The sequence below is a fragment of the Canis lupus genome, chromosome 22 (assembly GCF_003254725.2).
Source record: "Canis lupus dingo isolate Sandy chromosome 22, ASM325472v2, whole genome shotgun sequence".
NCBI classification, from domain to species: domain Eukaryota; kingdom Metazoa; phylum Chordata; class Mammalia; order Carnivora; family Canidae; genus Canis; species Canis lupus.
This window is the reverse complement of record NC_064264.1, coordinates 1,668,954-1,729,901: the sequence shown is the minus strand read 5'-3', so window position 1 is coordinate 1,729,901 and position 60,948 is coordinate 1,668,954. Positions and strand designations below refer to the sequence as shown.

The 60,948-nt window shown below is 42.3% G+C and overlaps 1 long non-coding RNA gene and 1 other non-coding gene across 6 annotated transcripts; one reads left to right on the top strand and one right to left on the bottom strand.

Annotated features, from left to right (window-relative positions):
- The first annotated feature begins 9,734 nt into the window (after positions 1–9,734).
- Positions 9,735–34,760, top strand: LOC112678932 (uncharacterized). Of its 5 annotated transcripts, XR_007404975.1 has the most exons (8): positions 9,735–9,923; positions 10,635–10,750; positions 15,875–16,034; positions 17,243–17,338; positions 20,318–20,406; positions 23,228–23,394; positions 30,293–30,355; positions 34,332–34,760. It is a non-coding gene; the product is annotated as an uncharacterized LOC112678932 (long non-coding RNA). The 5 variants fall into 5 exon arrangements; XR_004808116.2 differs by lacking the exon at positions 23,228–23,394; XR_004808119.2 differs by lacking the exon at positions 34,332–34,760 and having other exon boundaries at positions 10,667–10,750; positions 30,293–32,422.
- LOC112678963 (U6 spliceosomal RNA) lies at positions 18,672–18,777 on the bottom strand. The gene has a single exon (XR_003148031.1). It is a non-coding gene; the product is annotated as a U6 spliceosomal RNA (small nuclear RNA).
- Positions 34,761–60,948: the final 26,188 nt, after the last annotated feature.

Sequence of the window (60,948 nt, the reverse complement as noted above, 5' to 3'; positions counted from 1 at the left end):
TAAAGTAGAACCTATCCAAATTTCTATTATCCAGAAATAAATACATATTCTTTTTTCTTTAAAAATGTTATCTGTGGTGAGAATCGGCTTGAGGTAGTCTGGATAAGTGGTATATATGGGGAGCCTATTTACACAGTTGAACTTGGTGAACTGGTAAATGTTTGATCTAGCCCCCTTTTAGATATATTGTGGCAAGAGAATTCTAAAGTGATGATGATTCCTACTGTGTGTCAGCTAAGCATGTCTATGCATTTCCCCCTTGAATCAAAATAACATGTGAGGCTGGTGCAATTATCTCCATTTTGCACAGAGTAAGTTTACAGGGAGGTTACTTTAAGAAGATTTGAGCCCTGTTTTGTTTAAGATAATTCGACAAACCAAAAACCCTTCATAAGTCTTCTCGATTCACCAAAATGGGAGAAAACAAAATCGGGTAACATGGTTCCTATGCCTGAACAAAAAGCCCAATTGGAAAAAAATATTTTGAAAACCAAGAAGTTTATGTTTGGCCACAAGGGGGTGCAAATAATTGAGCTGAATTTTAAGGGGAAAAAGAGTGCTTTAACTTCAGAATATCAAATTCACAGGTAAAAACTAGTGAGAATACCTTAGCCAAACTTTAATAGTCCACATAGTTGTGTGCTTTATGGGAAAAAAGAACTCAATTATTTAGGAACTCAATTAGGGCAGAAGTTTTCAGCTTTCTTTATCTTAAATATGGTGAAGAGTGAACAGCCCTACCCCCACCCGTTTCCACCCACCCCATTTGTGTCTCTGCATACTCTTTACTTGTCATAACAGTAGAACTGAAGTCATAATTTAAAATCTGAGGTTTTACTTGGAAACGAATGCAATCACCAGCAAACGAATGGTAAATATGGGTAGTGTGGAGAACAGAGGTTTTATAATTTCAATGCTTTCGTTCCCTCCTGCTGTTTCTAATGAGTAAGCTACAACTGATGGAATGTTGGCTTCAACATATTAACTTATTTAGATAAAACTATGAAAGCTATAGGTCTGTTCATCTTTTACACAAGAATGAAGACCTTTGAAGAAAACATTTTTAACTGTAGCTTGACAACTTAGTATATACTGGAGAATGTTTTAAAAACAATTTGCTTATATTTTTTTTTTTTTACAGATTTTATTTATTTGAGAGAGAGAGAGAGAGAGCGCGCGCGAGCGAGAGAGCAGGAGGGAGAGGGAGAAGGAGGAGCAGACTCACCTGTGAACAGGAAGCCTGATACAGGGCTCCATGACCCGAGCTAAAGGCAGATGCTTAACCTACTGGGCCACCCAGATGCCCCTTTTAGATTTTTTTTTTTAAGATTTATTTATTCATGAGACACACACACACACACAGAGAGAGAGAGAGAGAGAGGCAGAGACACAGGCAGAGGGAGAAGCAGGCTCCATGCAGGGTGCCTGATGTGGGACTCGATCCCGGGTCTCCAGGATCACACCCTAGGCTGAAGGCAGCGTTAAACCACTGAGCTACCTGGGCTGCCCTTAGATGGGTTTTAAAGTAACTTTTATTTTCCTGTTGGTCTTGTTTCTCTAAGGTGGACTTAATTTTTTAAAAATCTTTTTACTTAGAAATAATCTAAAATTGGGTCACTCTGGTGGCTCAGTCAGTTAAGAGTACCATTTATGATTTTGGCTCAGGTCATTATCTCTTGGGTCCTGGGAGCCAGGGAGGAGTCTACTTGAGATTCTTTCCCTTTGCCCCTCCCTCTCCTCAAATAAATAAATCTTTTAAGAAAGGAAATAATTTAAAATTTACAGAAAGTTACAAAAATAGGTCAAAGAGCATCCTTATCATTTGCTTGCTCTTGTGCAGGGTCTCTCTCTCACCACATACATGTAAACTTACATATAACTTTTTTCTGAACCATTTGAAGTTAAGTTATATACATCTTGGCCTGCCACCCATGAATACTTGAGTGTATTTCCTATCAATTCACAAATTTATATTGAAATAATACTTCAATCTACCACCATGTTCCAATTTTGTAGCTTGACCTTGGAGCATTTCCCCCTCCAGTATAGGAGCCAGTCTGGGGTCAGGTTTTTTATGACTCACTTGAAGGTAAGTTTAGTTATATCATGACCTTTCACCTCTAAAAATCTAAGTCTGTATCCAGATTAAGGGAATAGGAGCACTTTTAGTATGGGTACTATGCCTTTATGATATGCCTACATCTTTTTTTTTTTTTTTTTGAGCACTTTCTTACTTTCTGGTATAATAAGATGTTCCATGTTTATCTTATTTTTACTCCACCCCAACCCTGGAATTAGCCTTTTCTCTAAGGAGCCCTGTTTCCTGTTAGTACAGAATAGTATTAGAGACCAATGCTAGGTATGCTCATACTAATGAGGTGTCTCTGCTGCTTGGATCTTTCATAAGACTGAACCAGGAAATATATACATATATACAAAATATATACACAAGCAAAATGTACATACATGCGACTGTGTATACACTTATGTACATACGTATATTAATGATGTCGGTTTATTTTTAAATTACCTTCATTATAATTGAGAAGATACCGTAGCAACCATTTATAAAGTTCTGAATAAAGGCAACAAAATCACAATTCACATAAACCACTCATACAATTTTCATGTTCCCTTTTAGTCAATATCTATACATATAATTTTAAAGGGTCACAGTGTGAAATCAGTTTTCTTTGTCTTTTTCCACTTAACATGTCGTTAGCATCTGTGAGTTACTATATCATTTATGATTTTCATTCTAAATTGCTCTGCTACATTGTCATTTAGCAGATTCTAACATTCTTCTATTGCTGGACGTTTAGATTGTTTCTAGCATTTTGCTTTATAAATAATTCTGATGTGAACATTTTTTATGCATATACTGTTGCTGATTGATTTTCCTATTTATTTGCTTATTTATTGGAAGACTTCCCAGAAGTGGGAATACCAGTTCCCATAGGTAGGTATGTCCTCCTTGATGTGTTTTGGCACACAGATTTAATCAAACACTTACCAAAGTCCACATTGGGGTTGGATATATAAAGATGAAAAATATGTAGTTCCTGATAGGAAGGAACTGAAAGTCTAATGGAAGATAGATAAATTCTCTAAAAATGACAAATAAATATAGACAAAGAGTAAACCAGGTTAGAAATAAATGATTCAGGAAAGCTTTTCAGGGGTAGAGCTGTATCTTGAGGGACACATCAACGGAGCCTTAAAGGATTGGGGTTATTCCAGTGTGAAAGAGAGTAGAAATAGGCCATAGAAAGCATTTTAAACATAACTGTTGGGAGTGTAAGAAGACAGGAATCAGGAAGGACTTGCATGTTCAAGAAAATTCAGGTAGTTTGATTTGTTGCATGGCTTTGGAGGAGTTGAGAAACTTTAGCCTGATCGAGTGGATAGAGGTTAAACCATGAAGGGCCTTGCAGGTCACCTTTATAAAATGCAATTGAAAAATCTCAAGCCAGTGAGGAATATGATCAGATATATATTTTAGAAACTCGCTTTAACAAGGATACTGGAAAACAGATTCGAAAGTGTGAGAGCGGTGGTTGAGTCCTTCAGATGCTATTGTAGAATCCAGGCAAGCAATAAAAAGAGTAGTTGAACTAAAGAAGTAGAAATGGGGATGACATTAAGTACAAAAGGGACTGAATTTGTTTATTCAGTATCAAAATGTAGTTATTTCCAGATAATTAGCACCTACTCTGTGTCATGTATTGTGCAAGGTACTAAAAATATTATAGTCACAGTTCCTCACCTTATGCAGTCTAGTGAGAGAAACAGTGTTTGAGTTAATAGTCTTACAAATTACAACCGAGATAAGTCCTATAACAAAAATACAGATGCAGTGAAAGCATACACCACCATGGAGACCTAACACTTGAAGTTTAAGTAAGGCCTTCCCAAGGTGAGACAGTTATGCCGAGGCTTTGGAATTAGCTAGGCCAAAAAGAGGGGAAGAACATTCTAAGCAAAGGAAGAGTGTAAGTTAACATACTGAGCAGGAAGGACCGGTAAATTCAATGCCCATCTGGCTAGAACAGAGTAAGTAAGAATGGAAAAAGCTGGAAGGTTAGGACGTAAAGAGGAGGTTTAGGAGGCTTTGTTTACGGAGAAGTGAGAGGAGGAGATCTGTCACAGGACTCCGAGGTTTCTGGTGTGGGCAACTGAATGGCTGTGGGCCATTTCCTGAGATAAGGAAAGGAGAACAGAGGTGATGGATTTTGATACATGAAGTTTTGATTTTGAGATGCCTGTGAGTCAAGTGTATCTTCCCACCCTCACTTTACAGATAGCTAGGTATTAGGATTGGATTTTCATTTAGAAGTCTGGAATTTAGGGTAAAGGTCTAGTTTATATGTTGTCTATAGATTTACTAGTTGACTAGATTTACAGGTGGTAGTTTATGGGATTGGATGAGGTCGTGAAGATATGTAGAATCTCAGAGAACAATGTTTGGTACCTACACAAAAATAAATACACAGGAAATAATTCACTATATACTAAAGACATGAAAAACTGAAAAATATTTTGAACTTATAAAGCAGATAATGGGTTAATATCCTTGATGTACAAAGAGATAAGTCTATAAGAAAAATAGAATAGTTATCACATACACAGTAAACAAAAGAAGGAAAGCAAATACAAAAAAAAATTATGAAAAGTTGAAAAAGCAAAACCTGAAAGTGAAAGTAAAGACATTTGTAAGTTTTCACCATCTATCTCATTGCTATTGGATTACTTTTTAAAATCAATAATTGAGGACATTGTTAAGAGACTGGGAGGTGCTGAGGGACTGATGGATCATATAAGTCTTACAAATCTATTTTTAAAGCATTTGCTTCTCTTCTTCATAAAAAATTAGATCCCACTTGTTAGCATTACTTTAGTGTTGTGACCACAGTCACAGAACTTAAGAGAGATAGAGAATCCAAATGGATGATCTTAAGGTGTCCAAAGATATGCAAAATGAGCTATTTTAAATAGTGATGAGAGTTAGCTACAATCTTAGTGGTTGTTGGTAGAATTGTTATCTATAGTTTGAATCTGGGTGATATACATTGGTAAGATCACCTCTTTTGGGGGGCTCTGATAATTAACCTCATTGCCTGCGATGGTAACCCTAACTTGCTTGAGATGACCGTTTTTACCAGTAAGTCATAGTTTTAACCCCAGGAAGATATAAATTAAATGTAGAATGATTTAGTAAATCAAGCATATCCTTATAGCATAGGAGTGATCTGTTTCAAGTTCTTGTAATGTTTAAGAAAATTAGGCAAGGATCAGTTTATTTCAATTAAAAAATAGTATTATGGGTATTATGGAAGTAGAACAGATTCATACATAGTATTTTCAACTCTGATTTAAGGTTATAGAAGTATAAGGGTTCCTCCCCACCCCACCCATGTCAAGAATTGTTTTGCTTCCATATCTTGAGCACAGATTATGAGACTGATCTAAAATTCATTTACAATTAATAGTGGTTAATATTTACTGAATAAATATAAGCTCTCCCCACCCCCTTTACCAATAAGGATACCTGGAAAAGGATAAACCCACTTACTTCAGTTATCTACTTTCCAAAAAATTCATGTAAACATGCTGCCTTTTGATGAAATATTAAATATAATGTTTTGGGATATTGTTTTTGAAATAATAGGATTGGAGTTATAGAATCTTAATAGTTAAAATATGTCAAAGTGCCCCCTGCAGCTGTTGAGAATTAATTCATTCTCACCTATGTGTGGTAACCTTTTAAATATGACCACTATTGGGGCACCTGGCTGGCTCAGTTGGAAGAGTATATGAGACTCTTGATCTCAGGGTCATGAATTCCACATGTTGGGCATAGAGATTACTAAAAAAATAAATAAACTAAAAAAAATATGATCACTATTATTTTCAACCTTGAAGACAACTGAATCCCCTGCCCTCCAAATATCTTTAGTTTCCTTGGTTGGTTTATGATTTTATTTTATTTTATTTATTTTTTTTTTTAATTTTTTTAAAATTTTTATTTATTTATGATAGTCACAGAGAGAGAGAGAGGCAGAGACACAGGCAGAGGGAGAAGCAGGCTCCATGCACCGGGAGCCCGACATGGGATTCGATCCTGGGTCTCCAGGATCGCGCCCTGGGCCAAAGGCAGGCGCCAAACCGCTGCGCCACCCAGGGATCCCTGGTTTATGATTTTAAACCCGTCACCATCTTGGCTTCCTTCTCATTATGCTCCAGTTTAACATCACCCCTCTCAAAAACTGACACACCCAGAACAGTGAATTGTATACCATATATGGTCCAAAATATACCAGGTGTTAGTTAACTTTTTGTTCTAGCCATTAAAATGTCTATATCAGGGGAACAGTTTAAGATAATAAAAAGGATTGGTAAATAATAGAAATGGATCTATTGATCCTTTATCAAAAGAAAATGGAAGGATTTTATTTTTTATTTTTTATTTTTTTAATTTTTATTTATTTATGATAGTCACACAGAGAGAGAGAGGCAGAGACACAAGCAGAGGGAGAAGCAGGCTCCATGCACCGGGAGCCTGATGTGGGATTCGATCCCGGGTCTCCAGGATCACGCCCTGGGCCAAAGGCAGGCGCCAAACCGCTGTGCCACCCAGGGATCCCTGGAAGGATTTTAATAAAATAAACTTCACATTGAGTAAAAACTTTGAAAAATTATAACTCATGATCTACTCAGAGACCTTCTTAACTTGGGGTGAGCCTTGTCTTGGAAGTTGAGAAGGACAGGAAACCAGGAATCTATTATCATTCATTTCTTATTTATTTTTGGTAAACAGAAGTAAAATTGAGACCCTCTGGTCTCTAGGAGATATGACTCAGAATTGTGATGAGTTCCCTATGACATGTAAAAAAAAAAATATTTCTTTCATGTAGCATAAATCTATAGGGAAATGAGAATAAAAATATAGCACATTCTTGGCAAAGAAATGTTTATGTGTTTAAAACAAATGAACTTTTTAAGGTGGTTCTGAAGAAGTAATTTATTTTAAATAGGTGAACAGTTTACAGCTCTTGTGGGAATACTTTTTCCTCACTTTTCTTCATCATAGGATTAGTCCTATGTTTTTAATTTAAGTCCTCTAATTTTTGCTGTTAACATTTAATTTACTTGATGACCCTATACTGTTAACTTTTGACCCAGTAAACCCAGGATGGTATATACCTACTTTTAAGGAAACTCTTAAAGAAAAGTGGTTCAAAGCATCATACATACTAATTTTCCCTCCTTTTTGGAGGATGTAGTTTCTAAGCATAGGATTTTCTTTAACAATTAGATGTTTATGCCATTGTCAAAACAACCCAAAGCTCATGTGACTTAACTGCAGTATTTTTAATAAACTGCAAAACTGCTGATATAATATGGTATATATATAAAACTTTTCCTTGACAAGAAATTCTTGTGGCATATGACTAAATCTAATGATTCTCTCATCTACCTTTATTTATACTCATATCTTCTTTGAAAGGAAAGGAATATAAAAATTGAAAGTTCCTAAAGTTTAACCCTTTAGATATAAAAAAAATTAGTAATACAGTTGTTAATTATGATAAGGTTCAAAGCTTCTTGTAAATCACTTGATGTAAAAATACTTTTATATGCCCTTGACACTAGGTTTATGGACTCACTTTTGAACATCCCCCCCACCCAATTATAAAATACATCTGCATTAAAGAATATTGAAAAAAATCAGGAATGATTTGGAAGGCATTGCTTCTGAAAGCTCCTTAAAAATAAACCATTTTCCTCTTTCCCAATTGACAAAGGAAAACTCTGTATTTGTCTTTTGTATTTTGGTATTATTGAATTCATTCATTTTATTATTATTAAATACTATACTTTGTTTTTCCTCTTCAGGAAAATTTGTATCATGTGGAATAGATGGTTCCATCTTTCGGACATCAGAGAGCAAAGTAGAAAAGACTTGGGGAAGCAATTGGACCCTCTGACCCTCCTAGGCAAGGATGGCTGTGGGGATGCATTCACTTTCATCATTTTGGAAGCATAGATAGGTTGAGTGCTGTCAATGACGATAGAATAGGAATGAAAGGAAGCTCAGTTTATAGAAAAAACTCAGTTTTTTAGTTTATCTAATTCCTAATGTGGTATATGTGTATAGGTATGTGTTTGGTATGTGTTTTAAAGAAATACTGGTGAACTAACATAGTATAACATTATATTTTGTTATATAAACTTAATATAAATCCTATTATTGAACTTTTAACATGCAGCTTAATAATTACTTTGGGGGGAACGTGATTTATTTATGTTTTTTTTCTTTTTAAAAAATATTTTATTTGAATTCAATTTGCCAGCATATAGTATAACACCCAGTGCTCATCCCATCAGCAGCTTAATAATTATTATGATCATCTTTTGCCATGTTTGCTTTATTCAAAAGTAAACATGTAGTAAAGCAACAAATGCTATGTCATAAAAACTTAGATACAGGAGTATAAACAAGGTTGCTGATCTGTGGGAATAGTGGAAGCTATTTTTGCTTCTATGTAAGTCTTCGTGGTTTGCGAATAAGGTAACATGGTTGCAATATCATAATTGAAATACTAGGGGAAATGTAAAATGTGCTCTATTATTATATATTACTATTGCAATAATTATTATTAGGTAAATGGAAGTAGTTTTATGTGGTTTTACAGTCATGAGGGGAAAGAATAAGATTTTGGACTAGGATAGATAGATAGAGGCGGGGAGAATCTAGAATGACTTCCTAGTTCCTGGCTTGACTCTAGAGTATAACAGTGGTATAGTTAACTAGGATAGAGGCAAATAGAGGAAGAGGGATTTTTTCTTATGTGTATGTGTGTATAGGATATGGAATAGAAAACTGGGGAAGGGGAAGGAGATGAGAAACTCATTGAAGACATATTGAATATCAAAGATTGTCCCTGGGATATCCATAGAGAGAAGTTCAGTAGGGAGCTCAGCATGTGCCTCTGAAGCTTAGGAGAAACGTTGGGGCTGGAAGAGAATGTCACTAAATAGGTAATAGTTGAAATTTTGGGGGAACTGGATGTCCTTGCTTATGGAAACTGAATATAGTGAGGAAATGAGAAACAAATTAGTAAATGGGCAAAGTAAGATAAGGCAGCAAAAAAATTAAGAATAAATAGGATGGAAGGGAACATCAACAGAGCTCAGTGTTGTAGAATACAGTGGGAGAGAGGATTCAGTAAAAAAGGAGTCCAGAGTATTGATTATGCCCCCTTTTTTTTTGCCCTCACAAATTAAGAGTCATGAGGGCAAGGACTATGTCTTATTTAATACTGCAAATATTTTGATTAATGGATAAACAAATGATGACCTCATCATTTTGAATATTTATTCATGTTGAATTAGTGTTTTTGGAAACTTGAGTGTTTCTTACTACAAGCAGTTGCTACTCAAGAATATACAAGATAAGCAAGATATAGAAAAAAATTAATAATCCTAATAATCCTAACCCAGAAATAACAACTGTTAACTCCGTTTTCAAATTTTTATACTTGTTTGTTGTTCATCCTAGAAATGAATATTTAGCTATAATATCCTTTAATGGCTGAGTAAGTATTCCATATGGAATAAGGATGTACTATAATTTTGGCAATTTCTTATTTGAGGGTATTATATTTATGTTTTTCTCTATTTGTAAAAGGGACAATCTAATAGTTACTTTTTTTGCTTTATTTCCTTAGGATGCAGTCTTAGAAGTGGATTTTCCAGTAAGGTCTTCATAGCCAGCCTGTTCTTCTTTGTTTTAGGCTTATTTCTAATAGGCTTGTTTATATGTGTATTCTTATTCTATCCTGGATTGGAATCAGAAAATTGAACAGTATTGCAGGTACTGAATGATGTAAACATGCTGATAGCCACAAAAGTGATAATTGGTAAGTAAAAGTCTTTTACAGGAATAATGATGGGTATTTTAAAAACTTGGAATTAAGTGTACTTTTCATGAGTATAATAAGAAATGATTCATGAGCTGAATAACAGGATATAGTGGTCAATTCAGAAATGCATATTCAAATTAAATAAAAACTTCAATGAATAACCTACATTTGTTGACAGCATCCAATTTTAGGAGAGGTTTCAATAAATCATGATTAATCATCAAGTTCACAGCTTCTCGAACTTCTTCATAAAAGTGTGGTTAATAGTAGAGAAAAGCGAAAAAAGTGCCTTAGAAGTTTGATCCCCAACCAGAATTTCCTTTAGTCTCTTGTTTTATCTTAAATTTAACACGAAATGTTATATTATATACCATAATAGTCTATGTTTAGTATAATGTTTAAAAATTTTTTCAAAGTCCCTTAGTAAAATTGATATCTAAGAAGATGCCTCATGTTTATTCAGTGGCTTTTAGCATCCTGGCATACTATGAGTTTCCTTTGCCTCAAACTGTACTTTTAGAAGCAAGGTTTTAGGGTATTTCATGGTTGTACAATATATCCATTTTAGTTTTCTCTTTTACACTTTAGCCCACACTATTTATAGTAGTGTATGATAGGGAGATTAATTGATGATTACTTATTTTGAACCTGAGAGTGTTTCAAAGACTAAAAATTCACAGAATGAAAATTTAATATCATTGCCAACAGACTCCACTACAAGAAATGTTAAACTCTTTCAGATGGAAGGGAAATGATATCAGATGGAAATAGAGATCTACACAAAGGAATGATGAACACTGGAAACAGTAATTAGATGGGTAAATGTAAGTTATTTTTCCATTTAATTCTCTTTTAAGATAACCAACTGTTTAAACAAAAATAATAGCAATATATTATGGGGTTTATAACGTGTTAATAAATATATGTCAATAGTAACATTAAGACCCAGGAGTAGAGGGGATCCCTGGGTGGTGCAGTGGTTTGGCGCCTGCCTTTGGCCCAGGGCGCAATCCTGGAGACCCAGGATCGAATCCCACATCGGGCTCCCGGTGCATGGAGCCTGCTTCTCCCTCTGCCTGTGTCTCTGCCTCTCTCTCTCTCTCTGTGACTATCATAAATAAATAAATTAAAAAAATAAAATAAAATAAAAAATTAAAAATTAAAAAAAAAAAAGACCAGGAGTAGAAAAATAGAAATAAGATAAGGTTCTCTTAGTATACGTCAAGTGGTATAAATTCACTTGAAAGTAGACTGTGATAAATATGTAGACTATGAACCCTAAAGCAACTAGTAGAATAATAACAAAACTATTATGGGTAATAAGCCAACAAAGGAGAAAAAAATGGAATAATGAAGAAGAACTCAATCCAAAAGAAGGCATAAAATGGAAAAAAACAATGAACAGATGGAATACAGAACAAATGGAACAAATAAAAAATAGCAAGATGATAGAATTAAATCTAATTATATCAATAACCACATTAAATGTAAATGACCTAAAAATCCTAATCAAAGGGTAGAGATTGTCAGATTGGATAGAAAATAAGACTCAACACACTTTACATATGAAGAAATAAAAATGTTAAGAATAAAAGGAGGGAAAAAGTTATACCATGCTAATGTTCATATTAGTCAAGAGAAACTGGTGGGGTGGTATTAATGTAGTAGAAACAAAGTAAGATTTCATAGTGAAGAATATTAGTTAAAGAAGGTCATTTTATAATAGTAAAGGAGTCCATTAATTAGGAAAATATAACAATCATAAATGTTTATGCCCCAAATAAAAAGAGGTTCAAATTTGTAAAGCAAAATCTAACAGGACTGCAAGGACAAACAGACAAATCTATAATTATAGTCAGAGATTTCAGTACTTCCCCTTCAGGAATTGCTAGGACAAGTTGAAACATAGCAAGGATATAGTAAACTCAACACTATCCACCATTATTACCCAATTGACTTTTCTAGAATATTCCACTAACAGAATATACATTCTCTTTAAAGAGTACATGAAACATTTACCCACAGAGATCATATTCCTGGCCAGCTGTTAGCAAACTATGATGGTGGGGCTAAATCTAGCCTGGTTTTGTATGGCCTATGAGCTAAGGATAGTTTTGCATTTTGAAAGATTTCTGAAAAGAAAATAAGTGACAGGAGAAACTGTATGTGACTCACAAAGCTTAAAATATTTCTGTCTGAATCTTTGTAGAAAAGGTTTGTGGGGCAGCCCTGGTGGCTCAGCGGTTTAGCGCCGCCTTCAACCTGGGATATGATCCTGGAATCCCGGGATCGAGTCCCACGTCAGGCTCCCTGCATGGAGCCTGCTTCTCCCTCTGCCTGTGTCTCTGCCTCTCTCTCTGTGTCTCTCATGAATAAATAAAATCTTAAAAAAAAAAAAAAAAAAAGAAAAGGTTTGCCAATCTGTTTTACTATAAAATACATCTCAATTCATTTTAGAGGATTTAAGTCATGCAAAGTATGTCCTCTGACCACAGTGGAATTAAATTAGAAATCAGTAACAGAAAGCTAACTGGAATATCCCTGAATATTTGGAAACAAAATCACATGCTTCTACATAACCTACTGATTAAAGAAGCAATTCAAAGTGAAATTCAAAATTGTTTTGACCTGAGGGAAAATAAAAATACAATATATCAGAATTTATATAAATGAAATGCCTACATTAAAAAATACAAAACGTCTCAAAGCAATGATCTCAACTTTCACCTTAACAAACTAGAAAAGGGGCAGTCCGGGTGGCCCAGCGGTTTAGCGCCACCTTCAGCCAAGGGTGTGATCCTGGAGACCCAGGATCCAGTCCCCTTTCGGGCTCCCTGCATTGAGTCTGCTTCTCCCTCTGCCTGTGTCTCTGCCTCTCTCTCTCTTTCTGTCTCTCATAAATAGATAAATAAAATCTTAAAAAAAAAAAAACTAGAAAAGAAGAGCAAATTAAACCCAAGCAAAAGAAGTGAAATAATAAAGGTCAAAGTGGAAATCAATAAAATAGAAAACAAAGATCAAGAGAGAATATCTATGTAATCAAAATCTGGTTGTTTGAAAAAAAAAATCTGGTTGTTTGAGATCAGAATTGATAAACCTTTAGCCAGACTGGTTGGAGGAAAAGAAAGGATAATAGGAATATTATGAACTACTTTAGACAAAAAATTTAACAACTTAGATCAAATGACTAAATTCCCTGAAAGAGGTAAACTACGAAACCTGACTCAAGAAGAAACAGATAATCTTGTCACATATCCATTTCCAAAAAATTAAATTTTTAGTTTAAAACATTCCCATAAAGTTCTATTCCATAGGACTTTACTGGTGAATCCTTCCAACATTTAGAGAAAAAAAAAATACCAATCACACACAAACTCTTTCAGAAAAGTAAAGAGAAAGGAATACTTCCAAGCTTGTTCTTTGAGGCCAGCATTATCCTGATACCCAAGCTACACAAAGACATTACAAGAAAAGAAAACTCAGGCCAATTTCCCTCATGAACACAGATGTAAAAAATTCTAGACAAATTTTATCAAATCAAATCCAACAATATATATAAAATATATTACTTATTGAGTGGTATTTATCCCAAGAATACAGGATTGGTTTAACATTTAAAAAATTGATCATTGTGGGATGCTTGGGTAGCTCAGCAGTTTAACGGCTGCCTTTGGCTCAGGGTGTGATCCTGGAGTCCCGGGATCGAGTCCCACATTGGGCTCCCTGCATGGAGCCTGCTTCTCCCTCTGCCTGTGTCTCTGCCTCTCTCTCTCTTTCTGTGTGTCTCCCATGAATAAATAAAAATCTTTAAAAAAATAATAAAAAAAATAAAAAATCATTGTAACTCACCAAATTAAAAAAGAAAAACTGATCATCTCAATAGATAGAGAAAAAACATCTGATAAAATCCAATATTCATTTCCTATTTAAAAACTCAGCAAACTAGGAATGGAAGGGTACTTCTTCAACCAGGTAAAGTGCATCTACAGAAAACCTACAGATAATCTCATACCTACTGGTGAAAAACTGCGTGCTTGCCCCTTGAGATCATGAACACCACCATGATGTCTGCTTTTACACCTTTTTTAAAAAAGATTTTATTTATTCATTTATTTATTTAGAGCTTGATTGGGATGAGGGACACAGGGAGAGAGAATCACAAGGAGACTCCATGCTGAGCAGGAGGCTGGGTCCCATGACCCTGAGATCATGATCTGAGCCGAAATCAAGAGTTGGACGCTCAACTGACCAAGTCACCCACGGGCCCCTGCTCTTACCACTTTTATTTAACATTGAAAGGTTTGCCAGTGCAATCAGGCAAGAAAAAAAAAAATATGTTCAGATTAGAAAGGAAGAAATAAAACTGACACAATTATCCATCTATTCTGTCTGCTGGAATCTACAAAAAAAGCTACTAGAACTAATAGAAGAATGCAGCAAAATTGCAGGATATAAGACCAATATACAATAATTCTCTATATTTCTATATTCTTGCAACAAACAACTGAAAATAAAAATGCAAAAAATATATAGCATTTACAATAGCATAAAAATATGAAATGTTTAGGAATAAACCTGATAAAAGGCATAAAAGATCTGTATACTAACAATAGCAAATACTGTTGAGAGGAAGTGAAGACAAATAGTTGGGAGAGATTTACCTGGCTCAGTGGGTTCATATTGTGAGTGTGTCAGCTCTCCTTAAATTGATCTATTGATCTTAAATTGTTCAACACAAACCAAATCAAAATCCCACTAAGTTAAAAAAAAAAAAAAACTGACAAGCTGATTCTAAACTTTATATAGAAATGCTAAGATCTAGAATAGCCAAAATAATTTACTTCAACAAAAGGAACAAAGTTGGAGGGCTGACACTACCTGATTTCAAGACTTATTAAATATCTATAGTAATCAAAACAGAGTGGTATTAGTGTAAAAATAGACAAATAGATTAATGTAACAATACAGAGTCCAGACATAGAACTACATATATAAGGAGAACAGATTTTTTACAAAGTCTGAAGGTAATTCAGTGAAAAAAAAGCTTTTTTTTTTAAAACACATTGTGCTTGGAAAAATTGGATATCCATATATAAAAATAGGAATTTGATTCATATCTAACACCATGTACAAAAATTTACTCAAAATTTATCATAGACCTAAACATAAAACCTGAAATTACTATTAAACTTCTAGAAGAAAATGTAAAAAAAAAAAATTTTTTTTTGTAAAAATATTTTTGTGACTCTGAGACAAAGATTTCTTAGATGTGACACCAAAAGTACAATCCATATATGAACAAATTGAAAAATTGGACTTAATCAAGTTTTTACAAACTTCTGTTCTTTAAAATACACTGCTAAAGAAGACAGGCTCCAGCCTGAGAGAAATATTTGCAAAGCATATAATAAAGGATTTGTATCAAGAATGTAACATATTCCCTGGGTGCCTGGCTAGCTCAGTAGAATATATGACTCTTGATCTCAGGGGTCATAAGTTTAAGCCCCACATTGGGTATAGAGATCACTTAAAAATAAGTAAAGGAAGTTTTTTTTTTTTTTTTTTTTTAAAGAATGTAACCCTCAAAACCCAATAATGAGAAAACAGAAGTCTCAAAAAATAGGCAAAAGACTTGAATAGTAACTTCACAAGAAGATAAGCCATATAGCAAATAAGCACATGAAAAGATGTTCAGCTTTATTAACCTCATTAGTCTTTAGGGAAACATAAGAGTAAAACCACGATGGAACAAGTGGATATCCATATACAAAAAATGTATACACATCTACTAGAACAGCTAAAATGAAAAGTGTTGTTAAGGATGTGAAGGAATTAGAACTTTGATACACTCCTAATAGGAATGTAAAATGATGTAATTGGTTTGGAAGCAGTTTGGCAGTTTCTTGAAAAGTCAAACATACACAAATATATGATCCATTTCATTCTAGGTGTTTCCACAAGAAAAGACAGCATATATTCCTACAGAGACCTGTACATGAATATTCATATTTTTAAGTCTCCAATGTGAAACAACCCAAATGTCCACCAACAGATAAATGGATAAATTGTGATATATTCATATAATGGAATACTACTCAGCAATAAAAGGTAATGAACTATTGTTATGTGCAACAGAGTGGATTAATTTCAAAACAATGTTCTGAGTGAAGAAAGAAAACAAATTTCTAGAAAATGCAAAGTAATCTATTGGGACAAAGGGCAGACAGAACAGTGGTTGCCTGAGGAGAGAGGTGCTAGGAGGGAGGGATTATAAAAAGGCCAGGGAAATTCTTAGGGTTGATGGATATGTTCAGTGTCTTATTCTGGTGATAGTTGTTTCACAGGGATTTGCATATTAAAATTTATCAGTTATATACTTATCAATTCTATACATGTTAAAAGTTATCAATTGTATACCTTATGTATATGCCATTTATTGAATATCAGTCATACCTTAGCTTGCTACATTTAAAAATGTATCTAGAAAAAAAAAATGTACCTAGAAAATAAAGGAGGGCTGGGTGCCTGGCTAGCTCAGTCAGTAGAGCCTGCTGACTCTTGATCTCAGGGTTTTAAGTTTGAGCCCCACATAGGGTAGAGAGATTCCTGAAAAATAAAATCTTAAAGGAAAATAATTTCAACTGAATATAAAAGGGAATTAACATTTATTAGAAACATACTAAGGGGCAAGTACTAGGTAGGTGCTTTAAATAAGAATTATAATTTATGTAAATATATCATTTTCTATGTGCCAAGCTCTGTTACATGCACTTCAAATATATTAAGGTGTTAAATCCTCACAACTCTTTGAGATACAGGGACTATTACTACTTTCATTTTACAGATGAGGAAAAGGAGTCACACAATTTCTGCATAAGGGAGTTGAGATTTGAACCTGGGAAGTCTCTTCTTTTAATAGATCATTATGACATCCATTAGGCTACAGAGTTTTAGTTCCAGTTTGTAAAACGAAAGAATGGTGATTCATAAAGGCAGTAATTTTTCCAGATCACAGAATTTATAAGTAATGTTAAGACTTAAACCCAAATTGTTCTACTCTAAAATATTTACCCGTCTATCCTAAATTGCCTCCATTTAGATTTGTGGTTCAGTAGCAGGACTGATAGTATATTACTACTGATAACTATGAGCTCAGACTATGGGATCCACACTTTCCTTATCCCTTTGACTGCTCAATATGCTGTCTGGCATGTTTGTTGACTATGGATTAGAATATGTATAGCACCGATAAGCAACTAAGAGCTCAAAAATTATTTGTTGTTTTGTCTTGACAATTCTGTTTTCAATATTCATAGTGTAGCTCTGTCTGCTGAAACTAAGAAATTGAATATGCGACCTTGGAGGATCTTTTCAGGCTAATACTAAACCCAGTAACTTACCTACACACTTCAGTAAGTAGAATTAAACAGATGTGTTCTTATATCCCTAAAATTGAACTAGAGGTAAAAGGAGAGATAAAATTCAACTTTTGCTACCCATTCTTTCTCTTTTTGCTTTCCATACACTTCAGATGGGAATTTTTCTGTGTGTATTTATTTTGTTTGTGTTATCTTGGTAACTATAAGTTTATGCTGACTGACAGGGGGGAAAAAAAGCTGTCTATTCTGACTGCAGTGACCAAAGGAGTTCAATTGTTCAATTCACACCCAAACATCTTTCTTCCATTTAGAAACATCCTAGTATTTAAGGCCTTCTACTATAAGCCCATTACTAGTTCTTTTCCTTTCTATTTCATTTCTGTATGCTCATATTTGTGTTCTCTGTTCCTATCAAATTATCATGCCTGAGAGATGAAATATCTATTTCTGCTCTGCAGTAGTTTTGTGTATTGCCTTATCTCTAGTGTCTTGAACAATGTATAGCACATGGCACATAGTGAGCACTCAATAAATATCTGGTGAATGATCAATGGGTATCTTTTCTCTCTGGCAATCAAAATCCATCACTGCTTTAAAGAAATCTACATAAAATTTGTCTATTCCAGTAAACCATCTATTATCAGTCTAGTTTTAAATCAGTTCATTTTCCACTTCCCATTAGCAACTATTTATACTTTGCATTTGATTAATACACTCTTATTATGTTACTTTGCAAACACTTCCAAATCCTTTTTTCACATGCTCAATTTTCAATGAAAATACCTCAAATTCTTGGAGCGCCTGGGTGGCTCAGTTGGTTGAGCATCCAATTCTTGATTTTGTCTCAGGTCATGATATCAGGGTGGGATTGAGCCCTAAGTCAGGCTCCATGCTCAGCAGGGAATCTGCTGGAGATTCTCTCCCTGTCCCTTTACCCTACCCACCCCCCTACCCCCGTTTGCGCTTGCTCTCTCTCTAAAATAAATCTATAAGAATATAAATAAAAAATAGAATACCTCAATTTTTATATATTGTGTATGCTGCTCAACAGCGCCTCACGTGCTGTAGAAAGCTAGATAATTGATGGGCAGGCTACCTCCTTTTAAGACATTCTCTGGACATTGGGATCTGCCTTGAAAGGGAGTTTGGATACATAGATAGAACTATTTTTTGCTATTTCACTCCTATATTATGTGACTTTGAGTAAAATCGTTTTCTTCAGTGCTTAGTTTAAGAATAAATTAAGAAACTGTTGCCTAAAGAAAAAACATTTTAAAGTTACAGAAGTATCTATATGTTGGTACGTTTCTCCAGAAATAGTTAATGTAAAAGTTCTAGACTGGTCAATTTGAATCTCTTTTCTTTTTTTGTTATGGAATGCTTCACGAATTTCAGATCATCCTTGTGCAGGGGCCATGCCAACGTTCTCTGTATTATTTCAGTTTTAGTGTATGTGCTGCTGAAGCGAGCACTGAATCTCTTCACATAAAGAGATTTCCATAGAGATGTTCATGTAGCAAAGAAACTGAAATAGTGTTATGTAGAAAATATCACCAATCCTACAAAGATCCTTTATTTCTTCATAGAGAGGAACCAGAGATAATATCCTGATTTTTGCTGTACTCCTTAGTTGTCTCATGAAAGAATTAATGGAGTAGAACACATTCAAGGAATTGTTGAGGTGTCAGAATAAGAATATACAAAGTATAAGACTATTTTCTATAATGGATTTTTAAATAGATGAAGAGTCCTGTACTCTCTAACTTCTTTGTCCATATGTACTATCTTCTGGCCATAATAAAGTTGGGCAACCTAAACGAAAAAGCAGTTTCTAAGGATGCCAAACTAATAGCAATTTCTGGATCATTCCCATTTCTTCCTCTGTGGAAATCTACAACTTATGGGTTGCTCTGCATATTTCCCCCAAGCCCCAAAGTGTTAGGTTGTCAAAGAAAACTTGTCAGGTAATATTACTATTTGCCTTCATATCATTATTCTAAGTACATACAACATCAAATATTAACATGAAAATATGGCGGAGAAGAAAAATATCAAGCCATAGAATTGAGTTTTAGTTTTACTGACATTTATATATCACACTTCCTGTTTATGATTTCAGAAGTGCGGCCATGCAGTGCTTCTATTAAAAACTGAGTGATTAAGAATAGTTTGAGAATTACAATGACAACTTATCCAAAGGAAAAAACCCACTACACTTACTGCCACCTTCATTTGTGGAATTGCTATTTTTGTTGTTTAAGAAGTTGAATATTTTTCAAACATTATTTACTAATAATGTAGTTAAAAAGAGGAACTTGGTGGTCTTGTGTCCCTAAAATACACACACACACACACAATAGTTGCAAAAATTTTCCTTTTTCCTCCTTTTTAGATTTCAGTTTCCAGTTGGGTTATTGTTATGTGTTAATTAGGGTACCACCTGAAGGAAGGAAAGGGTAGAGGTGAATGTACTTCTTAAATAAAAGCCCCTTTCTTTCACTGTTTATTTCTATTTGAAGAATAACCATGTGAGTGTATTTTTTGGTGTCCACTTCAGAGTTTGTGTGTAGGGGTGTGGGTGTAGAGAGAGAAAGAGCACCCAAGTGAACAAATGACTCTTAGCTAGCCTTACAAATCTATGTTCTCATTTCTTATTGGCCACACAGATAAACTATTCCTAGCCTCCCTTGTAGGCAGGTGTGGGCATGTGACCAAGTTAGAGCCAATGGAATAAGAATGGCAGTTATAACATGCACTACTTTTGAGTCTCCTAAAAAACTCCCCTCCTAATGGCCTGGAACAGACAAGACCCCATCAGGAGATTCTGGAAGCTTGGTACTGAAAGCCGAGGTCCTAGAACACCTTGGAAACTGAGTACTAAACTACTTGTTTATTTTTAGCAAGAAACTTTCTTACTATGGCAGATATAATTTGAGCCATTATATATTTTGGAGTTGATCTGGTATGGCAATTAGCCTACCCTAAATTAATACACAAAACTTGTATTTGCAGTGTCCCTATGATGCACAACTCCATTGGGCACTATTTACATTGTAATGTATGTAAATGGCATTTCCTGAAGCAGGATTAAGAAGCTCCAGGTATGTATACATATGGATATACATAAATCTTCACCCCAGGGGCTATGCAACAATGTAGTTCTGGCAAATTAACTCCAACTACTCTCTTGGGTTTTATTTCACACAAGCATTAATTTGTATAATTTTGTGTCTGTGCTAACAGATTAAGGTGGAATGGATCATCCAACAAGAATCTTTAGGGGAAAATATATACGAAGGATACAAATCAGATCTCTTTCTTAGATTTGTTCATCTGTTAGCTACGTGCTGTACTGTACTTATAACCTAATACCCTCTGGTATATATTAGGCTGAGAGAGAGTGTTAGGATCCCGCATCTGCCCCTGCCCACTCCAAACTTACTGCTAATGACTAATAAAAACTTTTCTGGGCTTTACTTTCCTCATCTGTAAGATGAGAGTTGGACTACATGACCTCAAAGATCCTGTCACTAAAATTCTCCTATTGATGACTATAATGTCGATATAATGTCATTTGATACAATTGATATAATGTCAATAGCTATGGAGCTATTGGTAGAAATAATTGTTTGTTTTTTTTTTAATTTATTTATGATAGTCACAGAGAGAGAGAGAGAGAGGCAGAGACACAGGCAGAGGGAGAAGCAGGCTCCATGCACCGGGAGCCTGACGTGGGATTCGATCCTGGGTCTCCAGGATCGCGCCCTGGGCCAAAGGCAGGCGTCAAACCGCTGCGCCACCCAGGGATCCCAAGAAATAATTGTTAATGTGAGTGTTCTTTGGATTCCAAATTGATTCTATAGAGGTCCTTGAGTTTTTAAAAAAGATATTTGCACCAAAGAGGCAATCCAAGAGGCACAACAGAGGTTCCATTTTTTCCCTAAACAATAATTACTAAGTTGAAAGGGTTTTTAACTCAGAATATTTTTTAGGGTAATTTTAAATTTCTGATTTCTTTACTCATGGGTGGAAAAGTACCAATGCTAATGCATAAGGTGATATCTATTGAAATAATGTATCATATTACAAAAAAAGTAGCAGATCATATAATCGTTCACTGAATTTAGTAGTTACACCTTAAATTTTATTTCTCCTACTTGTATGTTTATGCTCTAATGTTTCAATGTAGTAATAGCTAATATTATAGCAAGTTCAGGATCATGGCAAAATCACCAAAATTCGTAGTTATCTTTGTCATAATTAACACACTAAATCACATTTTTGGTATAGCTAACAGAAATGAACCTTTGCCTATCTGTCTGCTGTTGGGGCTTTAATCTTAGAGATTTCAACTTTGTTAAAGCTAAAATATACATTATCCAGACTTGATTGCAGGCATGGAATTGGCTTTACTTCTCTTTTACTGCAGGAGAGCTGCAGAAATATGGCCCTCAGTCTGGGATGACACTATTTTTGGAAGGAGAAAGGATAGGCTCTATAACATTGTCCAAAGTGGAGTTTTTATATTAACAGAAAGCCATGTAAAGGCTGGAGTAGATAGAAGGAATTTTTTTTAGAAGAGTAGATAGAAGGATTTTTTTTTTCAAACAAAAGGAATAATACAAAAGAGAAAGCTTGTACTAGTATTTTGAGTACTAGTAGACAAGTATAGGTTCTAAAATATCCTTTACAACATTGCAGAAACTGGGGAAAAAATCTTTAGAATGAAGGCATGGATAAATGGATAAATACATTTTGGTATATCCTTATGTTGGAATGCTGTGCAGATATTAAGAACATTTTAAAAAGTATTCAATAACTTGAAAAAATGGTCACTAAAAACTATAAATCCTTTATCTCTATTGAACAGGAATCAGTTTTATTCTTTCCAACTATTTCTTCTCCATCCCCAATATAAATAGGAGCATAATGGAAAAGATTAAGATTTTATTTATTTGAGAGACAGAGAGTGAGCGAGAGAGAGAGAGAGAGAACACGGGCAAGGTCGGGGACAGAGGGAGAAGCAGACTCCCCACTGAGCAGGGAGCCCAATGTGGTGTTCAATCTCAGCACCCTGGGATCATGACCTGAGCCAAAGGCGGACGCTTACCCAACTGAGCCATGCAGGCACCCCATGGAAGAGATGTTTAACAGAGAGATGCATAGACAGTGAATTTTAAAGCCTGATGTGATTTTAGAGATCATTTAGTCAAAATACATCATTTTGCAAAGGAAACTGATATTCTGGAAAATGAAATATCTCACCTAAGGTTTTCAATCCCTTTAGCACCGTCACTTGCTAAAACAGGTTCTCTTACTTCCCAAATTTGGGATGTTTTACTTTCTACTACAATGTGCTACGTCGGAGATTGGGTCAGACCAGAGTATAGAGAGTAATGAAGGGAGGGCCGAAATCTAGGAATCCTAGTCTATCCTTTCTTTTGGAGGGGATGCTAATGACTAGTCCTAAAAGATCTATAGAGATACCTATATGTATGTAGAGATACCTATACTTCCTAATAATTCTAAATCTAACTTTTTTCTTCTCAGTAATACAACTTCAAAAACTCTTGGAGTAGAACCCAAATCATTTCTTTATAAGTATTACCATATAAGTAATATTGGTAAGGGAAGTGCTTAGATTACAGTTTAGGACTATTTATTCATTTGCTTTTCTCTGTCTCTCCCACTAGACTATATCTTCCAGGAGGACAGACCTCTATCTTTTTTCAGTTGACTCCAGCACCTAACAAGTGTTTGGCACATAAAAGATGTTCAATTAGTATTTGATGAGTGAATTAATAAATGATAGCTATTATAAAGCAATAATCCTTTATTAGGCTAGATTTCTTCTGAATATTTTCTCAAGTTTTGCAGTTCCATCACCAGTCTAAATTTATTTATTTATTTTATTTTTTAAAGATTTCACTAAAAATCTATTCATGAGAGATACACAGGAAGAGGCAGAGACATAAGCAGGGAGGAGAAGCAGGCTCCCTGTGGGGAGCCCAACATGGAACTCATCCGAGGACCCCTGGATCATGACCTGAGTCAAAGGCAGACAGACGCCCAACCACTGAGCCACCCAGGTGCCGCTGAATTAATTTTAAAATTAGGTGAACTTCCTCTGTTCACAGGCTCTGTATTTCAGTCTAGAACAACAGAATTATAGCATTAATTTAGGCACTCTTAAAATTCTTGTGCCAAATTTACTTAGTTTGGGAATGGCCTTGGCCTGCAATTTTATTTAGATTCTATCCACAGATGAATGTGTACATCTATATCATAGTGGTATACTTGTGAGATTAGACTGGTGATCAGTTGGGCTAAGGCACTGTTGGGTAAGCATATCTGAAAATAAGAAAAAAGACGGTGATACCTTAGGCTGAAGTAAGTATATATTTAAACTTACATCTTCAAATGAAGTGTAAGTTTTGAACCTGCCAAAAGTACATATTTTGAAGAATGAATTTCTTCCTTTAAGGAAGGTAAAATATTTAAACCTAAACTTAAATATTAGCCTAATTTTAAAAGGTAGTCCACATAAATTTTTCTTTTAGATTTATTTTCAGTATAAAAGTATGTAGAAAATTAAAAGATTTCTTATAGCAAAATTTTTACAAGATGAAGAATCTTAAAAATATTGGCCTCTTAAGCTCATTTCTAGGAATCTATTCTAATTTAGGAAATAATCTGAAATGCTAAAACAGATTTAAGCATAAAAAAAGTTCATAGCAAAAAAAAAAGTTCATAGCAACATTGCTTATAAGAAACTAAGGAAAATTGCTTAAATGAGCGCTTAAGGAAATACTACTCAAGGAATGTTATGCAGCCATTGAAAATGTCTCTGAGGAGTTTTAAATAACTTCAGGAAATACTTCTGATATATTGCTATGAAAAAAAGCAGCATACTCAAGTACTTTAAATTTCCTAAGCTTAATTGCATGGAAATATGTCAACCTCAATAGTCAGTTGCCTGTAAATAAAAATTATTGGTTATTTTTTCTTGCTGTCCTTTACAAAAGATGTTTACTTACTTTATTTACATATTTTCAAAATTTTCTTCACTTGTACTTTTATAATCAGAAAAAGAAATCCATTACTTGTCATGGATATATGTTTATATCCCAATGATATGTTTTCAGTGTCATCACATGAATTTAAATATTGCTGACCAATAGAAAAGTTTGATATTACTTAAGTTCAAATAATGGAGTTTCCAAAGCAAATACTGATACATCTCCTAGGAGTTGTAAAATTATAATGGCTTAATATAATTTAGTAATGATTTTAAGATAGCAGGCTCTCAGTATGTTCATGGATGATGGAGATGGTTAGAGGAAGGGCAGTTCAATTAATTTACCAGGTTCCTTGAATTTGTCACTTAAGTAGCACCTCTCCCACCAAGAGCTTAATGATATAGTGTCAAAAAGCTGTCCATAAAATTGCTCTTAATTTGTGTGGTGCCCTTTTGCAAACTATTTTTTTTTTTTTTGTACTTCAAAAAGAATAGTCTCTTATGTGCTCATTTTTTTAAAAACACAAAAGAGAAAAATTTGTTCTTACCTTGTTTATTTTGGTCAGTGTGAGCTTCAGGTAAGATTCTGTAATCTGACATCACTAATAAAAAAGGTTTCTTGTGGAAATAACTGGCAATAGTACTTACCTTATAGGCTTACTATAAGTTCTAGAAGTCATGTATGTGAAGTCCCTAGCACTCATTGCACATAGGCATTCAGTAAACCGTGGCTATTGATATATAATACTACCATGACATCTTATTGTTACATTCTTATATATAGGGTGAGCTGAAAAAAATAAGTGCAATCTATTTAAAAATATTATTCTAGACTTCCAGATAAAGATCGGGAATAAAAGCAGATCACAAAATCTTCCTCTCTAAATATCTTATAATACAAGAAAAGCAAACAGTAAAAATTCCTTTAAAAACAAAAAATGGGGGCTCCCTGGGTGGCTCAGTGGTTTAGCACCTGCCTTTGGCCCAGGGCGCGATCCTGGTGTCCCGGGATCTAGTCCCGTGTTGGGCTCCTGGCGTGGAACCTGCTTCTCCCTCTGCCTGTCTCTCTCTCTCTCTCTCTCTGTCTATCATGAATAAATAAATAAATCTTTAAAAAGTAAATAAATAAATAAAACAAAAAACGTTCAGGACATCTGGGTGGTTCAGAGGTGGAGCGTCTGCCTTTGGCTCAGGTCATGACCCCGGGGTCCTGGGATTGAGTCCCGCATCGGGCTCCCTGCATGGCACCTGCTTCTCCCTCTGCCTGTGTCTCTGCCTCTCTGTGTCTCTCATGAATAAGTAAATAAAATCTTTTGAAAAAAAAAATGTTCACAACCTAAGCCAATGAAGACCAAAATAATACTATTATTTCAAAACAAATACGAAAAAAAAAAAAAAGACAAAACAAATACGCTTGGAATATCAAGAAATGAAACATAGCTGGAAATCAAATTATCAACATAAAGGAAGACTGGCAACCCCAGCACATTCCCCTAGTCCATTTATTCTTCTGTTCTCCTAGATGATTACGCCTCATCTCTTCTAAGTCTCTCTCATCTCCCCGCTCTTGACTTCAGACTCTTATTGATAAATAGAAGCTGTCACAAGAAACTCCTCTTTCCTAACCCCGTCTACCAACTTCTCCTCCTCTGTATTTATTTGGTCTTCCTTTATAAAGGATTAACTATCCCTGTTCCTAAATAAGCATGCTCACCCCCTCCCTGTGCCCCCATTCCATGTTTTCTTGTAAAGTCAATGGTTGTGTTCCTGTGATTATCTCCTCCATTTCCTGCATCCTCATTTTCTCTCTTTACTGGATGATTCTAACCAGTAAACATACTGTAATGTTTCCCATTCTAAATACAGCATCACCTCATGTCCCCCTCTCCTTACTAAGCCCATTTTTCTACTCCCCTTTATAACAAAACTGTTCAAAGACCGTGCTTGTAGTTTCCACTTCCTCGCCTTACATTATCCCTTCAGTCCATTCCAATTACAATTACTGTTTCCACAACCCCACCTAACCGCGCTTGTTGAAATCACGGATTACGTTCTTGCTAGATCATTTTCTTCTTAGGTGTTTGGGACACCAGCATATTCCTCATCCCTTTTTTTCTTCTCCATCAACATTTATTTTCCTTGGATCATCTCATCAAAAAAAATGTTTTTTAATGCAGATGTTCTTAGGAATCCTAAAATTTATACTCTAGCCCTCTTATCACTGTTGAACTCTGAACTCCTGTCCAACTGCCTACCTAGGAACTGCACTTAGATGGCTAGTAGGGACGTCAAAGTTAATACACTCAAAACCTCTTAATTTTCTTCTCCCCCTCAATTTACTTCTCTCCAAGTCTTCCCATAGGTCAATAAATGACAATATTTTCATCCCTTTGCTCAAGACAAAAATCTAGAAGTCATCCTTAATTCCTTTCTGTGCCAGCTACTAAGCTGTTATCTCTTTTTTTTATTTTTTTTAAATATTTTATTTATTTATTCATGAGAGAGAGAGAGAGAGAGAGAGAGAGGCAGAGAGAGAAGCAGGCTCCATGCACCGGGAGCCTGACGTGGGATTCGATCCTGGGTCTCCAGGATCGCACCCTGGGCCAAAGGCAGGCGCCAAACCGCTGCGCCACCCAGGGATCCCCTGTTATCTCTTAATAATAAACCCTTCCACACTCATACATTTTGTGATGCTAGGATGAGACTCTGCAAACTACATTTCTATTTTGCCAGCTGAATTCTTGCTGCATTCTGGTAATAAAGTGTGTTAGAGAAAGACTGAAAATCAAAAAGAGAAGGGAGAAGAACTCACTACTTCTTGTTGGCGTTCTGCACCTGTCAAGGTTGCCCTAGTTATGGACCTTCACCCTCACAGTGGCAGTCAGCTCCAAATTTCAACTATTTTTCACTCTCCTAGAACCAGCCCCAACATACCCTATGTCTTCTGAGGCCAGGGTTCCAGCTCTGCTGAGTCTCCCCTATTAACTTCAGGTCTTCCTTGTGTTTATCCAGTACTAAAGGTAGTGGCTGCTTCCTGAAGTTAACGCTCTTATTTCAGTGCTCCCTTTTTGCATTTTCAGTTCTACAGCACCTATCTGACCAATTCTTTATACTCAGTTATCGCTGTTGAAATATTTAGCGGCAACCAGAATAACTCCTTTGAAGCATACATCATTTCCCTGCTTCTTATCACACTTAGAACAAAATTCAGCCTCCTCCCTAGGGCTGACAACCCCTTTTGTGATCTGTCCTGTCTACTTCTTTTGTCTCATCTCTCACCACTTTCTGGTTACTCATTTGGTTCTAACGATTCTGTCTTGAACATACCACTTTCCCACTATAGGACTTTTGTACTTTCTCTTTTTCTGCATCTGGATTGCCCAGGTCTTTCGCTGGCTTACTGCCTCACTTCATTTAGAGCTCTTCCCAGATGTCATTTTACAGAGAGAGGCTTGCTCTTACATTCCATCTAAAATGCACAATTCCTTCCCCTATCCTTCCAATTTCTTACCTGGGGTTCTTATTACTACTTGACATTGTTGTAAGTTTATTTCTCCCTCTCCAGTCCTTAACTGAAAGCTTATTCATGGCAGGATTATGATCTTATTTACCACTGGTGCTAGCACTCAATAAATTCCAGTTGACAAATGAATTGAATAAATTTCAGTGAATATAAGAGAAAAGTAGACCAAAGTCATTGCAAAGAAAATCATATGTGAGACAAAGATAACATAAGCCTGATTCATCTCCCTGAGTACATAATACAAGTGAATCAGGAAAAGCACATAAAGATGCAACAGAAGAGAATTTCCACAAAATAACGAAAGAACTGAATCTGCAGAAAATAATGGACATGTAGTATTCAGTATTGTGGCATATCCTGGTTAAGCTACTAACCATAAAGAATGAAGGAAAAACTTTTCAGACTTCCAGGCAGAAAGCTAAATAACTTATCAAGAGGGAGGAAATCGTGCTGGCCTTAGACTTCCTCTAAGCAATATTCAAAGCCAGAAAACAAAGGAAAAATGTCTGTGCAGTTTCAAGGCAAAGGCAGCGTGACCCCAAACCATTACATCTAAATAAGTTCATTTGAGAATTGATGAAAAAGGCAAACACAGAATCCATGGATCCTTGTAGGAAAAAAAAAGAAAAGAAAACAACTACTTAGTGAAGAGCAAATAACTGATCAATCAAAATTAATTAAGTAGGATATTGAGAATCAAGCCAGATTGTAAGCACTGGATTAAGATACAGATTGAGACCAAATCATCAAAGAAATTAGGATTATAATTAACATAATAAACATTAAATAAACATTAAGCCTTGTTTTAATAAACATTAAAACCGTGACTTTGTAAAAATAAGGATGATGTAAAAATATATTTTTCATAGCAGAGTCTATTAGCATTTCTGAACTTGAAACATAGATAAAAAAGGTCTCCAAACTCTTTTTTAAACTTCAGATATTTTAGGAAATAAGATCTCTTGTAGTAAAGAAACATTTTCCTAAAAGTTCAGCAATTCCTTCAGTTTATTTTATCACTACCAAATTACTTCACATTTAATACTTTTTAACTTATAGTATACGTTTGATCTTAAATATATTTATATAAATGCATAGAAATATGCCTACAGCAACATTCATTTAAAATTGATGGCAAAATCTGTTAAATGTTCCTGTAACTTTCTCTATTGTTTAAATTACTTATAAGTGAACCTGTATTATTTTTATGAACATTTATTATTTTTATAAAAACACCTTTATACACAACAGTGTGAATTCCTTAGTACTACTGAACTGTACATTTAAAAGTAGTTAAGTTGGTAAATTTTATGCTATGTGTTTTTTACCACAATTTAGAATAAAAAAATATTAAGTATACTGTTATAAAACTTATAAAATAGATCCAGCCATTATAGCTTTACAGATGGATTTTGACTATGCTAAATTTTTATTTTTTCTTAAAGATTTTAATTTATTTGATATATTGAGAGAAAGCACAAGCAGGGAGAGCAGTAGAGGGAGAAGCAGACTCCCCGCTGAGCAGGGAGCCCCATGTGGGGCTTGATTCTAGGACCCCGGGATCATGACCCGAGCCCAATGCAGAACCTTCACTGACTGAGCCACCTAGGCTCCCCTATACTAAATTTTTCTTAAATCAACTTTTCCACCAAAGGCTACCTTTCAGAATATACCATTCATGTAATACTCTCTACTTGCCTACACTTTATCTAATTTGATTTTTTTTAAAGATTTATTTATTTATTTATTCATGATAGACATAGAGAGAGAGAGGCAGAGACACAGGAGGAGGGAGAAGCAGGCTCCATGCTGGGAGTCTGACGTGGGACTCGATCCCGGGACTCCAGGATCACACCCTGGGCCAAAGGCAGGCACTAAACCTCTGAGCCACCCAGGGATCCCCTCTAATTTGATTTTAAAAAACAGAGATTATTCACTGGTAGACGTTGTTGTAAACATACAAAATGAGAAAGTACTAATAAAGAGTAACTAATATGATGTGTTACTTTATTAAATATCCTAGTGTTGTAAGAATATAAATGTATGTCATTTGATTTACATATTTGGGAGGAGATCTTTTAATTTTAATGATTTATTTTTCTGATTGTTAAAAAATAATTTGTGCTCATTTTCTAAAAAGGAAAAGTAAAATTACCATAATCACACTTTGATATATTTTCCCCATCCTTTTTCTATGCATATAAGTGCATTTTCAAATAAATGAGAAGTAGTTTTACAACCTAAAAAATTTAACTATACATTGAATTACTCTATTAGTATTTTTCTGTGGCCCTAAGTAGTTTTAGTTATTGCATAATATTCCATTAGATTGATCATCATGTCTCATTTAACCACTCCGTTACTTTTGAATATTCAGATTTTTTCCTCCGTATAGATACTGTAGTGAATATATATAAATCTTTGACTTTGTATTTATTTTTTTTAGGATTGGTTCCTGGAAGTGGAACTACTGTATCAAAGATTTGGACATTTTTAAGACCCAAGAAAGGTAATATAGTAATAAACGTGATTGTAAATTTGAACACCTTCTTAGCAACACTAGTTACTAACACTTATCTTCAATCTTTGTCAATCTGATGGGGAGACTCCGTGTGTAATTGAATTTGATAAAATTGCAATTTTGCTCATATACTCACATTAATAACTTTACTGCCTCAAAGATCTAATATTCTTTGTCTTCTCTGTGATGCTTACTCAGCTGGTGAAGAAATGTATTTTTTATTGACTTTGGCAATATTTCTTTTAAAATAAATTATATTTTGAACACATGCAAAGGTGAAGAAAAATAGTATAAGGAAGGATCCAAATTATTTTACTTAGTAAAAAAAAAGGTAAGATTGTATTTAATTCTTAATGTAGTGGTAAATAGAGCATTATTACTATAAGCTAGCAGTATCCTATTTTACTTATTGAATTTATTTCTTTATTGAAATCATATTGGATTTATTGCTTAATGTGCCATTTTCACTATAGCACTTTCCAAAATGCTTCCTAAATGCTTAGCTTATAGTCAAGAAAAACATTTACTAGATAACTACTTTGAAATAACTACCTCAACCTTGCTTTCATTCTCAATGCCTTAGAAACAGACTTGCTTGCCTACGTTAATTTTCTTTCATGTTATCATTACTATGAAGTCATTCTATAGATAGGGTAATAAGCATCCTGGCATGCAGGGAAATAGCATCTGTAAAACTATATGGCGCAGTATGGTTGGGGTTCTTCCTCCCTCAGAATCTCATTACGTAATTTAAAAATGTTTACTTAAGCTCCTTTGGGCTGCCTCCATGGTAGCTATGAAATCACAGAATTAGGAACAGTTTGGGGCCTGATAACAAAGTCTATTAGTTTAATGTGAATGCTGTGTCAGTTTCTTTTTTATCATTGCTGTATAAGAACCTTTAAAAACAAAGATATATTTTATTCATTTTACTTTTTAAAACATGTATGCTTCTTCAAAAATCGAAATACATAGAGGGGTTCATAAATATATGTTTGCTCATTATCTAGATGTGCTTATTTTAAAATTTGTATTCCATACTATATATTCCCACAATGTGATTCTGACTCAATAGAACTATAAATAATTATGCAGAATGACCAAAACATGTAGAGGTATTAGCCCTCAGGAGAGCATGAATTATTAAAATTCTATTTCTAAGCCAAGAAAGCACTATTTATTTCTAAGTCGTAAATGAAATCTTTCTAAGAGAACATCAAATATGTATAAATTATAATATCAGCTTTAGGAGAATTTAAAAATATACTAGGTTATAAGAAAAGATTTTTTTATTTTGATTACTCAAAGAAAGGTAGTATTTTCACTTCCTTAGAGAACTCTTGAGCCTCTTTACCAAGCAAATAATTATGTGTACTGGTTTTAAAGAAAAATAATGCACTGTGCCTTGTAAACATGGAAGAACAGTCATTTAAATTTTGCATAAAATCATCAAATGGTTTATCACCTTCAAGGCAACATGCAGATTCTTATTAGATACCTAAAATCTCACATCCCTTTTGGAACTACTGAGTTTTATGAGTAAACAAGCCTAAGTCAAGATCCTGATACCTAAAAACATAGCTCTTTTAAAGAAATGTCATCTTAATTATGTAACATGAATTTGTTATAAAATACTTTATTGGGATACTCTCTATAGCATTTTGCTTGTTAACCCTGAGAAGTAAAGACATGTCACTGATGGCCTTCCCAGTGATCTAGTGAGGTACAAAGTCAGGGATAATTCAAGGAAGGAACAGCAAAAACTTTTAGGACCTGATCATCACTTTGGAAGTATAGCCACTGTGGGGGGGTCCTGCCTGGATTGGGAGAGAGAGGTATCTTGTATAGGGGGCCTGGCCTGGAGTGGGGAGAATGGTCAGAAGGGAGGAGGAGGAAAGATTATGAGACCAACTGCCTACTGGGTTGGTTTAGAATTAGCTTTGCTGTAACAATGGAATGTCTGCAATTTTGTATCTCATTCTGATATCAAAAGACAATATTTGGTTTCTTATGTTTAAACACTTTTAATATATAATACATTGTTTATAAATCTGTTTATCTGTATAATGTGTGGTGATTTTAAGCACATTGCAAATTCTTTGATGCTCTTTCCCTTAAAAGATAAGAGTGTAATTCCCCTCTCTAGAATGTGTATGGCAGTAGTGATTTTTCACTAACGAACAGAATCCAATGGGTATGATGCTGCATGACTTCTAAGAATAGGTTGTAGGAGGTGATACAGCTTTACCTGGCTCTCAATCTTGAGACACTGGGAACCCAGCAACCCTGCTCTGAGAAAGCCCAAACCGGAAGGAGAGGACATTGTGCAGGTGTTCTGACCTGTAGTGCCAGCTAAGGTCCCAGTCATCTGTGAGTACTGATCACCAGCCACGCAAGTGAACAAGCCTTCGGATGATGCAAGCCTCCAGCCTATGAGCTGTCCCAGATGAGGCCAAGTGGATTAGAGACAGGCTGCCCCTGCAGAACCCTCCCCAGATTGCATATCCAAGTAAAGTAGTAAATTCTGGGGTGATTTGTTTTGTGCTTGAGTCCCTGTTTGTAGGGACTAGTTCTAGCTCAGGTTAGCTCTAACAAGTAGGAGGGAGATGGAGGAAGCAAAAGAAAATGGTTTCCCTCCACTTTTCCTTGTTTTCTTAGCCAGACTGAGACCTTAGCACCTCCTAGTACTAATTGTTGGCAATAAAGTATGGTTTTCAAGTGCCGTTAGGAAGAAAAAAAAAATACCATAATGGGGACCTATCTAAACTCCTTTTCCTTAAAGGCTTAGTTATGTGAGCAGGGAAAAGAGAAAGGCTGAGTCTGTTTCTCCTTTTCTTCTCCCCAAGGTATCCCTAGTTTCAGAAAAGAAGGGAAAGCAAGATTTAATCATTTCCTGCCCTCATCTCTCTTCTGAATTCAAATCTTTGGAAAGGTGCTTTTTTTCCTTTCTTTTTCAAAACTGAAAGAATACACAGACTTTTAAATCCTATGAAGAGACCAGACCTATAGTGTACTTTCATTCCTTATCAAGGAAGCAGGATTCACTGACCAAAGTTATTATACACTAAAGACACCATTCTGTCTTTAGTCACTCATCAGTGTCCTGTCCTTGAAAGGTTCCTCTGGCTCCTCCCCTTCCCCTAAATATAGGCATTTCCCAGGGTTCTCCTCGCAGGCCTCTCTTCACTTGACACAGGTCCATCTTATACATCCCCATGATTTTAGTTATCGTCTATACTGTAATGACTCCAGAGAGCCAGCCTTTACTTCCAACCCTCCTGGGGATAGTTCCCTGATGGCTCAAAGTCCACAGGGACAGAAGAACGTTCTTCCTCCTGGACCTGAGGCCCACTCCTCATCCTAGTCCACACACTGCATTGGGAACCTGGGGATCTCCTGCCTTTGCCCCACACAACTGGTTTCCCATTCCACCAGCTCATTGTAATTACTTTTCTCTAATTCCTCTTCTATCTCCACTGGCATTAGGTACACAGCAGTGGTCCCAATCCATTCTCACTTAGATTACGGGCTGTTTTACATTCCATTTTCAAGTCTCCAGGACCCCCAACCAATGTAATCTTTTCAAAGACCTGTAATCTTTTCACACTTGACCATGCATTTCCATTAAAAAAAAAAAAATCCTTTCTTGGTTTTCCCTTTCCTATATAGGTTTAATCCTGAGACCCAGTAATCCTTTACTCATAAACTCCTTGAAAATGTGTGCAAAACTGTAATCCAGATCTATAGGTACGTGTTTCTGGAGAGAGGCCCCATTGCTTCCCATAGGTTCTCAAAAGGGTACCTGTCTACGAAAAGGTTAAAAGCTTGTAGGGCTCCGGATCAAGTTCAGAGTGGCCTTCTGTCCAGCTTGGCTTCTCACCTGCCTTCACTCCCTCCCCCCCCCGCCCCCTTCTCCCTCTCTAGTTCCAGGCCTTGGTCACTCACTGCTGCTTCGTTTTCTCAGCTTGGGAGGCCCTGTCCTCCCCCAGCGGGCCTAACTTTCGCCGCCCGGGACACCGCCTTGCCTTCTCTCTTTCAAGAAACACTCCAGGTCGCACTCCCTACGGAAAACTGTGTGGGGCCGGGCTGACTGGGTGCGCACTGACGGCTCCAAGAAGCCAGCCTAGCAACTGCTCCTTTTTAGCATTTACCCCTTGGATTTCCCGACTGGGGTTGGGGGAGGGGTGGATGGGAGAAAACAAAAAACAAAACAAAACAAACCATAAAGCCTGTAAAACGAGCAATGACCGGTCGTGTTTGTGCAGCGCTTACACACTGCAGAACTCCGGGCTGGAGTGTACATTTTTATAGCACTTTCTGGGCAGGAAGGCCTCGGACGGTAGACGCGTGATTTAGATTTGTTGGGAGCGCTGATGCTAGGTAGACGCCGCGCACCCCTTCCGGTTAGAGGACTCCACGGGAACTCTCAGCTCCTGCAGGTTTCCCTCGGTTCACGCCTCGGGCCTGCGAGACGCTGGGCGCTGGGCGCGGGTCCGGCCGACGGCGCCTCCCGCTCCCGGGTCTCGCCCCGCACCCCCACCTGCACCTGCCCCGCACCTGCCCCGCACCTGCCCCGCACCTGCCCCGCACGGCCCGGCGACTTTGAGGGCGCGTCCCGGCCGCTGCACTTGCAGCACGGGCTCTAACCGCCGCGGCTTTCCTGCTTTTTACCCCCAACAAAAACGGTCTTTTGAATTGTCGCGGAAACCGAGCTGCTCGCCGCGCCGCGCCCGGGCCCGACGGAGGGGACTGCGCCGCCAGCAACGCGCCGACTTATAAATAGCGCGCGCGGCGCTGAGTCACCGAAACCCCGAGTTTCCCCGAATAGCGCGGGGCGGCGGCGGCGGCGGCGGCGGCGGCTGGAGCCGCGACCCCCCCCGCCCCCCAGCCCCGCCCCTCCCCCTCCCCCCAGCCGGGAGCCGCGGGGGGCCGGCACCAGCCCCCGCCCCGCGCCGCGCGCTCGCACAATGGGACGCGGCGGGGGCCGGCCCGGGCCTCGGGGTGCCCGGGGGGGGGCGCGGCCCCGCGCGGCGAGGAAAGCCCGGGCCGGCGCCCACCCGCCCCCCGCTCCCCGCTCCCCGCTCCGAGAGGGCTGCGGCCGCGGCGGGCGGGCGGCGGGCGGCCGTGGGGGAGGGGGCGGAAGTGCCGCCCTGCGGCCGGGCGCTGACGTCACCCCGCGGCCGCCCGTCGCGGGGGCGTCTGGCCGTCACGTGACGCCCCGCCCCGCCCGAGCCCGCGCGCGCCGCCCTCCCCCGGCGCCGACTCCCCCTCCCCCGCCCTCCCGCCCGGCTCCGCTGTCAACAGCGCCAGCTCCGCCCCCTCCCCCGCGCCCCGAGTAACCGCCACGGCGGCCGCTCGCGCACCAGCCCCGGCCCCGGCCCCGGCCCCGGCCCCGGCCCGGAGGAGGCTCGCCCGCCCCCGCCCCGCCCCCGCCGCGCCCGGTGCGTGGGCCCCGCAGCCGGGGGTGCGCGCCCGGGTCTCCTCCGCGCAGCCCTCGCGCGGCAGCCGCAGGACGAGGCGGGGACGCCGGGTCCGAGCCCCGAGTGGGGCGAGGCGCGCCCGGCGGCCTCCAGGCCCTCGCGGTCCCCGCCGGGGCGGGCGCGGCGACCCGGAGCCCGCGCCCCGCAGCGCCCCCGCCCGCGCCCCCCGCGCGCCGCACGCTGGCCCTGCCCCTGCCCCTGCCCCGCGCGGCCGCCAGCGGGACCGGCCGGACGACGAGGCGCCGGGAGCCCCGGGCTGGCGCTGGCGCTGCGGCTCCGGCGGCTGTCACTGCCTCGCTGCTGCTCGTCCCCCCCAGTTCCCTTCTAAAAGTAGAGGCTCGGGGGAGGGCGAGGAACCTCCGCGCGGAAAGGGGCGGTGCGCACTGACCTGTCAGCGGCGGCGGAGCAAGACCCCCGGTCGGGGCGCACTGGGGCGCGCGGGGCCCGAGGCGGGCGGCGGCGGCGGCGGCGGCGGCGGCTCGGCCAGGTGTCCCCTCCGGCCCGCGCCGCCGCGCCCGCCCCTCCCCCGCGCCGCGCTCCCCGCCCCGTCGCCAGGGACCAGGGAACCCCCCGGCTCGATTTTTTGTGCAGTTTCAGCAAAGCTCCGAGGAAGTTGGTCCTTTTGTTCCACTATTTATAGATTGCGTCAACATTGCGAAAAGGAGAAGGCGGAGCGGCGGCCCCTCCCCCTCCCTCCGCCGGCTCCGGGGAGAGAAAAGCCCCAGCACACGACCCAAGTGCTCCGCGAGCCCGCCGCCCCCGGCCGCCCGCCCGCCCGCCCGCCGCCCCCCTCCCCGCGGCCCGGCCCGGCCCGAGCGCTGCCAACCCCGTCACGTGCCCGCCCGGGAGGACCCGCGCCCCGGCGCCCCGGCGGCCGCCCGAGCGCCGCGCACGGCGTGGGCACCCCCTCCCCCCGCCCGGGCAGGGCCGGGACCCCTGCGGCCGCGCCCCGCCGTGCGCCCGCGGGCCTCCGCCGCGCCCTCCCCCGCCCGGCGCGCGCGCGCCCGGGCCTCGCCCCGGAGCCGGGGGCCCGACTCGTGCCCCGCGCGGCCGCCGCCCCGGGATGCCCGCCGCCCTGCCCCCTGCACGGCGGCCGGAGGGCGGGGGCTGCGGCGCGCGGAGGGGGGCGCGGCGGCTCCCGGGCCCGCCGAGCGCGGGAAGCGCGGTGCGGCCCCTTCGGGACGTGCGGAGACGCACTCCGCAGGTGCAGCGAGGCGTTGCGCGAGCTCCCTTCCCGCCCCCGGGGCCGCTCGGGACCCGGGCGTCCGCAGACCCAGGCGGCGGCGGACGGAGCAGAGCGTTCTAAGGAGTTGTTGGAAGTTAGAGATGTGAGCAAAGCGTTCGAACTTTGCATCCAAACCTGATCAGATGATAGGCCCCGCCATACCCCCGAAATGAAACTGAGCTCCCTGCCGGCCTAGAGCCTCCGCTTCTGAGCTCCATGTAAACAAGGAGGGAGGTAAACACGAGGGGAAGGCCTTCCTTAGGACGACCCCGGCTGCAAGGAGCTGCTTGGAGGCTAGTTTACCTTCTCGCCCCATGGCCCTTTTTCTTAATTTATTTAGATCGCAGTTGAACTTGCCCGAGTCGGGAGTAAAACGTCTCAGCCCCTCAGCTCACGGGTGCAGGGAAGCCCAGGCTGAGCGGGGACGAGCGCAGGAAATGCGTTGGACCTTTCCGGGCAGCTGGACAGTGTGGTAAACAGCCTGGAAGGCTCGTGTTCTCTTGCAAGGAGTTTGGAGAGCCCGTACCCGTGCGCTCAGCCTCGCCCGGGCCCAAGAGCGGCCCAGGGCGCGGGGGCGGGACCTCTGTCCCCGGCCGCCCCGCGAGCCGCGCTTCCAGGCGCTGCCCTGCGCTCGCCCCAAACCCGGGAGCGCGGCCGCACGGGCCGCACGGGCCCCCAAGGAGTGTGCCAGCACTTGCCAAACCGTTGCAGGTTTGGGCCTTGTCTGTCTGTCTGTTTCAAGGCAGGGGAGAGCTTAGGCCATGGGTTTAAAAATCGAGCAGCGTGCCTCGCTCGCCATACAGAGGACGCAAGGACAAATAAAGAAAAGCTGCACCGTGGTTGCCGGGTTTGCAGAGCGCGGAGGCGAGCGGACCCGCAGCAAGTTGGACGACGCGCCGGCCGGTCCCCTGGCACCTGACGGGGCGCAGGGTCTGGTGGGGGGAGCCGCTCCACGTCTTAGGGCTTCGGTGCCTCCCGTGTCTCTTCCAACGTAGCGGAAGGTCCAGGCCTCCTCTCTCTCACCCCGCCTTTCTCCTCTGTCTCGTCTTCCGTGGGGGAAAGACCCAGCCTGCCGAGGGAGGCGAATTCGTTTCCGCGCCAATTTTGTTGCATCCCTACCTACAAGCCACGTTGGTTTGCAGGATGAAAGCCAGCCAGGGCCTCCTGGTTCTCCCGCGCCTGCCAGTGGCAGGGGTGGCCAGGCCTGAGCCCTGAGCCTTCGCCTGCCTTCCCCCTTCCCGCTTCGGGCCAAGCCGCGGTGTCCCCGCCACTTTGTCGGGACACGTGCCTCGCACCCCCACCCCACCCCCACTTTGTCATCCCTCAGTCTTTGCAGCTGCGGAGAGGAGGGAGCGAAAGTAAAACGAAAGCGCCCGGGCGCATCAGGCTCAGCGGCTTCCCCGGGCTTCCCCGAGCACGGCCGCGGGAGGCCAGGGCCCGGGGTGGGGAGGCGACGGTGGGCGCGGGAGCCGCGCGCTGGCGGCGCCCGGTGCTCACCCGAGGGCCCCAGCCCGCCTCCTCCCCCTGCGAGAAGCGGACGCCAATCCCGAAGGGAAAGTTTGGCCTGGGTCTGGAGTTGCAATCGGAGACTGACGAGGCTGTGCGAGGGGACGCGGAGGCCAGGGAGTGTGGCGGGGCGAGCGCTGGCCCCTGGAGGCGGATGCCCGGCTGAGGCCTGGGCCCGCCAGGGCGCACGGAGGCCACAGAGGCCCAGGGGGGCGGTGCACAAGCCCCCGGGCTTCCCGCAAACACCAGAGTGCCGCGTGCTTTAAAGATTTCAGGAAACTTTGGTGACATATCCTCTGGTTGTCCCCGCGCGGACAAAGGGGGCCTGCGCAGATTGGGAGGAGGCGCGGCCCCGCGTGGGCGGCCTGTTTCACCGAAGGGAAGGCTTGAGAATGTCTTCAGGAGGTGAAGGGACCCTCCCCACAACCATCGAGCATCCCTCGGGGGACCGCGGCCAGTCCCGAGCCGCGCCCTCGCTTCCCCAGGCACCCCTGCAATGGCCCAACCCTGGAAGGCTGGCCTAGAGGCTCGCTGTGTCACTCCAGGACACGTCCCTCAAGCCACACGCCGGGAAAGCACCACCTCACCCTAATAAACAACTAACCCTATTCCATTTAATGGTACATTGGTTGTAGCAGTATCTGTGGCAAGTGTTAAAAAAAAATCATTTGATTCTAAATGAGTGGAATGTGGGAACGCGGCTTTCTGTGCGGGTCGTGGCGTCTGCGCTTTCTCAGGCTGGCACCTACTGCCCCGCGCCGCCCGCCCTGTTACAGCTCTAGCAGGTCAGAGGCGCCTTCGCTCTCCAAATAAATTGGGATTTGTGTGTGCTTGTTTTGCGTTGTGTCGACCCCGCATTGCCGGCTGTGCACTTCAGCAACGTGACTTTAAAACAGCCGTAATTCTAAAAGATGCAAAACTGAGTTCGCTCGGGCGAGCCTTGGGAAGGCAGTCTTGGTTTCCTGCTAACGTTCTGCTGGTAACGGTCACCAGTCAATCCCAGGCTGGCGTTGTTCGTTTAGATCCCTTCCTTTCCCACCACAACTGCGAATACCAGAAAGTTCTAACTGTGAAAAAGCTTGCGCACTCCACCCAAATTTCTTTATACAATGTTGAGAGCTACAGGTGAAACAGACCCTTAGGCTTAGGGACCCTTGGGCTAGCCATCCTTTTGTAGAAAACCATCTATTTCTTAAAATATATACATATATATATATTCAGCAGAAGCGGTTTCTAACGCAGCAGTCTGATAAAAATACCTGCTTTCACCATGCTCGCCCTCTGGCTTCATACCTGGCGGCCGTTCTCACTTTCTTGCAAGTTTTCCCCCCTGCAGCTTACTGTTGTGAACCACTTTCTGTAATTATGCAGTTGGTCTATTCTCCATCCCACTTAAATTAAAAAAAAAAAAAAGTACATGCACGGGTTTGAAAGCCATAGTTGTTTTTATTCCGCACCCTCCCCCTCCTCCTCCTCCTTCCCCCCCCCCCCAAACTCCGCACACGCAAATGATACGTCGCCCGGTCTAGGTTGAAACTAAAGCGCCTAAATAACGTTCCCAGCCCGGGTCAGTCCCTTGAGCCATCGAAAGCCCAACCTTGCGCACTCCCCCTGGAACCCGCACCAGAAACCTCGATTTGGAGTCCAGTTTGGAAACAAATCTGTGCTTTTCGCGGTGAAATGGGAACTTGCCCAAGCGATGCATCTGGCTTTAGATTTTATGGGGAATATGATCTGGAAAAGGGAACGCCTGCTTCAGGCGTGGCAGCGTGCCCCGCGCGGATCCCCGGGGCCTCCCTGCTGCAGACGGCGCGCGGGGCCTCGACCCGCAGGGCCTCGGCCAGCCTCGGGGCGCCCTGGTGTGGGTCAGCCCCGCGCCGGCGCTCTCCCTCCTCGGCTTCGCCTGGGGTCGCTCTCGGCGGCGGCGGACGAGGCTTCGTGAGCGGAGCGGGCGGCCCGGGGCTGAGATCAGATGTCCTTAAAGGAGCTGGGAAAGGGGAGCGGCTCTTCGCAGTCAGCGCCGGGCACGACTCGGGCGCTCCCCGCGACGCCAGGAAAGCCTTCCTGCGGGGGAGCACAAGCTCCCCAGGCGTCGCCGAAGTTTCGAGAATGCACCAGCAGCCTGCTCCCCTCCCCCACCTGTGCCCTCCGCGGCTGCGCGTCCCGCCCCCTCCCTCCAGGTGGCCTTAGGCGGGGCCCCAGGCGGTGCGGGGGTGGGGGCGGGGTGCGCTGCGCCCGGGCGCGGCGCTGCAAGGGGGTCCGGGGCGCAGCGGGCGTGCGGAGGGGTGCCCGGGTCAGCCCCGACGGGCGCAGGCGCGGGTGGGGAGTGTGCGATGCCGGGGAGGGCCGGGGGCGCGGGGACCTCGGACGGGACGGTAGCGGGGACCGGGGCGCGCCGGGCCCCGACGGGACGCGGGCGGGAGACCTCTGCGGGAGCTCCACCCCCCCACCCCCCCTACCCCGCCCCACCCCCACCCCCACCCCCGGGCTCCCGGCGAGCGGGCGCGGCCTCCGCGTGCACGTGGAGCACCTCCGCTGCGGGGAAGGCCGCGGCGCGGTGCACGGGAGGCCTCGGGGCGACCGCAGCGCGGCCTGGAGCGCCCGGTTCCCACGTCCGTCGGGCGGCCGCGGATCCCGGGGCTCCGCAGGAGCTGCGCGCGTTTCCCGGCCGGCGCAGGCCGCGCACGTGGGGCCCGCCCGGGCTCGCCCCTCCCTGCCTCCCTCCCTCCCTCCCTCCGCGCCCCGCGGGGCAGCCCGGGCCGGAGCGCGAGCCCCCGACTCCCTCCGGAGCGCAGGGCGCTGGGCCGCGCGGGGCCGCCCGGGCGGTGCAGCAGGAAACGCTCCGTCCCGTCCTCGGCCTCCCAGTCAAAACATTTGGCCGAACCTCGAAATCCCCCCCCCCTTTTTTTTTTCCTTTGGTGATAGTCCGGAAAAGAAACACGACCGACAGACTCCCCATCAGGCTTGCGTCAGAACCATTTCCCCTGGACTGGACTGAGATTGGTTTTTTCATTAGCTGCTGGAGCTGAGGTTTTGATGGTTTACCTGCCTGCTGCGGCTTCTGGGTGTATTCTCCTCCTCTCCTCTCCCACTTCATCTGCTTGTCAACTCTTCTTTTTTTTTTTTTCTCTCTTTCTCTTTTTCTTAAGCTGCGGGTACCCTCAGTTCCACCGTCTCCACTGTGACACGCGCAGAGGCTGGTCTCACTCAGCCTTTATCAATGGTCAATATAAGCCACGGTGTTTGCACAACCCTCGCAAAGTGGGTCATGTTTTCGGTTCCTTTGATCCACAGCGACGGGAAAGTTTTGTTTTGCGTGTTCTTTTCTTTCCTTTCTTCTTTCTTTTTTTTTGGGGGGGTGGGGTGGGGAGGAGGGCACAACGCGCTCAGTGCCAGTGCCAGTGCCAGTGCCCTCCTTCCAGCTACAACTTCCCTCTTCTCCCAAACAGTTCAGGATTTCTCTTTCTTCATTTTTACAGAGACCTAAAGAGTTAGCAGAAATTCAGCGTTTGCTGACTCACCTTCCACTTTTTTTTTCACCCCAGCCAGGATGAACACTGAACGATGTAATCGGTTAAACAAAACAGACTTTAATATCATTACACTTGGATCTCTCCATTAGCCTTAGCAATTATGTCACTTCGAAGAAGGAAGTAATAAAAACGAAATTCTCGCGAATAAAATATAATTGTAGAAGCTATCCATTTGAGGTCCGGATGCAGAAGAAGGAGGTATCCATGTTTTTTTTAAAAAAGAGCTCTTATTTTATAAACAATGACTAATATGGAATATAATGGGTAAAGCTAGCGCCCACAGGGTGCGTGCACGTAGTGGGTACTCCATGAATATTTAATCATCTTCTCTTCCTTTCTTCTCCCCATCACTGGAAGTTTTGGCAGGCGGTACAGATTTCCCAGTGGTTAAGGAAATTATGCTCAAACTTCGCTTCTGGTTCATGTAATCTCCACTCACTTAAAAAAAAAAAAGAAAAGAAAACTCACAAAATTTATCCAGGGAGCTTTACTAGCTTATTAAAACTTAATGGAAATAGCTAGACAAAATAAAAAGTATGGTGATTACATACATATAAATCCGAAATACATTAAATTATTTCAAACTTTAAAGCGGCTGTAATAGGTAACCATTACCATTTGATTTCGTTGACCGACTTCTACAGTAAAAACGAAAATTGTGGGCTCCCGCTCACTTCTCGCGTTTCTGCTAGAGCAGCCTTCACCCGCAGACCGACCTGTCGCGACTTCATATTTTTCGCAGGGCAGATTTTACCGGGACCCTGTTCAGTTATCCACATTGGAGAGTGGGGCTCTTTTCTTTCCCTTCCCCCCCCCCCCTTTTTTCTTTTTCTTTTAACAAATAAGATGGGAACCCAGAGCGGGAGTCTGCGGCCTCCCGGGTGCCCAAACCCACCTGCGCGCCCCTTCTGCCTGGTGGCCGTGGCGCGGTCGCGGGGCCCGGGAGCGGCTCCCGGCGGGCACCTGCCCCCGCATCCCCTGGGCCCGGCCGCCCCGAGCGCCCAGGGTCCGTGTGCCGCGGCCTCCGTCCTCCGGGGCCCAGGCTGCGCGCCCGGACCCCGCGCCCAGACCGCGCCCCGACCGCGTCCCTCGCCCCGCGGGCTCCTCGTCGGACGAGCATCCCTCGGGGAGTCTGTGCGGCCCGGACCTCACGCCCGCCCCGCGCCCTCCTCCTGCGCTCGGGAGCCCCGGGTCCGAGGGCCGCTCCTCCGAGGCGGGGCGCCAGGTCCTGCCGGGTGGGCGCCGCGGCTCGAGGTCCCGGGGTCCCGGGGTCCCGGGGTCCCGAGGTCCCGAGGTCCCGGGCGGGGCGGCGGCCTGCTGCTTCCCCGCGGAACCGCCCGCCTGCTCCGCGCCGCCCAGCCTGGCCGCCCCCGCGGCGCCGCGTGACCCCAGGGCTTTCGGAGGTGCAGGCGCAGGGCCTGGCCCCAACTGACGGCCCAGGGCCCTTGGAGCGGCGGCGGCAAAGATGCTTGGGGCTCGGGGGAGCAGGGCCTGGGGGAGCAGGGCCTGGAGAGGGGCAGGACCTCGGGGAGCAGGGCCTGGGGGGAGCTGGTGGGGACAGGGCCTGGGGGAGCAGGGCTTGGAGGGGGGCAGGGCCTGGGGGGCAGGACCTCGGGGAGCCCGGCCTCGGGGGAGCTGGTGGGGGCAGGGCCTGGGGGAGCTGGGCCTGGAGGGGGGCAGGGCCTGGGGGCGGAGCTGGGAGGGCAGGGCCTGGGGGGCAGGGCCTGGGGGAGCAGGGCCTCAGGGGAGCAGGGGGGGCAGGGCCTGGGGGGAGCAGGGCCTGGGGGGGCAGGGCCTCGGGGGAGCAGGGCCTGGGGGAGCGGGGGGGGGGCAGGGCTGTGGGGGAGCAGGGCCTGGGGGGGCACTGTCTCCAGGCTTCCTGGTGCAGGCAAGTGTGGCGGCCAAGGGGGGGGTGAACTCACTGTGCTCGTTGTTGGGGTTCTCGAGGTCTCAGCCCGCAGGCGGGCAGCCTGGGCACTGGGGGCAAGGGTTGGGGCTCTTGAGAGCCCGGGCAAGGGTCAGGGCGCCCACGGTGAGGGTGGGGCTGCTCCGGGCTGCGGCCAAGGAGCCTGGTTGCTCTGAGCAGCCACGGTGGGCCCAGCCGCAGCCCCCAGGACTCTCGAGGTCAGGGTGGTGGGGCCTTCACCTTGGGGTGCTGCACAGCCTGTCCCCAGGTGGCACGGGGGCCTGGCCAAGCCCTCCCAGTGGGCCCCCTGGCTGGCCTGGACGCGCAGAAGCCCCTGGGCAGGGGTTAACTAGCTCAGAGTCAGGTTTCTTCTTTCACCAAGAAAGTGCTACACAAGTTTCCCTAGTCTGCAATCAGTGAACTCAAGGCTGACTGTTTTCTTAGGACCCCATAGGTACTTTGGCCTGTAGAAATGAATTTGGGGACAATCTTCTTTCTCTCAAGTGAACTGGTCACACAGACAAAAGCTGGGTTACAGGCCGGGGAACAATTCACCCCCCTCGCCGTTCATGTACAGGCCTCCTTCTGAGGAGGGACATTGTGTGTTCTCCAGGCTCCTGCGCTTACCAGGGGGGAGGTCCTGCCCTGAGCTGAGGAGGGGGCTTCCCTGCAGGACTGGTCTGACTGGGAATGAGGGCTGTGGCTTGGGAGGGACTGCAGGAGGCCGGAAAATGGCCAGGAGACAGGACCCAGGATCCTGGTTAGGAGAGCTTTCTCCTATGTCACAGAGGCCTGGGGAATTTCGTTGCCTGGCCTGAAAAGACAAGGTGGACGTGCCCAGTCTAAAGGTGAATAGGACAAGACTGAAGCTTCCAGACACTATGCTAGTGTTAGAAACCTATACATTCCTGGCTGAGTTTCTTGTACCCTGTTTTAAGATTCTTTCCATTTGTTTTCCTTTACTCTTTAGTGTTTTTGAAACTGTTGCAAAAGAAAGTCATTCGCTTAACAGAGATTTATTGAGAGCCTGCTGTGTGTCAGGCACAGGAAGGGGATAGTGAACAAGACAGTTCCTGTCCTCACAGAGCTTACAATCGGATTTTCTTTATAGAGAGAGAGGGGGAGAAAAAAACAACCAACACCCAGGCAATTAAAATACGCTGTGAGAAGCGGAACATTTTTTAAATACTGTGTTTCCATGGTGAAGTGAGCCCGGTTATTTGGGGCTGTTTACAAGGTCAGCATCCCTGGATCACAGCGGTCAGAGGACGGGGCCGGAGAGTAGAGAGGCAGCCTCAGGTGATTCGCTTGGATCCAAGAGTGGAATTTAAAGGCTAAGCAGTGCCTCATGGGGCCTTCAGGGTGGTGGGTGGCCCAGAAAGTAAAGCTGAGGAGGCTGTGGTGCTGCAGTAGAGCAGATGCCCCCTATTTTTCTTCTGGTAAGAAGGATTCGCTTGTCATTTTATAAAGGGAGTCGGTATTTCCATTCCAGGCCCACTGAGGCATATCAATACCTTAAACACATCTATCCCTGTTATACCTACATGATTGACACTTCAGACCTTGAAAAGGGGAAAAATAAAAAACTAGTTTTAAGAGAGGCATCTAGCAGAAAATTTTGTGAAAATATTGCAAATAGAGAATTGTATTTGAGACCAAACCTTAGACAGTGAAGACGCTACCCTGTCCTCATGGAGTTTAAAATCCAATGGAAGGCATGGGGAAATACATAGGAGAAGTTCACCATCTCCTGGAATATAAAGGGCTGCAGGCAAGGCAGGCTTTAAATTCTCAGGAGGCCAGGTCATGGGGGTGGGGCACTTAGTTCAAGGTAACTCAGGGAAGTCCCATGGGGAAATCCCAGAGAACATTCCTAGGAAAGAGAGAAAGCCTTTGTGGGTTGACACAGCTCTGATCTTCTCTGGAAATGGTGGAGTCTTCACAGCATTTGTGAATCTTAGGGGTGCTGCCCGCTGGTAACCCTGTTCCAGAGAAACAAAAGAAACTACTTAGATCTTGCAACTAATTAGATTTTTTCAAAAAACCTGTTAGTTTGATGTCACAGTTATTAAGTATGAGAACACCTAGACTGGTGCTTTCACTAGAGCTGCTGAATCCCGTCGTAGTATTGTCAGTGGGGACAGGAGGGAACGGTTCTTGAACACCTGCTGTGTGACATCGAGGTTTCATACATGTTGCCTTCTCTAATTCTGTTAACAGCTCCATGAAGGAGGTGTTTTTATTTCCATTTTATAGATAAGGAAACTGAGGCTCGATGCATTTATGCAAGGTCACTTGGCAAGTAAATGGCAGGGCCATCTGACTGCACATCTGTGTTCTCTTCACTCTTCTCATGGAGTCTCTTTTGAACCAGAGGGTGATGATCCTAAAAAATGAAAATCACAGTAAGAGAATTCACATTTGAGATTTTAAGTCCTTCTGGAGAATACAGGGTTGGGTGAACTTAGAGTATCCCAATAGATTATATTTTAGAGTTGCCAATATTAAAACTAAGGGGATCACCAAAAGAACACCGGGAGTGTTTTTACACAAGTTGAATTTGCATAATGTGACCAATCTCGGGATCCCTGGGTGGCTCAGCGGTTTAGCACCTGCCTTAGGCCCAGGGCGTGATCCTGGAGACCCGGGATCGACTCCCACATCAGGCTCCCTGCATGGAGCCTGCTTCTCCCTCTGTCTGTGTCTCTCTCTTTCTCTGTGTCTCTCATGAATAAATAAAAAAAAAAATCTTAAAAAAAAATGTGGCCAATCTTTTTTTCCATCCTTTGCTTGCTAGAAAAATTTCAGGATAAAGATGTGCTAATATGTTAGTTTAGTTTATTATGTAGAGAAACACGTGTGTATAGTCTTACATTTAAATGGAAATTCTCTTTTTGGTTTTCTCATCTGCGGTCACTAGGTAACTTCCCTTGGGCTTTGACTGAGGAGGCTTGTCATTAGCATGTAGGCCACCTGAGGTTTGCGATCGGGGGAGATTATGGTAATATTACAGTTTTATAGACTGATAACATTTGATAGGTAAAGAAAAGGTTTTTATTTTTTAAAGATTTCATCTATTTATTCATGAGAGATGCAGAGAGAGAGAAAGAGAGAGAGAGAGAGAGAGAGAGGCAGAGACACAGGCAGAGGGAGAAGCAGGCTCCCTGGGACTCGATCCCAGGACTCTGGGATCACACCCCCGGCCAAGGGTAGACACTCACCTCTGAGCCCACCCAGGTGTCCCTGAAATCCTAGGATTATATTAGTCAATCACTTCAGTAAGTATCTGTTGAACCCATACTACTTGCCAAGTACTGAGTATATAGTGTTGGTCAAGATAAACTGAGTCCTGGCTGTGGACAGTGTATCAGGCAGGAAGCGAAACAACGTGCCCAACTCTCTTCTAGACTTATTTAATCTTTCAGACGAGGCTGCTGTCTGCCCCTGTGTATACGGTACATACACAAAAAGGGAGGCTAGGAAAACCTAAATACCTCGTTCAAGATCACACTAGGGAATGGCACAGCTCCAGTTCCAACCCAGCAACAAAGGCTCTGATGCTTTTTCCTGGCTCCACGACGCATCCTTGATTATGCAGACACTCACAGTTGTGAGACCTTGCTACTCACTTTATCCGTCCTATGCGGTTTCCTCGCCTGAGACAGATCATTATTCTTACCCTGCTTACCTCGTGGAGCACTAGCAAAACCCAAAAGCAGTTAGTTGTTTAGCTTAATGTAATCTCACAGGATAAACAGCATATCAACTCTAATGATGGGTTTATTGTGATAACCTATTGATGGAAAAAACCTTGTGGTCCAGTGGGATCAGATTTTGATGAACTTTCATCGTTCTGTGTTTGATTGATTCATCCAGTGCCAAACGCTTGCTGGATTGGGTACACTTGTTCTGAGCCTGTAGGTTCAGAGGTTATGGGAAGTTCTTTGGCCAAGAGGAGCTTCAAGTCTAGTGGGCGAAAGAGACACATAAACAGGTAAAGCATGAAAATGTGCCATAGCAGACGCCCAGTGTCTCCTCAGAGCTGACAGCGTTCTGAGCCTCCCCTACCCACGCCAGACCCTTTGCCTCCTAAACATTGTTTCTCGAGCTAGGACTAACACTTGAGCAGCTTGTTAAAAACGTAGGATCATACTTCTCTCTCATAGAGTCAGATTTTTCTGGGGGCGTGGCCTTACTCTCTGTTTTCTTTCCTTTAAAAACTCTTAAAAAAATTGGGGCGCCTGGATGGCTCTGTCGGTTGTGTCTGACTTCTGATTTCAGCTCAGGTCATGATCTCAGGGTTGTGAGACTGAGCCCCCGGTTGGGCTCTGTGCTGGGCACGGAGCCCGCTTACGATTCTCTCTCTCTCTCTCTCTCCCCCCCTCTGCCCCTCCCCCCTCAAATATTTCTTAATTTCTATGTCCAACGTGGGGCTCGAACTCACCACACCAAGGTCAAGAGCCCCATGTTCTACCGATTGGGCTAGTCAGGTGCCCCCATTAGTCTCCATTTTAAATACATTTTCCAAAAAAGGTCTTATAAAATCTGCCTAGATTGGCATTTGGGAAAAAGGTCTAGGCCACTTGACAATCATCAAGAAAACCAGCCCCCCAACCCCTGACACGGGGCACAGGGATGAGGTCACACTCCACCAGTGAACGTTAGGGATCCACACCCACTCAGGGAGTGCGGGTGCCAGGGGCTGGGAAAGGCAGGCGGGGGGTCTTCGGGCAGGTGCGGGTGGGGTAAAGTGTAGCCCATGAAATGGGGAGCATTTTGGCAAACAGTTGTACCCACAAGCTCGTTCAAAGCTATTGGTGGATGTCACTGCCTCCAGAGCCTGTAGCTGGACACCTGTAGCCCCGCTGCCTTCCCGAACGGCCGTGGGGACACCAGGCTTGCCTCTCCACGGGGGGAGCGCTACTTTCCGTCCCGATGACACTGGCTGTTTGTGACCAGCCGCTGCCGGGGAGCCTGCGGCCCTCCTGGTTCCGGGGAGGAGGACGGGTGCTTGAGGTTTGGGAGTAGGTATGTTCCAGAACGTACTATTAAAAGTCTATCTCAATATGTATCTACCTATTATATATATAATATAAATATATAAATATAATATATAAAATATATAAATATAATATATAAAATATTTATAAATATATAAATGTAAAATATTTATAAATATATAAATATGACATATAAAATATTTATAAATATATGATGTATAAAATATGTAAATATATAAATATGATTATAAAATATATAAATATATAAAATACGATGTATAAAATATATAAATATAATATATAAAATATATATAAAATATATAAATATAATATATAAAATATAAACAAATACGATATATAAAATATTTATAAACATAAATACGATATATAAAATATTTATAAATATATAAATACAATGTATAAAATATATAAATATATAAATACGATGTATAAAATATATAAATCTAATATATAAATATATAAATATAATATATAAAATATTTACAAATATATAGATATGATGTATAAGATATATAAATATATAAGATATTTATAAATATATAAATATAATAATAAAATTATAAATATATATATATTTTTTGTAATGGCAAAGTCTGAGGACGCCGACTGGGGGCTCCGTGGCGGCCACTGTGTCTGCAGGAGGTTTTGAGCACTCCTTCCCGCGGGCAGGCCTCATTCCCGGGCCCACGTGAGACACCCCCCCAGAAGCACCTCTGCCACCGTGACCACCGCCACTTCTGGGATGAGTCTTTCTTGGGCTGTAAATTTGCCTTGGGGGCTTTTTTCGAAGTTCCGCGCATCTGTGCAGAGGCTGAAGCGAGTCACCTGAGCACACTCGTGGCGTGGGCCGCGTCCGGGGGAAGGTCTAGAAGTGTGCGGTGAGTTGCCTGGATCGCAGCCCTCGTCGTGGCGGACGGCAGAGCCCCGCACTGTCTCCTGGGCCCTCTCAGTTCACGCTGGGTCTAACATGTTTTTTCATGATCTGTATACTGTGTGTGTGTGTGTGTGTGTGTGTCTGTGTGTGTGTGTTATTTTGGAAAATTAGAATAAGAGTTCCATATGTTGTTAGAGCATACTGTCACAACCAAGTGTTAGCGTACACACGCGTACACACACACACTATCCGTTTAGGGGAAGTACTCTGACTTTTTCTTTCTTTGCTCACAAAATCGAAAAATTGGCAGAATGTTTAATTTGTCACTTGGCAGTATTGCAACGTACAGGCAAGCAAGGCAAGCCAAATTGGGTGAAAATTGTTTGAGGATTTCTTTTGAGTCTTAGATGGTGAAAATCACGCAGCCGAGTGTGCACATTCGGACATTTCCTGCTTGATTTTTAACCGCATTTATTGGCACGGCCAGATGTAGTTAAAGCTGCCCAGCGAAGGCACGTGATGTCCAGAGGAAGGTGTGGGGATATTTGTGGTCATCCTATTCGTGCTATTTATGTCAAGACGACTGTTGGCCTAATTGTTCTGGACTATTGATTGGGGAAAGATGAAGTGGGATTTTACTCGAGCGTCATAAATCCGTCTTAATCATGAATTATATAAACACAGACTTAGGGGGTTGGGAGGTCAAAATCAGATGTGTTTTTGGGCCTGAGCTTTCTCTGTGGGTTTCTGGAACATTCATGGTGCCCAAGACATAGTGGGACCCTGGCAACCCTGAGGCTTTCTCTTTTGAGTGCTGGGGGCTTTGAAATTGTCTCCACAATGAAAGAGGATTCATGAAGTAATGAAAAGCTGTTTCCTTTTTAAAATGTTCAGACAGCAGCACAAACATCTGGGAATTTGTTTAAATACTCTGGTTCCCTGAATTACCCATTTCCTTAACATATATTTTACTTATTTTTCTAAGGGGGATAAATTTCTACTTTGTGTTTTCCCCCGCTCAGCTGTGTTAGGCTCCTTATTTTGTTTAGTATGTAGGTTGCTTGGTATCTAAGCACACAAGGTAGAACACTACCATGCAAGCTATTGTCAGATGCCAAGGGCAAAGTGATTTCTGCGTGCGATCAAGAAGGTTTTGTTTTTTTTCATTAGAATTTCATTTCTTATAAATTAAAGAAAGGAAGAAATGGTTAAAATGATCTAGTGTGTCTCTTGAGGAATAATCAAGCAATAGTCCTCAAAACTGGAATTGAAGCAAAACTGTTATTTTCCTTCTTCTTTGCAAAATTCAGTTTCTCTTTCCAATTTCAGAAGTCATGCGACTTCTCTTTCTTTCTCCCCACTTTCTCCCCCTCTTCATGGTCTCAGAAGGATGAAAATGTACGTGTGGGGGAGGGAGGTGGTGGTAGGCTGTGGTCAATATTTAGGAAGCTAGGATGAGAGAAATGCAGGTGATTTCTGAACTTGGAACATACTTTATGTCTATTTATGTCTATTTAGGGATGTAGGATCTGGACTGATGTAAAAATTCGGACCTGCTTAAATATATCAATCTAATATCAGATGACGAGTCCGCGCAGTGTTTATAGCTTCCTCGATCGTCAGGGAGCTCTGCCTCTGTTTCTGTTTTACTTGTCACCCTCATAGTAAGTAGAGCAAGTGTGGTTTTAAATGTTCAAGACTGGGCTATCTTTTGACTCACCGGACTGTGTTTTCGTATGTGGCTTGTCAGTTTACAACCAATCAGAATATGAGAAAAATATGAGATATATTGGTTAGTATGACTGTACTAAATAGAACTTAACTTGGTTGGTTTGTTTGGTAGGCATTTTAAGATATCACAGTCACGTGGCCTTCAGTGGATTAAAAATAACAATTGTGACTATGGAGCATTAGACACGAACCCGTGGGGATTGGGCTTAGTAGATGACAAATTTAATGGTGCAGTTTGGCAGTTGCCTGTTTGACTCTCCTGCTGCCACTTTGAATGTTCTTCATTTGCCCTCATCTTATTAAAGGGGGTTGCACAACATATATATATTTTAAAGATTTTATTTCTTTATCCATGAGAGCCACAGAGAGAGGCAGAGAGAGACGCAGAGACACAAGCAGAGGGAGAAGCAGGCTCCATGCAGGGAGCCTGATGTGGGACTCGATCCCGGGACTCCAGGATCACGTCCTGGGCCAAAGGCGACGCTAAACCGCTGAGCCACACAGGATGCCCCATAACATATATATATATATTTTAAATTCTAGCTATGTGGACTGGTTGGTTTATTTACTTATTTCTAAAAAGCTAAGCAGTAGTTAATTGTGATTTGTGTTTCATTTCTTTTCCCCCTTTGATTTATTCTCCACTTGCTTAAATAAATGGATAGTCTGTATTTTTTTCTCCTCCACTTCAAATGTAAGGTTATTGTGAAGTGAGACTATGATGTTTGACTGTGGAAAGCTGCCTGTCTGTACCCATTTCCTGGATTCTCTCCTTAGTGTCTCCTTCTGGTTCAGATGGAGTTCTCAACTTTACATCCAGGCCCAGTGGCATGAACACCGATGGAGAAGGGCCTCCCAGTCCCACATGTTCTTTTCTTTTTTTCTTTTTTAAGATTTTATTTATTTATTCATGAGAGACACAGAGAGAGAGGCAGAGACACAGGCAGAGGGAGAAGCAGGCTCCGTGCAGGGAGCCCGGCAGGGGACTCAATTCCAGGACCCCGGGGTCACGGCCTGAGCCAAAGGCAGACGCTCAACCACTGAGCCACCCAGACACCCCTCTCTCAGATTTTTCTGATACTTTAGGACACATCTTGCTAATGGATGCATGAAACAAATCAAGATAAAGCACAGATGCTCACAGACTCCATCCCAGGTCTCCAGGCCCAGGCCCAGGCCCTGGGCTGAAGGCAGCGCTAAACTGCTGAGCCACCGGGGCTGCCCCCCCACGTTCTTAAATATCACACTGCCTAACGTGAATGAATACGCACCACACACTGGGACCCTGTGAATATCAGTGACTGTGTTCTCATAGACGCCAATTGTGAGAGGATGCCCTGCGAGGAAAAGATAGGTCTAAGCCCCTCGAATTTGAGGATACGTTGCAGTAAGTCCCAGAAGTAGTTCATTGTTGAGACCCAGAATTACGTGTTTGGTATCATGAAACATTGAGCCAAAGCGAGGTTTTCATTAGCGTGGGTGAAAGTGCCTAAAACTCTGTCCTATCAAACTTATCTGATTAATGAGAGCACTGAGAGTTATGGATGTTTTTGTTTGTTTATTTTGGTGCATGTGTGTGTGTATGTATAGAGGGTGCTTGAGAGAGCCCGGCAGTGTGGGAGCAGTTCTGGGGGGTCTGTTCCCACTGCAAACAATTCAACTTTCTCATCTGACCTGGTAGTCTCTGATGATCACTTTTAGCACAGTACCTTTTTCATAATAAATGGGTCTGCTTCATAGCTGCAATAGAAATTGATCCCTTTGCCTTGTGGTCACCTCCTTCCCAACCCCATTTGGTCTTTCATCCTTGAGTTTGGGTCACAACCTATAGGGAAAGAGTGAAAAAAAAAAACCCAACAACAAGACAGAATTGGCAATTATCCCAGTGATCTAGATTCTAATTAATTAGGGTCTACTTTTCCCCCCTACTTTTTAAGGGAAATTGTGCCTGTAGGCATTTTGTGGGAAGGATGCATTTCTTAATGAATGACTCTACCTCAAGCATTTTTGGATCCAGGAGGGGATATAAAAAAATAATTAGATGCAAGGGGCACAACTGAAAAGTATAAGATTTACACTCAAGCCAAAAATTTTATTTGCATATTAAATAACAGAGTCATGCTTGATGTCTCAGAATCTCTAGCTATCACAATCAGTAAAGAAAGTGAAACCAGATGTTTTCATTTAAGCTTTGAATTGTGTTACTATTAAAATAAAAATCAAGTTTCTTTAAGATTCCTTCTAGGTACAATCTAGCCATTTCTTTAGATAGGTTTCTCAGAAAGGCCAATTGGTTTTTGAGAGTGGAATCTGGTATTTTGCTGGATTTAACAATTCTCTGTGAAGCTACATACAAATTTTGTGCATTTGCCATTTTGCTGTACATTTCTTAAAGTGCTATTTTTGTTGTGGTTTCGCTGATTCTCTTCCAAAACATAGCAGCATCATGTCATGGAAAAACACTGGACCGGGAGAATCAATTCTCATCTCGGCTCTTCCGTTAAATGAAAAGATTTGAACTTTTGGAAAACCACTTTAACTCTTCGGACCTCAGTTTCATCAGCTGCATCGGTCTGCTCTATAAAGTCCCTTCTTTCTATCTGACATTTTAAGTCTGTTAGCACACGCACATCCTAGTGAGCTCCACGGATACTCATCTGTAGAAATTTGACATCTCAAGCTTCGGAGAAACACTGTGAAATTAAAATGAATGTCAGTGTTGGTGGAAAGTGTAAGTGTTAATGTTAGAAAAGCAAATCCCATTAACTTACTGAACTGACAATTGAAAAAATTAGACATATTAAGAGCAAAATTTACTGTTCTTCTCTCTTATGCTAGTAATCTGTGTTCATCGCAGAAAATCCATGAAATTTAGAAAGAAAAAATAATTTTAGTCTCACTATTCAGAACGAACCAGTAATAGTGAATATATTTTCATTCCTTTTGACTCTGTATCTCTCTTATGTTCTATACCATATATGATTTTTTTTTTTTACAGAGTTAGGATCATATTGTTTGAGCTATTTTGTGTCTTGTTTTTTTTTCTCTTGAGAAAATACTATGAATTGCTTCTGATGTCCTTATTCTGAAACATGATTTTTAAAATTATATTTTTTTAAAAAAATTTTTGAACTATAAAGCAGATACTTGCCAAGTATAAAGAATAAAGCAATAATTAGTTTTATAAAGTTGAAGATTAAACTTTCCCCCTACTGCCAGTTCACTCATTCTTGGTCATTCACATTCCCTGGAAGTGAGTCCACTTAAAGCTTGGGCTATATACTTATGGTCATTAAAAAAATATATGTAAATATATATGAATATCTGTATATGTGAGAGTTCTTCCTTTAAGTAGGGCCATTTCATTCATGCCACTTTCTACTCTGGGATTTTTCAGGTGGCATCACTGGGTGAGTGTTTTCTGGGCAGTGTACACAGAGTTGCCTCACCACGGTGACTACACCGTCATCTCATCCATCTATGGATGCCCATTTCTATTTAATCATCTCCTACTGCTGGACATTGTGGTTGATGAGAAATTATTTTATTTTGCTTTTAAATGTGTTGCAGAAACAGTTTGTCCAAATCTTTGGGTGCATCTTTGTTTATTTCCCTAGGATAAATTTTTAGGTGCAAAATGACTGGATCAAATGTTACATACATGTGACTCTTGGTACGTGCTGCACGTTTTCCTGCACAAAGGTCAGCCTGCTTTGCATTCCACCAACCCATATGAGAGATTTTTTTTTCTGACTTTTTCCAACTTTGAACTAGTCAAAATTTAAGGCGAAATTTTCATCATCATTGCACTAATTTTTGTCTCAGTTCTAGTTTAGGATGTTCATTTCAAAGCACAGAAAAGTGCAGTTGACCCTTGAACAGGGGGTTAGGGACACTGACCCCCCCCCCCCACATAGTAAAAAATCCATGTATAACTTTGACTCCCCCCCAAACTTAGCACTACCGGCCTACTGTCGGCTAGAAGCTTTACTGATAACATAAACAGTTGATTAAGATGTATTTTGTATGTTCTATGTGTACTATATTCTTTTTTTAAAATTTTCATTTATTTATGATAGTCACACAGAGAGAGAGAGAGAGAGGCAGAGACACAGGCAGAGGGAGAAGCAGGCTCCATGCTGGGAGCCCGACGGGGGAGTCGATCCTGGGTCTCCAGGATCGCGCCGTGGGCCAAAGGCAGGCGCTAAACCGCTGCACCACCCACGGATCCCTGTGTACTATATTCTTAAAGTAAGCTCGAGAGAAGATGTTATTAAGAAAATCATAAGAAAAAATATATTTATAGTACTGTACTGGATTTACTGAAAATATCCATGTATAAGTGGACCTTTGCAGTTCAAACCTGTGTTGTTCAAGGGTTGACTGTAATTCAGATTATCTGGTGCCTTGATCGTCTTTAATTCCTCTGGTGAAACTTTGTAAAGGACCTTTGGGAATTTTAAGTTCTACTATACTACACATATATTTTTATTTAGTGTGATGAGCTCAGAGATGAATAATTTACATATTTTTTTTCTTTATTATTATCATTTTTTTCTTTAAACTTTCAAACTGGCTGGCGTAGATTTCCTCTCCTGTTAAAATAGAAAGTCCTTTAGGAATGATAACATGTTAAAGAATACTGTCATTTTATTCCAGTAACTAGTGTCTGGTTTGGTTGAGCTTCCAAAGATCCTCCTAAGTGAGGAGGGGTAGGGAGCCCAAGATTGGAGTGCAGGGTGCCTTATCCTAGGGTAAGGGGCACTGTTGGAGGGGGGAAGAGCGGACAAATGAAGATGCAAAGTGACAAATGGCAATTTGTTTTTTTTTTTTTTTTAAGATTTTATTATTTATGAGAGACACAGAGAGAGACACACACAGAGAGACACAGGCAGAGGGAGAAGCAGCTCCCTGCAGGAGAACCCATGTAGGACTGGATCCCGGGACCCTGGGGTCACGACCTGGGCCCGAGGTAGATGCTCACCCACTGAGCCCCCAGGCGCTCCACAAATGGCAATTTAAATACAATAGAGTTTAAAATGACCAAGGTTGACACTTGACGGGATGAGCACTGGGTGTTATTCTATATGTTGGCAAATTGAACACCAATAAAAAAATAAATTTAAATTAAAAAAAATGACCGAGGTTCAAAGCCTTGTGTTAAGCACAGATCTCTAAAGGTGACCTGTTTGGGCTGCCTTGAATAACACTCTTTATTTAACACTTTGATTTTAGTGAATTGCAACCATTAGTAGCAGAGTTTCGTGCAGCCCCTAAAGAAAAGTCATGTGTTACGTTTTAGCTGAATGTTTTCCTGATCTTCAGATGTAGTGACTCTAGAGATACACTGCAGTTATTGCTACGCCTTTTTCTGAGGCAAGAGCTTCCAAATAGGCGATGTTTTGAAATACAGCCAACACAATTTTTAATATAGCCCTCTACTGTGGGGGTTCAGTTTATGACAATGGAATACAGCAATAACGAGTCGCAAAGGAATTCAGATCGTGGTGTAATGGGGAGCAGGTTCGACCCTAAGCCAGGATGCTTGTGTTTGATTCTTGGCCCTGAATTAATTAATAGCCTGGATTACTCTGGGCAGGGAATACAGTTCAGGGCAATATAGGCATCTAACAAATAGGGGTGTGAGCACACATTGCAGCGTAGGATCCTAATACTCCAAGATTTCTTCGTGAAGCCAGGTGGTCAAAATATACCCGGTTAAAAAGAACACGGGGGCCACTTCGTTCGGTTTACGGTGTGCAGAGAAGCCTTCTTATTCCTCCTTGCCTGAGTTTCCGCGGCTATAGCAAAATGTTGATCTGATCAACATAGATAGATGTGATCTAGATATGACCTAGAATCTATGACCTTTTTTCCCCCTATTCATATGTTCAGCAAATATTCTTTTCTTTTTTTTTTTCCAGCAAATATTCTTCAAACGTGGTTATGCATCAGGTTCTGTGCTACCCGCTTAAACGGACCCTGGCAGGAGTCGGGAGAGTCAGGCTGGAAGACACGCAAAAGGAGCCCACCCTACCCCTGGCATTCCTGGATTTTCCATTACAACACAAATGCCCTAACCAGGGACCCGCTTTGCACTGCCCGAGGTTAATGGCCCATTTTGCAGGTAGTGTCTGTGCCTTCTTTCTGGATGCGGAGGTTTGAAGGGAGACACAAAACGTAAAATTTGGACATTAAGACTTTCCATCTCTTTATAGATCTTGATTCCTGAATTTCATTATAGTAGTAATATCTTTTGTCATTTATTTCACAGATGGCAGCAATTTGTTTTTGATAAGTAGCTCAATACATTTTCAATCAGTGTAAGACCAACTTGTCCACACGGCCGGACGGTAAATTAAAGACACATTCCGAATACGCATTCATACACACAGCTCACAAATGTATGCAGGAACACGCATACACTCTTTAAGGCAGCCTGCCTTGGTCCTTGAGAATAGAATTCGACCTCCAGTTGACAAATACAAACTCAACCACATATATTTGGGAAAAAGTATGCCTCTGTAGGAAAAAAAAATAGGTTCTGAGGCTGAATCGCGGTATTTAGGAAACAAGTACTTGTAAAACGCCCTACTTCGTCTTTGTGAAAATTGACATAATAGAAGCAACATCTTGCCAAAATATATCTAATCAGTACTTAACCTTAGTGAGGCCTCACGCTAAGGGAAAGTTTCATCTTCAATCTTGCAAAAACCCTTTTTTCTTTCTTTCTTTGTTTTCAGGATCCTGTTGTAATCCAGAGTAAAAAGTTAAACTTCATACCTCTGAATGCATTCGTTCTTGGATTCTTATTTAATGATGTTTGGAAAAAAATCTTGTAAAGAAAACTCCTGGTATATTATGTGTGGCACATTCTTTGAGGCCCAGGAAGCCAGTGGGCTCTAAGAAACACTTTAACATTTGCAGGGCTTTCCATCACCTGGGATTTAGATGAAAAAAATACTAGGCACATCTGACCATCTCAGGACAAGGAGTGTCCTGCTCAGGCATTGATTATGCTCTACGACTTGGTGAAAGGCTGGGATAGAGTCAAACCATGTGTCTTGGTGTGTGACTTTAACATGTGCCTTCAGCATTTATTAGCTGATGAGTTACTGGAGTTTTGCATTCTTCTGGGTCAGCCAATGTTGTGTATTATCTAGCTGTTTTATTGCAGTCTGAAGTTGCATGAAGGGTGCCGTGGACAGCGTGTTTTCCAAGTGTTGGGCAGGATCGACGTTCACAGGACTTGCAGCTGAATGTAACGTTATCCGATGCTAGTCTCGAAAACACAGTGGCTCTGCAAGAAATTGTGGAAAAATTTAGAACAACTAAGACTTACATTTCCAGGTCTGCCTTGGTTTCGAGCATTCAATTCTGGTATATCTTTCTCCAGTGTTCAATCCCCCATGTCGCCATCCCCGTTTAGCAGTCCACAACCTGTCTCCCCCATCCACTTTCATGCCTTAACATCTTGGATTTCATGTTTGGTGGTCCAGGCAGGGCTATGACGTAGGAAAGAAAAAAAAACTGATCAAAAGGTCAGAAAAATAACGTTAAAGGAGCTAGGATTGTTCCGCTTGGAGGAGAGAAACTGGTGGGTGGCTTAGGAAGGGTTTTCAAGTGTAGGAAGGGTCGTTCCGTGGAGACCGGTCACCAGCTGTTCTCTTTGATGCTGAGAAGAGAACAAAAGGAAATGGTCTAACTTGAGCTGAGGGGGCACTAGGTTGGACTCAGGGAAGTTTCCCAAAAAGTGAGGCTGGTTAAGCATTGGAACGGATGACCGTGGAATCTCTTTTCTAGAGACGTTTGGAGAGAAGACCAGTGTGACGTGGGAAGAGTGGTCCCGACAGGTGGGCCCTTGTCCTGGGCGCTGCAGCGGAGGCCCTGTGCCGACCTCGGGGTCTGCAGCCGGCCGGGCCTCAGGTGGGCCGGGGGACCTCCGGGGGGCCAGGGGAGGCCGCTGCCACCTTCTGCCGTCGTAGCGCCTGCTGGGCCACTGTCCTCTGGGCCACGGCTCGGTTTCCTTGGTATTTAATCGTGGGGTGGGAAGTAGAGACTGGGGTGGGGGTGGGTGGGAGGTAAGCAATAGAGCCCCGTCACAGGCTGCAGCCTCCAGAGGCACTCCGCAAAGAGTTCTGAGTGAGGGGTTGCCCGGGGCTGCCTGCAGCCCAGGCTGTGACCCCGGGTCCCGGGATCGAGTCCTGCCTGGGGCCCCTGCAGGGAGCCTGCTTCTCCCTCTGCCTGGGTCTCGCATGACTAAGTACATAACGTCTTTTTTAAAAAAAATTCCGAGTGAATGGAAATAAGGTCTATGAAGTGTGAAGGGCCCTTGTCATTTCTTTCTTTCTTTTTTTTTAAGGCCTCAAATAGTTTTTTTTCCCCCTGTAGTATAGCTTCTATGTGTTCATGACAGCTGCTCCTTCCTTTCAGCTTTCAATATATGGGAGCTTGTGTGTATCCCTGAAGGAGGGTTCCGTTCAGTGCGTGTTGATTACAGTCATGGGGTGTTGGACATGGCTGGAATTTTGGAAAGACCTCTTAGTGGAAGAGTTTTTCTAGCCTTAATAATCCCCAAATTGCCAGGACAGTAATAAGTATGTAATTGTAAATAGTACCACAGGAATCTAAGCTGTTAAAGACAACCCAGTGTGTTCTTTTTGTTAAATATGCAGTTAGAACTGGGCCGAACTTTTCTGTTTCTTTTTTAATTCAATCATTTAGACACCACCTAAGAAAATTGATAATATTTAAGTGTTGTTTTAAGTACTAAAACTTTGCATACTGGCTAATAAAATATTTTTGTTTGCTTCAAACATGATTTTTGCAATAGAACGATGAGAAGGGGTTGATTCAATACTAATTGCTGATTATGAAAATACATGTACACACACACACACACACACACACACACCCTAAACCAAATGTCAACCCTTTGTTTCTGAGCAGTTAAGATGAGAGATTATACTACTGCAGTGTTTGGAGATTCTTTTTCTTTCAACTATTCTAAGAAGTTTTGAGATTAAAACTGTATTTTAAACTTGACTTCTGACATCATTCTCCAAAAATGTCATTAAAGAGAATGAAAGTAACTTTTTACTGTGAGCATCAGACTAATGAACGTGGTGTATTCTTTCTCTTTTAGTCATTTCCTTTAATGTTCCATTCACAAAGATTCATAGAGAAGCAACTACAGCAAGGACGTGCTTTGGCAGGAAGGAATGGACTTGTGCTCACTCACACCCCACTCTCTCGCTTTGAACTATTAATGTAAAGCCCAGAAACTTCTTACCTTTCCCTTCTGC